General features: G+C 30.0%; 5 protein-coding genes and 1 long non-coding RNA gene across 8 annotated transcripts; 3 read left to right on the top strand and 3 right to left on the bottom strand.

Annotated features, from left to right (window-relative positions):
• Positions 1-13,300: 13,300 nt before the first annotated feature.
• LOC108485721 (LYR motif-containing protein At3g19508) lies at positions 13,301-13,916 on the bottom strand. Its single transcript, XM_017789569.2, has 2 exons — positions 13,628-13,916; positions 13,301-13,557 (listed from the first exon to the last, which is right to left on the bottom strand). The coding sequence occupies exons 1-2, from the start codon at positions 13,820-13,822 to the stop codon at positions 13,501-13,503; spliced, it is 252 nt and encodes an 83-aa protein (XP_017645058.1). The 5' UTR covers positions 13,823-13,916; the 3' UTR covers positions 13,301-13,500.
• A 5,931-nt stretch (positions 13,917-19,847) lies between these two features.
• On the bottom strand, positions 19,848-21,557 carry LOC128286609 (uncharacterized). Its single transcript, XR_008277224.1, has 2 exons — positions 21,473-21,557; positions 19,848-20,062 (listed from the first exon to the last, which is right to left on the bottom strand). It is a non-coding gene; the product is annotated as an uncharacterized LOC128286609 (long non-coding RNA).
• A 5,576-nt stretch (positions 21,558-27,133) lies between these two features.
• LOC108485026 (zinc finger protein 7-like) lies at positions 27,134-28,021 on the top strand. Its single transcript, XM_017788894.2, has one exon. The coding sequence runs from the start codon at positions 27,314-27,316 to the stop codon at positions 27,893-27,895; it is 582 nt and encodes a 193-aa protein (XP_017644383.2). The 5' UTR covers positions 27,134-27,313; the 3' UTR covers positions 27,896-28,021.
• A 1,576-nt stretch (positions 28,022-29,597) lies between these two features.
• On the bottom strand, positions 29,598-31,974 carry LOC108486028 (uncharacterized). Of its 2 annotated transcripts, XM_053024716.1 has the most exons (5): positions 31,568-31,974; positions 31,364-31,430; positions 31,074-31,187; positions 30,424-30,526; positions 29,598-29,909 (listed from the first exon to the last, which is right to left on the bottom strand). In XM_053024716.1, the coding sequence occupies exons 1-4, from the start codon at positions 31,641-31,643 to the stop codon at positions 30,466-30,468; spliced, it is 318 nt and encodes a 105-aa protein (XP_052880676.1). In that variant the 5' UTR covers positions 31,644-31,974; the 3' UTR covers positions 29,598-29,909; positions 30,424-30,465. The 2 variants fall into 2 exon arrangements, with proteins under 2 accessions (XP_052880676.1, XP_052880677.1); XM_053024717.1 differs by lacking the exons at positions 29,598-29,909; positions 30,424-30,526 and adding an exon at positions 30,600-30,961 and having other exon boundaries at positions 31,568-31,971.
• A 24,301-nt stretch (positions 31,975-56,275) lies between these two features.
• Positions 56,276-59,080, top strand: LOC108485714 (probable indole-3-acetic acid-amido synthetase GH3.1). Its single transcript, XM_017789563.2, has 3 exons — positions 56,276-56,728; positions 57,142-57,243; positions 57,568-59,080. Exons 1-3 carry the CDS (start codon positions 56,409-56,411, stop codon positions 58,952-58,954), a joined length of 1,809 nt encoding a protein of 602 aa, XP_017645052.1. The 5' UTR covers positions 56,276-56,408; the 3' UTR covers positions 58,955-59,080.
• A 3,339-nt stretch (positions 59,081-62,419) lies between these two features.
• LOC108486634 (uncharacterized) lies at positions 62,420-66,988 on the top strand. Of its 2 annotated transcripts, none has more exons than XM_053024327.1 (6): positions 62,420-62,821; positions 63,464-63,642; positions 64,356-64,644; positions 65,388-65,495; positions 65,900-66,144; positions 66,529-66,988. In XM_053024327.1, exons 1-6 carry the CDS (start codon positions 62,591-62,593, stop codon positions 66,644-66,646), a joined length of 1,170 nt encoding a protein of 389 aa, XP_052880287.1. In that variant the 5' UTR covers positions 62,420-62,590; the 3' UTR covers positions 66,647-66,988. The 2 variants fall into 2 exon arrangements, with proteins under 2 accessions (XP_052880287.1, XP_017646273.1); XM_017790784.2 differs by having other exon boundaries at positions 63,437-63,642.
• The last annotated feature ends 5,101 nt before the right edge of the window (positions 66,989-72,089 follow it).

Below are 72,089 nucleotides of genomic sequence, written 5' to 3'. Positions count from 1 at the left end.
GAGGAGATTGTGAAGTTTAACGTTTATGGCACTATTAGTCACCCAAGTGAAGTCTTGGACGTAAACCATGTCGACATAATTGACTCATCAGTAGAAAAAACTTTTGAGTTATCTTATGGAGATAAATCTAAAATAATATTTGATAATTTTGAATCTGTTAATAAATTATTGGCTCCTATGGATACTAAACTTCTACCTTCTGTTGTGCAGGCACTAGATCGAAATTAAAACTACTTCCTGAGCATCTCAAATTCACATTTTTGGAGAATGATGAGACCATTGCCGACTTAAAAGGGATCAACCCCTTGAAGGAAAATATGAAACCAAGGAAAGAAGCACAAGGACGATTAAACCCAAATATAGTGGATGTGATAAAAAATGAGAATTTCCAAACCCATATGAACAAAAGAATTCAGCTGAAACAGCCCCAATACTAGTTGAGGCGTTAAGCTAGCGACGTTAAACAAGCACTTATTGGGAGGTAACCCAATTTTTATTTTATTTTTATTTATTTTGTTTATTATTTTCTTTTGTTTTCTTTTTTATTTATTAATTTATTTTATTTTATTATTTATTAATTTATTTGGATATTAATAAATTTCTCTTCTTTTGTCTAGGTAAACCGAAAAAAAAAGAAAAGAAAGAAAAAATGATAAGAATTGGCTTGGAATAACCTTAATCCTATCTCTATTCCAATCAAGAACAGCGCATTCCTGTCGATGACTACCAAAAACCTGCAGCCAAACACCCACTCTTCAGCCAAACATTCTACCTATGCACCCCCAAGCCCTAAAAACTTATCCTATTTTTTACCCAAGCCCCCACCAGCAACCGCATCTTCTTTCTACCCTCACTACCGCCGCTTCCTTCTAGTATCGAACCAAGATTGTTGCCTGCCTCATCTATTTTTTCCATAGCAGACAGTGCAGCCTTTTTTGGATAGTTTTTGACCATATGTGGACTATTACAATGGAAACAACTTATAGGCCCATTTATATTTTTTCCTATGACTTCTTACCGTTGCCATTATTAGTGAGCTTTTCTTTGTCTCCCTCACCATTGCCATTTGGTTTGAATTTAGGCTTGAAAAACTCAGGCTTGTCATTCTTCCCACCAAATTCGACAAACAATTCTGCTACAAACATGGCCTTGGTAAGCTCTTGGACTCCTCGGTGTTGCAACTCTTGTTTTGCCTATAGTTTCAACCCATTAATGAAGGAAAATAACACATTTTTATCACCCATATCTGAGGTTTGAAGTATGAATTCGCTAAACTCCTGAACATACTCCCTCACAATGCTTTGCTGCGCAAGCCGGTGCAACTTTACCCGAGCCTCATCCTCAACATACTCTGGATAAAATTTTACTTTAAACTCACTTCAGAATTCCTCTCAAGTCCCAATTTCAGTCCCACCACGTTTCACATTAGTGGACCTACAACGCCACTACAACAAAGCAATGTTAGTAAAATACATAACAGCAGTAATTACCTTAGTGGCATTGTTCGTGATTCCTTTGACACAGAAGTATTGCTTGATTCTCTCAGAAAATTGTCCACATCTCTTGTGGACCTTGTTCCCTTGAACTCCTTGGGCTTGGGAACATCCATATTAGGCTTGAATGTAACAACAACAAACCCTTCATTTCCCAAAGCAACCTTGTAAATTGTGAGTTCACCTTTGAGCTTCGAAATCTCCTATTTTAAAGCTGTCATCACAGCTTCAATGGCATCATCCCTACCAGTCAGCTTTTGAACAGAGTCCAACACATAATCTTCGAGTTGCTCCTTCATAGACTACAACCCATCAATGACCTTATCATGGGCATCATCAATCCTCTCCTTGACATCCCTCATGGATTTATCGAGAGTGACGACTCAATTTTCCAAAGCCGGCAGTATGTCCTTCGAACTACTAACTTTCTTGGCCCTCCCACGGGTCTCCATTGGCTTAACATTCTCAACAACTTCTTTTGACATCTTTCAACAGTACCTTCGAACACTAGCTCGGATACCAACTGTCACAGGCTTACATTTTTCCCATGTGATCTATGCGGCCTTAAGTAGTTTCTTCGCTCCAAAAATGTCTAAGTCAGCCTAACTTACAGCAATTAAAGATTCAACAGAATTCCTCTAAGGCACTCACGAAGAACAGCGGATGAACGAAATAAGAACGAACTTGAAAAATGAACAAAAGCCATAGAAAAGCAAGAACACTTAAGAGAAAGTTTGAGTGAATGCTCTCAAAATTCTATTAATAACTGAATGAATTACAATGAGGGGGAGATGCCTCTATTTATAGTTGAGCCTTCTCAAAACCAACGGTACATATCAAAGTACAGCAGACTAAGATTAAAAGCTATCTAGATATCAAATCTCTAAGATTACAGAATCGTAGCTTCTAAAGATTACATTTAATGTTTAGGATCACATATATTTGAAGATCACATTCCACATTTGCCAAGCTTCGGAGATAGGCTTTCAATCTCTCCAAGCAACGGACCAATTTGATTGGGCCAAATGATCTCCTTTGAACACGATGGATTGCACAAGTTCGTCATCGTTACGAGCTCCCATGCGCAACCCATGACACAAGATAATGCTTTTTTCAACCAGAAAAAGGACACATTGTAAATTTTGATGGTTAATTTTTGTATATATGCTGAAAAAAAATATTTGAGAAATTATGTTTTTTTTTAATTTATCAATTTACGTTATTTTTTGGGAGAGAGAAAAAAAGTGTCCTAAAGGCGCGTTTTGATTGTGTGGCAATGAAAACATGTCTTGTAGGACGCGTTTTCTCAATTATATTAGTGAAAACGCGTCCTCCAAGGCAGTTTCAGCCACTTCAGCTGTAGGACGTGTTTTACTAAATATTGAAAATTGGATTCTTTTAGTCAAATGGTTAAATGTTGATGTTTTTGTCCTTGAGTTTCGGGGTTGATTCCTCTCCTACTCACATTTGTATATTTTTTTTATTTCATGTTATTTTAAGCATTTTTTATTTTTAATTAATATTTTTAACACATTAGCTTTTTTTTTAATTAGATGGTTAGATAATTGTGATTTCATCCTTGAGTCCTAAGTTCACTTTTTTTAATAAACATTTTAATATGTTTTTTTATTTCATATTGTTTCAAGTTTTTTAATTAATGTTTATAACTCATAAATATATTATTTTTAATTTTAATTTTTCATATTTTTAATTAATAACTCTTTTATTTATAAAATCAAATAATTATTGCAAATATAATTATTTTTAGTAAATATAATTTTTATATGTGTAATATTTATCTTTCAATCCATACCATGAGTGTAGTAAATTGACATATTATATATTTTGGTATGTGTATTTGAAATATTTCACATATAAAAATATTTTATATATCATACCCACAATGTAGATAAAAAATAACGATATTTGAAATGTTTTACATATTTGAAATAATTATTTGATTTTATAATATCAAAAATCACTATAGCAATATAGGTGGAGAAATTAAATATTTGACATATAAATATTATATATAAAGAAAAATATATCTAAATAATTAATTAATATTTTAAAAATAATTACATATTTATTATTTAATTTTATAAATAAATGAGATATGAATTAAAATTTAAAAGAAACTTGAAAATAATATATTTATTAATTATAAATATTAATTAAAAAAACTTGAAACAACATGAAATAAAAAAATTAAAATGCTTATAAAATTACAATTATCTAACAAAAAGAGCTAATGTATCCAAAATATTAATTAAAAATAATAAAAGCTTAAAATAACATGATGTAAAAAATACAAATGTGAGGAAGGAGAGGAATCAAACTCGATATTCTAAGACAAAAGCACTAACATTTAACTATCTGACCAAAAGAGCTACATTACCAATATTTAGTAAAAACACGACGGTCGCGTTTTCCTTTCTCTCTCCAAAAACAACACAAATCGATAAATTTCAAAAATTTCAACACACTTTCTAAAAAAAAATAATTTAGTATATACATATAAATCACCCAAATTTCGACCAAAACATTCTACGTTGATTTGAACCCAAAAATCAACTTAAACATGAAATAATGATCATCTTAAAATATTTAATTTTATGATGATTCTGAATACGAAAAATTATATATTAAACCAAATGACTTAAAATCATGATAATATAAATTTTAAAGTTAACATGAAATAAAAAAGTAACCCAAATCAAAATAGTTAAACCTAAGTTAAAATAACTCAAAAATTGTGCTCAACTCAGAATTGATCACCGAAAATCAAATGAATTTACCCCATTAAGAGAAAAGAGGTCATAGCTTATTAACAATGAAACCCCATTAAAACCGACTCAAAATGGCACGCAATTCCCAACAAGTGAAAAGTGAACGGTAATCACCACCATCAATCATCACCAGTTTTTCCAATAATTTACCCATTAATATCTATATCAATATTTGGCTTCTTCTTCTTTTTTCATATATAATTATATATGAAATAAAAGGATCAGTTAGCAAAATAAATGGGTTGGTAGATTAATTAGTGAAATAGTTAAAGTTCTCTCTATATATATTTGAGCTCAAATTAAAAATAGGAAAATATCATAAATAGTCCCCATATCTTATCAAACTTTCATAATAACTAATTTTAGTTAGTTTCAATTGTTTTCTTCTCACTATCAATACAATATTAATAGGTTTCAAATCAAGAATTTGATGAAAACTACAAGTAAATATGTCATTAGCATTGTTATCAATGTAAAAGAATGTGAGTTTAAGCGTGTTGAAGCGCATTTTTCCTTCTATTTAAGGGTTAGAGGTGTAACGACCTGATAGTTACGGAGTCTTGGAAATACTGGCAAGTGCATTTCCAAGACTCTGTTACCATAAATCGGACTCAATAAATATTTACGAAGGTAGTTGTGTGGCTAATTAAGTTTTGGTTAGGTGAATTTGTATGAATTAAGAGTAATTAGGTATAAGGACAAAATTGAATTATAAATTAAAGAAAAATTATAGGGACCAAAAAAAATTATGCCATGACTTATAAATGAGGTGGCATAAGTTAGATATTTATAAATTTATTATATATTATAATATAAATATTTAAGTAAGTATAATATATTATATAATAATAATAAAAATAAAAGAAGAAAAAGAAATAGAAAAAAGAAACAAAGCAAACCCAAAGGAAACAAAACGGGAAAGAAAGAAAGAAAAGAGAAAGAAGAAAGAAAGCCAGAGGGCTTCATTTGTTCAAAGTTTAATTGGTTAGTCAATTTAGTTTATTTTTCTTGTAATTTTTATGATTTTGGAATTCGGTGTTAAATACTACCCGACGATGATAAAATTTTAAAAATTATTGAGTTTTTAAGTAATTTTAATGTTGAATAATTTTAGTATTATGGATTAAATTGATATATTTTTAAGTTAGAAATGAAAAAAATTAAATTGTAGAATAAATTGTAAATCTTGAGTAACAATGACTAAATTATGAATATTTTGAAATTTAGGAATTTAAGTGAAAATAGGAGTTAAATTTAGTTTAAAGTGGAATTTGTATGAAAATATAAAATTAATTGTGAAGAAATAAAATTAGTCTCGATTTAGGGACTAAATTGAAATTTAGACAAATATTGAGCAAAAATTGAAAATTGAAAATTTCAATATGAAATTAAATTGAGTTGTATTGATGAATTTTAATTGTTTTAATTCCGTAGCTAATGTCACACCGGAATCCTCGACTAAAAAGGGGAAATATAAAGTTAACATCGAATAGCTCGGAATTTCTAGTTTGTATTTTTATAATCCAAAACTAGTTATTAATTGTTGTATTCCTTATTTAATACATATGGAAGTATTGAGGTGAGTATTCGACACTTTGATATTGAATTGAATTAAAAGTTGATTGAATGGATTGAATTGATATATATATTATGAATATATTGATTGTTTGAATTGAAATGAATATTAATGTGAAATTTGAACATTGGATTTGTTGCATTTGGAAAGTGAATTGAAATCCTATTAACTGTATCGGGCTGAGTCGGATATAGATGACATGCCATAATATTGGAAGAGTTTAGGGATTTCATTGACTTCGAGTCGATGAGGCACTGAGTGCTAATTTACTTTGGTTTAATCAATGAGACACTGGGTGTTAATTTACTACTTCGGATTTATTCGATGAGACACTGGGTGTCAATTTACTAGTTGGAATTATTCAATGAGGTATCGGGTGCCAAACTGGTGTGTTTTGGTTGGATTCGTGTATCCTTCTGAGTCCAAGTCGTGTTAATTGGGGTAAATGAATAATAAAGTTTTATAATTCATATTGAAATGGCATGGAATAAGAAATAGAAGTGAAATAGTGAATTAAAAATAGAATATGAAATATGTTGGCAATACATGGAATATATGAATTATATACTTATGAATTGAGTATGGTATGAAATGATGTATTCATGAATTGAGTATTGTATGACTGATGTCATTGTACAAATAAATATGGTTTGATATGGATAACCCTTTATATAGCAATTGTGTGAATTAGGATGTTGTTTAATAAATGAAAAATGATAGTTATGATACTAGACATTAATATGTCCTTATAATTTAATTGTGCCTATTTTATTATCTTGTCTTTAAATATTCGGGTTATAGAAATACCATTGAATTTTTATTCAGCATACGATTTTTTTTTATGTGCGCAAATTAGGTACAATGATTTTGAAAAGTTGTAATTGAGGTTGTGAGCATCCATTTCATCACATCTCCAAGTGTCAATAGGTTATGTTTTAAAATTTTGAATAGAAAGGCATGTACTTAGGAACATCAAGTGTGTTCCAAGTAGTAGGGACTAAAATATAAGTTATAAAAATTTATTTTTTAATGTTCAAATATATTAGTGATTAGTTAAAATCACTTTGGCACAAAATATAATATTCCAATATCAGGTTTCTTGGGTCGAACCGGGTATAGAGATGTTATAAGAGGAGTTATGAGTAGTTTTAGGTATTGAATAAAAAAATAACATTAACATTATAACCCTACTACACCGAGATGTTTAAAACTTTTATTTGATTATATTAAAATTTTAATTCCAAAATAAATTTTATTAAATTATATTTATTTTTCCTTTTTGCTATGAAAAATTAAATATATTATAATTATTTAAGATTGGGGTATAGATTTTAAATGAACGAGTGAATTGATGTTTGATCAATCATTTTAGATACATCATTTAAAAAAAAAAGACGGGATATAAATACTCAGCATCAACTTACAAATTAACCTAAAACTAAATATTTAAATACAATATATGTTGATGCTGAGATCAGACAATGTAGAAGCTATAGCAGTGATCAACAGTTCATCTAGCTTAAGGTTAAGCGGAGAGTCTCTATGGATAATGAATCACTTGATGATATTAAATTGGAATGGAAAAAAGCCAAAAGAGAAGAACCAAAGTAAGAGAGAGAGAGAGAGAGAGTCCCTTTTATGGAATGGGTGTTGGCTTATATACTTAAGTTAGAATGTAGAAGTGCCACGTGTCATTCCATTATAGATAATTAAAAATAGTAAAGTCAATTAATCTAATATAGTAGGATTGGACAAAATAACTTTAATAATAGCGATTAGATAGATTATCAATCATGTCGAATGTGGTTTAATAGTTAATGTTATGAGTGGTACCCATATATGCTACATGCCTCTAAGGAGTCCTCTTAAGGAGTATTCTCATAGTATAGGGGATATAACACTTTTCTCTTAAGGAGATTTACCAAGACGCTGTCCATAGGAAGTGATGCTTGAAGGTTATCAACAAATGTTTTCAGGGTATAAGGATATAATAGTATATAAGAATAAACAAAAAATGGAAAGTGAATATAAATTTTAAATCAATTCGTGGATAAACATTTAGAACAACCAGTTAAAATATATTATTTTAAAACAAATTTAATTAATTAATATAAATTAAATTTTGATGTATGTATAATCTGAATTTTATAATTGATTTAATGAAGTTAAATTATTAGTATTATTTTATTTGAATTTTATGGTTTGATTAATAAAATATATTTAGTGTTAATTGTTAATTTATTTAGACTCTAAATATGGTTTATTAGTTTGAATTTCACTTTCCCCAATAATAGTTTAGGTCTGAATCTCTATTGTAAAAAAAAAATTGTTAATTTGTTTAATAGCTATTTCCTAAGTTTTAAGATTGATTTGATAGATAGTTAATTTCATAATTTTATTAATAGAATAAATTTAATGTTAATTGTCAGTTTATTTAATTTTATGTTTAATTTATTAAATATAGTCTATCAATTTTTAATTTTTTTGAGTTTTAAGATCATTAAGTGATCTATTATCCATGGCGACCTTCTGCTTAGCCTCGAGCTAGGTAAATCATCGGTCACCACCCTAGCTCCTATATTGTATGATTTCAACATCAACATATATTGTATTTAAATAGTTAGATTTTAGGTTAATTTGTAAGTCAATAGAGAATAATGAGCATTTATATCCTCTTAGAAAAATTTATTTTTAAATAATGTATTTACAATCTATATCCAATCATAGATAATTATAATACGTTTAATTTTTCATAGTAAAAGAATATTATAATTTAAAATTAAAATTTTAACATAATTAAATTAAAGTTTTAAAAATCCCAACGTAGTTGAGTTATAATGTTATTGTATTCAATATCTAAAATTATTTATAATTTTTAAATTTTAACCTTAAATAAAAAATATATATATACTTTAAAATGTTTAAATTTATATTCTCCTACACCGATAATAATTCGAATGACAATCCAAGCACAAAGACCGTAAATATGCGATAAAAAAATTTGTTAAATCCCACAACTTAAACCTTTAGAACTAAACTTGATTTCGACATGTTATTATCACTAATAATATCCAATTAAAAATAAAAATTATAAGAAGGTAGAGAATGGAAGGCACGGCAGTCAAGATGGGGTCCGACATTTGGTTCATCGGATGCTGCGTTTTCCGACACCTCGTTGGTCGTTGTTGGCTTCGTTCCTCTGCATGTCTCCTCCCATTTCGCTTTCTTCCATGTTTCAATATCAGGCTGCCTCCCTTTTTTGTTTTTTCTATTACCATAATCTGCCCCCTATTTTATTAAAGCATGCACATACATATATATATATGATTTGTTTTCGTAAATATTTAAATAATTTAATTATTATGAGTAGTAAATTTGATGCAAATGCAAGTATTATCGTTCCAATATTCAAGTGCGAATCTGTTTCACTTTTGCTCCTAATACATGTAGATTTAAATATTTATTAACTTTTATTTTTATACAAGTAAGATGAAGTCATATCAAATAGGTTTCTGATAAAATTTTAATAATCTATATTATAGTAAAAAATTGTCATTTTTTAATTTATTAAATTTAAATATGTAATAGATTCGCCAATTAAGTATTAATTCGATTGACATCGGTATTGTTGCTAATGCAAGAGAATGTGAGTTCGACGTATTATTCTCATTGAAGGGCTATGAGTAATTTTAGGTATCCTATGAAAAAAATCATATGTAATAAGAATTTATAATGAAATTAATATCCAAAAATACATTGAGTCTTGGCTCGTATGAAACAGTGGTTAAAGTTTTTGTTAGACACTTGTAGGTTTAAACTATATGACCCAATCCCCCACCCTCAATATTGTATAAAAAAAAGGGATAAACCTCAAAATTACACATGAACTTTGATCCGATATATAAGTTGATACCTAAACTTTGATTTAGGACAATTATACACATGAAAATTCAATTTTGATTCAATTGTAACATTTAAAAGAATAAGTACATTAATTTATTTTTATATTAGATATATATCTATTTTATTGCAATATGTATACTTACGACGGTGTTATATCGATAATTATGTTAATAATTTACATAAATTAAATTAATATTTCATGTACAAATTATATAAAATTAAAAATTATGTATAACATTACATATTGAACTAAAATTCATGTGTAAATTTAAGGTTTATAAAAAAAATATTGTATTAAGTATTACAAAATTATAATGTTTTACCACCTACCACTCAAAAGAAAAAAGAAATACGGAATGCAAAATAGCTATATTTATTCTTATTATGTGCCCCAAAATATGTATAGATGAAATCTTTTGAGTAATAAATTAAAATCAACAAAATTTCAGAATGAAAATTGAAATTTTATATGAGCAGATGATATGGTTTAAATTTCAACATATACAAATTTTATATCAGTTGGGTTTATTAAAAATGTAAAAAGACGAAAATACTATTAAATAATATAATTTATTTTAAATATATAAAAATAGTTTAGTAATTTTCTAATTGAGTTGGTGTCTAGTTAACTTGTGACATCAATTCAATCGATGATTTAATAATAGTATAGATATTAAATTTAGGGATATCTATCAAAATTATACATGAATTTTAATTTTCATTTAATAATATATATTTAAAGAAATAAATACATTAATTCGTTTTTTATATTAGATAAGTAATAGTATTTGTATGTGCAATATATAGATGTAAAATGGTGTTATATTGATAACTGTATTAATAATTTATAGAAATTAAATTAAACCAATATTTCATATATAAAAATACACAGAATCAAAGTTAATGTGTTATTTTAAATTTTATTCATTAATTTTATATAACATAAAATAATTTCAAATTATTAAATTTTAAAAATTATTATTTAATCAAAGTGTTCACTATGTCTTTAAGATCGTGCGATGGATCGAGACGCTAATTTAATAAATATATTTATTTAGTGGCTGGAAATGGAAGCGAAATTAAACGTACATAAAACCTTTAGGAAAACATATATTGACTGGAAAATCATGGTAAAACGAAACCCACATAGTCTCCAGAAACATCTAAGAAATTAATGAAAGATAAAAACAAGACCTCGAAAATAGCAAAGTTGGCCTTTCATGGAAATATATTTTGTTTTAGACTTCATACACATGTTGCATTATTCAATGGCATTTGATAAAAGTGTTCATATGCCTTCAATATAAAATTAATAATATATAAATTTAGTTAAATTGTTGTTGTGTGAATAGGTAAAAAAAGAAAAAAGAGAAAGTAAATTATTATATAAAAAATTATACTAGCTTCAATTCTCAAAAACAGTTGAAAGGTTCACAGGCCTCAGAAAGGATAAAAAATTTCGATTTTTAAATTACACTTATATCCTTAAACACCATTAAATATATTTCAATAAAAAGAAAATTTTGTCTTTAGGAAATAAATGTCAAATTTTAGGAAAATTTAAAATGCAGAAAACCCACCTTTATTTATAATAATACAAACACTTCACAACCTTATATTTTTAAGATGTGGGATGATGCTATTTCAACAATTATTTATATATTTATCATTTTATTATTTAAATTTATAATTTTCAGTAAAATTTTTAAATCTTTTATTATAGTAATTAAATAAAATTAATGATTCGATTATTAAATGGATCAATTAATTATTATATTGTTAAAAATCAAATAAAGTTACTATTTACTTTAAAAATATAAAAAAAATAGCAATTTAACTCTAGATAGAATTTTCATTTGTAAAATCATAACATCTATTAAAAGGTGAATTGAATGAATATTCAATGTTCGAATTTTTTTCAAATAAATGATTAAAATTTACTGCAGTAAAACAACTGTAGTGTTAATAATTATTTTAAGTTTAATCTAAACAGGAGTGGTTTAATTAGGGTTTATTGGTACTTGTCACCAATTTTAAAAGGAAAAAGGGTGGGTCTTTCTTTTCATTAAAAGAAAGTGATGTCAAAATCTGGTATTACGATCACAAGTTCCCAAAACAAAGTGGTGAGTAAAGCCTATAGGGGACATGTAAAACAGTCCAATGGTACCCACTTGGTTCATTACATAGTTAAGTAACTAAATAATAGTTGGATTTGGTTACGATTTTCTTATTAGGATTTAATTTTTTTTAAGTTAAACCCTAAATAAGGTAGGCTTTGATTTTGACTACTATCCATATATTAGAGTTTGAGTTTAGTAATGATTCTTATATTAAAATTTAAATTTTAGGGTTTCAAAATTTATTTAGACAAAAAATTTAATACAAAAATAGTTAACAAGTTTAAACTTCAAATAGTGATCTTATCACTACCACCCCCACCGTCTTCATAATAATAATATGATGGATATTTGCAATTTTGTAATGGCTTGATATAATATTTAGTACTCAAACTTGATATTTTTTTAATTTAGTACCTAAATTTTTTTTTAGACCTAATCTAATACTTGAACTTAATATTTTTCTTACGAGACTAAAATTTCAAATTAAAGTATAAAAACATCTAAAGACTCAGAATTTAAGCAAAGATTTTTCTTACAAGACCTAGGGCAGAAAAAGCCATCATTGAGGAGCTTCCTACATTTCTCGGTAATATTATTTTTAATCAATAGTTGGAGGTAGAGAAATTGGATGAAAGTCCTTTATCATCACAATATGTCCACAATATGCATATCTTGATATACATTGATTTTTTTTTAATAGGAAAAATAGATTATTCAACTAATAATTTGCAGCATCAATCGAAAGTTCATGATATGCTATCAACCCTTAATTGGTAAAGGACCAAAGAAGGAGCTGTATGAAAAATCTGAGCGCCAATCAAGAAATTCTTCATCATTTCAACCAGTGGCATAGTTTGCCTCCCCTGGTATCTGCTCAAAAGCTACTCTCCACTCACAACGGTATAATTGTCGAATTATTAGAATCAAGTCTTTATGTAATTGCTCTCTCAAACTGCTATAGATATCATTAATAACAAATACATAATCTATTTCAACAATAATATTGCTCCATTTAGCATCCCACGCCATATTAACTGTCACAAATTTAAGTGTGTTTATAAGGTGGAAGGGAATAAGGATCGTCCAGGATAGAACCCAGGCTTCATACCATTAGGGATATCTTTTGTTATTTCACTAGTGGTTTAATTTATAAATGTTGGGTATAACGGTAAGAGATGTTATAATTCTAAGTAAAAAATTTAAAATAGAATTTTGAAAATGATATTATTGATTTATTGGCTGTAAAAGTTAAAAAGAACATGAGAAGTGACAAGAAAAAACCTTACTTGGAGATATAATTCAATAAACAATTTCTAAAGCATATGCAACAGAGCAAGTGCTAAGTAAAATGATACATGTTGATAAAATCTGATCCATTGTTAGGAAAGAAAGAAAGCACTGAGAAGATCAGTCTCCAAATATTCAACATTAAGTCTTCAATCCAAGAGAAACTTTGGATAGAAAACAGATTTTTATAGCCAAAATTGCAGCATATTAATATTCAGTGCAGTAAACAGCCAATAACGTTAATACCAACGCTGATTTGCATTAAAAAAGAAAAAGCGTATCCGAAGTTCGTTTGAGCATTACAACAAACACCTAGTAGGCATCAAACATTTTCATCCATGAAAACATATCTCCTTCAACTTTTGGGCAGCTGATTCATCCACCGAGTACTGCAATCACGACAAGAACCAAATAAATTCAACGGCAAGTGCATTGAATTTAGAGATTAAAGGCGCACACCTTGTTGAGGACCCAAAGAGAGTGATTGTAGGCGCGGTGGAAGAGCTCGTCGAGGGCTTTGGAGTCGGAGGCGTCGAAGTCCCTATAATTAACGAAGTTCTCGCGGGCGTATTTAGCGTAGTAAGGCCTCGAGTCTTTGGGTAAGCGCCTCACCAGCCTTAGCATCTCAGCATAAACTCTCAAAGCTTTCTCCATCTTTGAAAAAAAGAAAAAGAAATTACTACACTTCGATGGCTTCACTTTCAGAGGTGCGTTCTTCCTTACCAATACGCCCGGTCTAAAACTGAACTTTGCTCGTTACAAAAGGTAAAATTTAATAATTAGTCCCTGTATTTTACTGAACTTATGAATTTAGTATCTATACTTTAATTTTGATAAATTTAATCTTTACATTCCACAAGTTTATAATTGTTAACCCCAATTAATTTTTTGGTCAAATCCTTCTATTAATCTCTACATTATGTGTAAGCTTTGGATTTAGTTGATACACTTTAATTTGGCTTTAATTTGGTTAATCTTTGTCATGAATAAATAATAGAAATTAAATCTGTTTGATTAAATTCTGCTATTAGTCATGCACTATAAGTAAAGTTTTAAATTTAGTCAATGTTCTTCAATTTGATAATTTTTAGTCCTTATACTTTTCGAATTTTGAAATTTCAATCTTGATGTAAATGACTGCCGTTAAATTTATTAACTAACTTTTTTGTGAGCAACATATGAAAATAATAATTTGACGCAACATTACACTTCTGATAACATATTTATCACATAAAACTTCGGAAATAACAAAACTTAACGAAGTTAATATCTATCGTTTGGAGAAAAAAAATGCCATGTTGTTGATTTTACCCCAAAGAAAACAAAAACCAGCAGAGATTAATGATTAGACTTGGATTATATATTAAATTAATCAAAATGAAAGTATAGAAAAAGTCTGAATCCAAAATTTGAGTAAAATAGAGGAACTAATTATAAAATTTGACCATTAGAAAACGATCTTAGTTAGTGTCAGGCCGGCCTGTAAATGTTTACCTATGGACCAGATTTGTGGGTTTAGGTTGGTCAGTGAGCCAGGCCCCCAAAAAAAGAATAAATTGTTGTCGGCTAAGTTATAAATATAATAGTTGGAAGGCCCATAAAGAGTCCTTCCAGGGTAAATTTCATTCATAGTCCATTTTCTTTTCATAGAGTTTCATTTTCATCCTTAACCTTAATATTTTTTTTTTAAATTCAGAATATGTTAACTCAATAATTAACTCAAAGTTGTCTCAACCCTGCTAACTAGTACACATGATTTTTCTCATGGAACTTGAAGCCCCAAAGCTTCAATTTTCCCAACGCAACCAAAATTTCATTATCAAAAAATCAAATTTATTTATGATCCATAACATTGCAAAAAAATTTCACAAAACATCCATTTGTTAGTAGAGTTAAGATTTTAACTAGTGTATTTTTGCAAGCACTACTTTTCAATGACTTAATGTAAGCAATTGATTTTGAGTTGGAAGGGTGAGATGAATTAATAAATTTTCAAAGAAGTCAAAGCTAAAAATCTTATGTTAGAAAAAAAAGTAGTTTCCGTTCAAAATGGGTCAATAGAAGTCTGAACATATTCTTAAAGAAAGTAACATAAAAACTGATCGCATTGTCAAGATGACTTTTGATAGAAATGAAGGTTGACAACTGTTCATAGAGATTCCGTTAAATTTTGTTAAATTAATATAATTATTTTATCTGATTTTTATCTCATTTAACGATGAAATAAAAAAAAAATTCAATCATTAATCTTATATTTAAACGGTGGCCAAAACCCCTACTTTCCATTGCCTTTTCCCAGAGTATAACTCACCCATATATGTAAAAGAGTGAAAAATCCTAAAACTTGGGTTTTAATGTTTGTAAGGTTTTCCTCAAAAAGAAAACAGCCATAAATAATATATTTATAATTTACTTTATCATCACAGTGTTTGCTCGAATCCTAAATTTAAAGTCAACACAAGATTCATCACTGAACCAATGATGAAAATTTTTTTGTCTTATAATCATTACGGTATGACTTGAAATATGTCAGATACATAACAAAATATTAGCGGCTTTTTACACAAATAATATAAAAAAAATTAATTATAAAAAATATATAAAAAAACATAATAATTACGAAAATAGACATTTGCTACATTATTTTGACAGTGCCGCTTAATATATTGGTGGCACCAAATTAAAATGTGATGATTTAAAAACTCCAGAGATCTTATATGTAAATTTTTCTTTTTAATTGGCAGTTAAAAAAACGTTGAAAGGTGCCGTCTGACAGATGGTGGTACCAAATCTAAAAATATAAATTACACCCTAAACTCCTTATTTATTATTAATTTTTATTCTCTTTTAACACCAAAAATAAATTGACCTCTTATCAATGAGTCTAAAATATTTTTTTAACAATAAGTACTTTTTGTAAGTAAGCCGATACCAACTGGAAATAAATTTTATTTATTTTGCAAAAAATATTTTATTGTTCAAATTATGTTTAACATAACAGTTAACGGTATTTATAATAGTTTTCTTTTGCTCTCATTATATTTAGAAACTATAAATTTAACTAGTAATTATAATTTATATATAATAAGATTTTTTAAAGTTTTATAATTATAATTTTATACCTTGTCCGTAAATCAAATTAACATGAAAATTATAAATATTTTTAAAAAATAAATAAAATTTATTTCAGTTGGAATAGGTTTACTTACAAAAATACTTTTTGGTAGAAAAACTTTTAGACTAATTGATAAGAGGCCAATCTATTTTTAGTGTTAAAAGAGGATAAATAATAATAATAAATAGGGAGTTTAGGGTGCAATTACATATAAGGTCTCTAAAGTTTTTAGATCATCACATTTTAGTCTAGTGCCACCAATATGTCAGTGGCACCGTTAGACCACGGTAGCAAATGCCTATTTTTGTAATTATTTTATTTTCTATACCTTTTTCGTAATTAATTATTTTTATATTATTTGGATAAAAACCTAAATAGTAGACGACACATAGATATGGGTAGAAAAAATATATAAATATATTTAGAAAAAATAACAAAATAAACAAATAATACTTGTTATTTTAATAATTTTATGATTAAATTAAAATCCAAATAATAGATGATACAAACTCAATGAGTAGTGTAAATTGACTGTGTATCCATGGAATAGGAGTGCATATGTAATGGAGTATATATTGTTGTGGGTATTGGGTGTTGAGTTGTGATACTACATATATGAGCACATGGGGTGCCTTCTAATGAGCCAAAGCAAGGTTTAGTTGCCCATGACCCACTTCGCAGACGTATTTGCGAGGAGCAACCCAAGCTCCAACTTTAGAGATTTTGTGGATTCCCTCGCATCAACTTGTATGTGGACCTGTTTGTGTTTCCACCAACTTGAGCTTCTTCGGGGAGCAATGGATCGGTTTGGTAAAAATTAAAATTTAAGGGATTAATTTAATTCATCAAAGTCTTTTATTTTAATCGAGTAATCGAATATTTTAAAGCTTTTTTTGAATCATTTGTGAGATTTGTTAAAAATAATGGTGATGATGAGATTAATTATTATAACGTTGAGATCAAGTATTATAGCAGTGAGATATGTGTTTGAATTTCAATGCAGTTGTATTGGTAAGGTAAGAATTGAAAATGATTATTAAAGAAATTAAATTAGAAATGATATGTAGTATAAGTTTTGAATTATTTTAATTTTATGAAATCATTAAAATATGTGAAATTGTAATTTTAATAAAATTATTAAATATTACAGAATATATTATTTATATTAATATATATTAAAATAATGTTGCATTAAATAATAAATAAAATTATACTTATATTAGAATGCAAATTATAAAATATATAAAATAAAAATTATAGAGATTTAAACTGATTTTTTTTCTCTTATTTCCTTCTTAGTATAACAAATAGAATACAACCTGCGTTTTTTGTTAAAATTTTTATATTTATTTTACATGATTTTATATATTTATTATGTACCATAATATATATTTTTAAATATTAGGAGTAAATTAAGTTAATTAGTTTAATTGTAAAAATTGTAATGTATAACTAACCGACTTAACCTAATCTAATCGCCTACAAAATTGAATGAACCATCATAAGCTATGAGTTAAGTTGAGCTAATGAATCATAATTTCTAATGGCATTGCCTCCATCAGAGACGAAACCAGAAGATTTTGTTGAGGGGCTCGAAATTAAAATTTAATTTTTAATAGTTCATATATTTATAATTTTAAATGATTAAACTAATTTTTTATCATTTTTAAAGGAGTTAATGTACAATTTTACCTTTATTAATTTAAAATTTTTAAAGAGCTAAATAAATAATTTTCTATTTTAATAAGGGGTCGAGTCCCTGCCAACCCCAATATCAAAGTGGAAAAATCAGCTTCAAATCCTAATATCACAATTAGCATATTGAAATTGAAACCCTAATATTTTTTTGAATAAATCTATAAATTAATTAATTAAATTTTAAATTTTAAATTTTTTAATATATAAACTAATAATTCATCAAAATTTAATAACACAAATTAAGATAATCCCCTTAATGTATTTTTAACATGCACCTCTCCCCACCTTTAGTACAAGTAATGCTTAGCAAACTCATAATGTGCATCCTTGATATAATTTAGATCTGAGTTTTATTACTTTTTAAGTCCTCCCCATAAATTAAAATATTCAGTTAAAGCTCTTTTAACATGAATTTTTTTTTTGTCCCTCTAAAACTAAATAATTTCATTTAAACTTTTTACTACAATTTTTTAACTTTAATTCCAAAATTTTATAATTTTATCTCACACACTTAAAACAAAATTTTTACTTAACCCCTATTCTCAAAATTAGAACAACTTCTTTGAGATTCAAGGTTTCTTCTAAAGTGCCATTTTTTTCTTCATTTATTAAATAAAACTAATATGCTTCCTATCCATGCTCCCCGTTGGGGCAATTATTTATTTATCTAAATTAAATTATAGAGTAAAACTTTGAGTGTTACAATATGCTCAAGTTTTTGTACTTTTATATGTTTAAAATTTAATTTCTATACTTTTATTTTTAAAGATTTAGTCCTCTACTTTTAAATCTAAAAATTTAAGCTTATTTGTTAAGATTGTTAAAATTTTTCTATTAAATTTGTTGGTGTAACATTTTGAAATTAAAAAAAAACTCACTTGATATTCATGTAATAAAAAATGATATTGTAATAACCTAAATTTAATAGGAAACTTAATAGAATAAAGGTTGTTAATGTCATTGATATCTATATTTTTCTTGTAACACCCTTAATCCATATCCGTCGCCGGAACATGGTTACGTAGCATTACCGGAATTTATAAATCAAATACAAACATTTCATTTCATTTAGCATTCACGTGAGAAACCAAATCAAAATCGATCATCTTGTCCCTCACTTGAGCCCTCAAGCCCAAACTACATATTAGAAACAAGTCGGGACTAAACCGGGAGCTCAGAGAATTTTTCGTAAAATATAAAAAATTTTCCAAGGTGCAAGGGACACACGCCTGTGTGGCCAGGCCGTGTGTCTCACACGGTCAAGAGACACGCCCATGTCTCAGGCCGTGTGGGCATTCGAAATAGGGACACACGGCTGTGTCCCAGCCCGTGTCCAAATTAGGGTGCTTACTGATTTGGGCACACGGCCAAGCCACACGCCCATGTGCTAGACCGTGTGAACATATTGACTTGCATTAAATAGGTGCAGGGGTTTCACAGCCAAGTCACATGCCCGAGGCCGTGTGAAAATACCTGAGCATTCTGTTTTGAAATTTTAAAGATGCAAGGGATATACGGCCAAACCACACGTCCATGTGCTAGGCCGTGTGTCACACAGCGCTGAGACACACGCCCGTGTCTTTGGTCGTGTGGACAAAATAGGCCAATTTTAAGCCTTATTTCTCGCCCTATTTTGGTATCAACCTAAACACAACAATTCGCACAATTACAAGTCACAAAATAAACTTTCAATTCAAGTCTAATTCAAGTTCAATACATGTCAATACACTCCAAATGTCCAAGTATTCAATTTTACCTAATTGACCATATAACATTTATGTATATTTTACCAACCATGTCATCTCAAACCATTCATCAACATATCCATAATTTATTCATCACTCAACCATATCAAAAACAACAACATGATAAAGCCACACATATATATATATATCAAAATATGTTCAACTCAAGCCATTCCAATGGCTATTTACAACAAAATGCTATTAAGCCAACATTGGCCAATGTACCCTATACATGCCATTATAACCAAAATTATTTTTCTATATGTACTAAAATTGGCCAATGGATAATGTGATGATATCTCCGCTAAGCTTCCAACCCAACGAGCTTCAGAATTACTATAAAACATAAGAAATAAAACAAAGTAAGTTTTAAAACCTAGTAAGTTCGTATAACGGAAAATTAACTTACCATTCATTTACATTTAAGTTAAACGTACAAAATACATCCAAAACAATTTGACCAATAGCTTATTCACATATCCTCATCAAACATGTTAGCATGTATTCCACATGAATTTCAAGAAACATATATGAGCTCATCAAATATCAAATGTCCATGTTCATAAACTTTCCACATCTTGTATGAATACATCAATTCAAAATATTTCGAGTATATATACTGGTATAATTCATTTCAATTTCATGTTAGTTGAATATTTAAAATATCGATTGATACACGGGTAGTACACATGAAATGTACAAATCTATAATCCGTTAATTTATATTCAGGAATGTTCATACGAGCACATAAACAAGAAACTTTGTCGAGCCATATAACGGGAAGCTCATGTGAGTCAATATCAGGAAGTTCAAGCGAGCCAATATCGGGAAGCTCATAAGAGCCATATTCGGGAAGCTCATAAGAGTTGCAGTGTGTCCACAACACATACAGGATCACAACCAATCGGGATGCTTCAAAAATCTATTAACGGGAAGCTCGTGTAAGCCAAATTTTGAGACGCTCGTAAGAGCTATGGTGCGTCCACAACACATGCAAGATCACAACCAATAGGAAACCCCGTATCCATCGAATTTTATTTATTCAAACGGAACTTAATACTTGTTGGTCATTGTTGGTTATGTGATTAATAAATACGCACAACAATTTATACAAATTTCATACAGGGCAATTACACCATCCACATACACAACACTCAATTCAAACATATAGATATACAATTTAGTTACACAAACTTATCTCAACAATGTTCGTGTACACAAAAGCTACTAATCTGTTACTTTCTCTTTTCCACGATCTAACTTTGTATTTGATCTATTCAAATCTATACGAATGAATTTAACATCAATTTATATTCAATTCAATTCAATTCTCATCTTTGGAAAAATTACCATTTTGGCCTTATACTTTTAATTAATTACAATTTCATCCTTAGGCTTGGAAATTTAAATTCATGCAATTTAATCATTATTCCAAGCCTAGCTGATTTTTACATGTAACAACAGCAATCCATGTATTTCACAAAATTCAGAAATTTTTTATAACTTTTATATGTTTTCAACTTAGTCCCTAAATCACAATTTTATCAAAATTCTTTTTACAAAAGTTGTTTATCTATCAACAACCTTTCATTTTCTACCATAAAAACATCATAATTCATCTATATTCATCTATGACAAAACTTTAATACTTTGATAACTTTGCAAATTAATCCCCAATATAGCTAGATTAAGTTATTACGATCTCGAAAATATGAAAATTACTAAAAACAGGACAAGAATTCATACCTAATTAAGCCAAAACAGCTTGCTTGAGCTCAACACTCATTACAAGGGTTTCCATGTCTTTAATTTGGGAAAGATGATATAAATGGTGATATTTTCTTACTTAATTAATTTATCATCTTTTTATCTTTTACTTTCCAATTTCATCCTTTTCTTTATTGAATTTTCCAATGATGACTAATCATACTTATCTACTAACTCCACTAATTGGTCTATTTGTCATATAAGGACCTCCAATTTTGAATCCATAGCTATTTGATCCCTTTACTACTAGAATTCAACTTTTGCATGTTATGCAATTTGGTCCTTTTATCAATTAAACATGTAATCGGTAAAATTTTCTTAACAAAATTTTTATACGATATTTTTATCATACGGTAGACCATAAAATAATATTAAAATAAATTTTTTTCGGGCTCGAATTTGTGGTCTCGAAACCACTATTCTGATTTCATTGAAAACGGACTGTTACATTTCTTCACTTATTAAATAAAATTATACCAAATTTTTTTGCACTCCATGAGGGTATAATAATTTAAAATTGAAATCTAAAATTTTATTTACATTTAAGCATTGAGTTATAAGAAATTTAATATTTTTAAATTTTGAATTCAAAATTCAACCCAACTCGATTTTAAATATAAAGGAGAGAACTATGAAATACCAAAGCCTCTAAAAAAAATGTAAAGTGTTAATGAAGGGCAAGGGCAAGTTGCAAAAAATGGGGATACACCTTTATTTGACTTCTTTGTCTTAGATTATCTGTCCATTTCTCCTAATTGAAATAGACAAATTACTTTTATTATGTCCAAACTAAAAAGGGTTGTCTAGTAATTGAAACCCCATATGCTACCAAAATAGTAACATTTTTTAAAATTTATATAAAATTCAATAGGGTAATCAAGTATTCTGCCTTGGTGGAACTCTTTCATCTCAAAAAATTTTGAAATTGAAAGTCGATGTGGATAAGTACAAAAGGTATATATAATATAGGGTAAATTTCTTACTTGGTCATTCAATTTTTTAATCATTTTCATTTTAATTTACTTTTTATCTCACATTATAATACTTGATCTCTATCATCATTATTGTTTTTACATTAATTCATCCAAATCTATCATTAATTAATATTATTATAATAATTTATTATTTTAATCACCTAACCGATAAATCTCAATGGTAGCTGATTGTGCATGACATTTTTTCCTTCCAAGCCATTTCTATCAATTTTTTGACTTTTTCACCCATTTGTTACTGTTCATCGTATTCTTCCCCAACCCAATTTTTCCTTCCAAGCCACCCCCTTACTTCCACCATTTTTTTTTTCTTTTTGTTTTCCTCTTCCTTTTCTCCCTGCTTCCAGCAACTGCACCTATCTCTTCCACCACCCAACACTTTGCTGCAAATGGCAAAAACAAGATGAAAAAACGTAATAAAACTCCTCTGACTTTTCCATTGATTCTCCATTTTTATTCTTTTTTTGAAATCTTGTCTTCTCATGATTTAGTCAGGTGAACATAAAATGATTTACTCTTACATTTGAAAGATTTCTCAAACATCGTTAATACACCCATGACTATCAATGTTAAAACCATGTTTAAATCGAAGGCCAACCAAAACCCATAACTATGAACCGATAGAATATCCATATGAAAACTCGAACAAACTCATACAAAGATCAAAGCTCAAAGCTCAAAGCTCAAATTTTGAAGCTCAAGTGAATAACCAAAGAAATGGAAGAACAATTGTAAGAACTAAAACATCTGAAAAATAAAGTACCTTTGACCCAAAATGAGATCTTAAGGACATTGGACATACTGTTCCATCTTCAACACCAAAAACATCGTTGGATGAAAACTTTGCTGACAAATTAAAGCTCCCGTTTTCAAAATTTGATACCAACGGAGAAGATTGAGAGGGCCCAAATGGATGTTTTAGATTGTGTTTATGTTAACGGGAAATGAAGAGAGATAGAGTTGTGAAGATGTAAAAGAGACTGGAAAATGTAGTAACGAGAGCTAAAGTTTCCGGAACGAAGAAGAAGAAGGTGTTGGAAGGGAATAGGAGAGGCCAATGGAGGAGAATTGAAGGAGGTGCCATTTGCTTTGGGTGATTGTGAGGAAGACATTGACTTTTTTTTTTTTTTTAAAGTTTGAAAACGGGTTTCTCAAAACAGAGGCAACATATAAAAGCAGTGAGCAAAGAAAGAAGAAGAAGAAAAAAAAAATGGTGGAAGCAAGGGGGTGGCTTTGAGGGAAAAAATGGATTGAGGAAGAAGATGATGAACAGTAATAAGGGTTTAAAAAAAAGGTTAAAATTGATGACATGGCATACACAGTCGGCTATCACGAGAAATTCAACGATTGTAAACCATAAATTATTGTAATAATAGTGATTAAATTACAATTTTTTTATTTAAATGACCAAAATGAAAGTGTTCAAAAAATTAGATCACCAATTATAAAATTTACCCTATAATTTATATACACATACATAACACGTGGAAATGTGTTTGGTTTCATCGTACACCAGGAGATCTATAAAATGAAAACAGTTAAATTCAAACATAGATTTCCTTTTTATTATTTTGGTACGTGTCAATATTTATATATTTTGGTATATTATTTTAAATATTATTAAATTTTGTAATGTGAAAGAAAATATTTTATCTTAATAATATACTTTTTAAAAGTTTATTCAATAATTAATATAGGCAGAGTTGTAAAAAACTTTATTCCAAAATTATTAAACATGTGTTTAGATCATTGAATTTGTAATTTTTTTTATGTAAAGATGAGAGCCCGGTTTAATATTGCATTAAACACTTAGTTTTGTAGTTAAAGTGCGAAGGAAAAGTGTTTTTTCAGTTTCACTCAATCGTGAAAAGCTAGGGTTTAAATATTTTTAGCTTTTAACTTTTACGTTTTCAAGTGCAATTTATTAAAATATTCTTATTTATAATGTATTATTATATTTAAAATTTTAAACTATTTTCAGTGTAATTAAATTTATAAATAATATATTAATTATTTAAAATATATATTTTATGTATAATTATATTAAGCTATTTAAATATTATCTAAATTAATTTATTTTAATTTCCAACATTCATGGAAATTTTAACTTTCCACTATAATTTTTTACAGCAATACTAAACAATTTAAATTAACAAATCACACTTTTCCTCAACATTTTTCAAATCAGTCTTTTCAAAAACACTTTTCAACCACATCAACAATGTTAAACTAGCTCAATATAAAAACATTAAAAGACAAAAGTATCATTATAATACTATTAATTATAATTTAAAAGGAGTATTTCTATAAATATAATATAAAAGTATGAAAGATAAAAGTACAATCATAATAATTTTAATTATAATTTTAAAAATAAACGTTTTGTAATTTCATAACTGAGTTCGTGAATTAATTAAAATAACATCTATTTAAATATAAGTATTAGTTATATTTTGGCCTAATATTTAAAATTCTGTTTAGTATCATCAGATCATTATCCCTTCGAGAAAAGAAAAGGCTAGACGAAATTTAAGTTATAATTATAATAACAATAAAAATAAAGATATTTAAATCAATTAATATTTATTTTAAAATTAAAATAAAATTATTAATTTACTTTTTTAACTTTTGGTCTATATTTTTTAATACTATTTTGGGCCGAAGGTGGTATATAAAACCCTTCCAATAATAATTTTAATCTTCAAAACTTCAAGGAAAATTTTATTTCCACTTTTTCTAGTCACTTATAAGTAAAAAATAATTTTATTTAAAATGGTAAAAAACCACAATGTTTTTACAAAACTTTTGGACTGGTAAAATTGAAATTTATTATTGTTTTAACCAGTGATAAATTTCATCTTGTTGAACCTAATTATCTAAAATTGAGAAATTGATAATAAGATTACCTCTATATTACAAAATCCTAACACTATTACAAATGTAACATTTTCGGCTCAAAGTAATCTTTTAAAATACAAATAAGGGAATGTAATTCCATGATCTTATATTACTGGGAAAATAAGACTTCACGAATAAAAATTCTAAATAATTTTACATTCTAATTATTTAAAAATAATATTACATTCTGTAAACCAAACACCTTCGAATACAAGTGTAAAACGAGTTGAAACATAAGCATTTGGTATCCCATATAAAAAAAGCCAAATAACATTACAATATACACAGAGATGGATGAATAAATAAATGGGTCGATTACGCCCCTACGTTTTCAAATTATGATCTAAACTTTAAAATATTTTAATTGAGTCCTCTTAGTATTAGTATCATATTAATTAAGTCTTTTTGTCAATCTAACTATCATTTTAGGCGCTATCGTTAGCTTGAATTTAACATGAAACATATTTAAAAATATGAATTTTAATGACATTAGTTTTTGTAAAAAATAAAATTTAAATTGTCTATGCAATAAATATACACGCATTTAAAATTTAATTCACATACTTTAAACATGCTCTACGTTTGATCCATGCTGACACCTAACGTTAGACTAATAATGGAAGGACCTGATTAATATGATACTGATACTTTAAGGACTCAATCAAAACATTTTGAATTTAAAAATAAATTTAGAAATAAAAGTAGTTGCTAAGAAAGCAAAGACCCTTCCTGCCTTTGATGTTTTTATAACAAAAAAGACCGAGCACAAGTGGCCCTTGATGCACTTGTTCCTGCTGTACATATAAATTGACCACTACTACCTGTTTTAAAGGAAAAGCCAAGAAGTCCCAACATGAAGACTTCCTCTTAGATATTCTTGTCCTAGAAAAACTACATATTAAATTGGCCCTAAGATACCATCCTATCTTATGTCTTTGCTTTATCACCATTATTGGCCACTCTCTGGGCCCCATTTCACCCCCCGACAACCAATAAACCAAAAGCCTAAAGGTGGTTAAAATCCAAACTAAAACCTACAATCGCTTCCATTCCACATATATATATGCATATCTTTCATTTAACATTCAACATATCAATCACTCACTTACCACAGAAACTATAAGCTTTTTCTTAGTGGGTGCCATCTTTTTCATATGTCTTGGCTTGACATGAAGGGCATAAAACACCAAACTACAGTGAGGAAAGATTATTACAGTAAGACTTCGCAATTTTCACTTATTTTTTTAAACAAAAGAAATCAATTTAGAAATGATTGGCAAGTGAAATTGTAAAGTATTAGGAAGATTTACTGGCAAGTAAAAAGTTCGTTTTATTCTGTGAATATATGCGTCTTATATGCTTCAAACTCTGGTAATCAGCTAGGGAGAAAGTCACCAAAGCTTATGATAATGAGTCTGTATTTGATACGGCCGGTATATAAATCTATACTCTTAACAGTGAATAAATGCATATATCTCGTTAAAAAAGCTTAAAAACAAGCACATAATATTAAAAATTTTAACATGTGACAGTAACTTATAAGCAGTACGTTGGAAGATTGTATGATGATTTTGACCATGAATGTTAGCACTTATTAGATATGTCAACTCTGAATTTCTTACTCAACTCCAAAAGGAATCCATGTAAAGGTGTTCTCATTGCAGAAAGATAATAAAAGTGGAGAATCCTATAGCTTTGGTAAGTGGCAACAGTGAAGATGATATAAGCTTTTGTCCCCCGCGCGAAAAATCCCAAAGCATTGCAGGCAATGTGGGGTCTAAGAAATGAAATGTGATAGAAAATAAGGTTAGAAAAGGCTAAACATCATACCTCATTCTTTCCAATTTCCATTTATTCAACTTCTCCCAGTTTAATCCAACTCTTAAATTTCGAAAATCCCTTGTATTCTTTCACCTTCAAAAGGGGAAAAATGGTTTTCCAAAGTGAAGGAGCTGAAACTGAAAGTAGATCCACTAAACAACAAAGCGAGCTAAGGGTTAACGAAGATAGCAATATTGAAGCAATAGAAGAAGAGTGGTTGAACCTGAGACTCGGTGGGAACTCAATACCAGCACCTGGAGACTGCGAATCGGCTTCAGACCCTCAGTTAAGACCATCAGTTCCTTCCAAGGTTTTCTCCTGCAACTTTTGCAGGAGAAAGTTTTATAGTTCACAAGCCTTGGGTGGCCACCAAAACGCCCACAAACGAGAGAGAGGTGCAGCCAGAAGATACCAGTCCCAGCGGATGATGATGATGATGGGTCTGCCGATGAGCAATCACGTTGTTCGATCACTTGGTGTCCGACCACATTCACTTGTGCACAAATCAAGCAGAGATGGAGCTGTTGCTGCTGCTGCTGCAAGTGTAGGGAGATTTAATGATACATATGCAGTGCAGTTTACAGTTGATGACGGAATGGATTTTGTGTGGCCAGGCAGTTTCCGTTTGGATCCTCGACCACCCGAACCACCACCAGAACCAGCCAAGCTTGACTTGAATCTTCGACTCTAATTCATCTGTCTACTCTCCTGTCCAAGTTTAGATATCTCTTGTAAACTACGGATTATTGTTGGCATAGCTTTTAAGATCAGTTGTATTTTACTGTAAACATAATGTTAAAACAGATATTTTCTCGTCTTTTTCCTTTTGCCATCAAAGTCATAATTTTGATACAGCCCAAACCATAAAATTCAAGACAATAACTTTTTGGCAATCTGAAAGCTGATAAAGATTAATTGAAATCAATGTGATTCGACCAAATCAGTTTAGTCTAAATGGTTTCAGCTTAAGTTGGATATGAATTTTATTTTAAACAAGCTAAACTCATCATTTTTTGTTAATAAAATGAGTACTTAAACAACAGACTTAACTAACTATATTTCAAAAAAAAAAAAAACTACAATGAAATATTCATGATATTTAATAAATATATGATAAAACTTTTACCTAAACCCTATCCAATTACGCTGTTCACTAAGTCAATTAACTGAGATAACCAACAGAAACAATCAAAATTTTTTGGGTCTCTAAAAACAGAACCTACCGACTAACCAATTACACTCCTAGTCTGCAGAGACAAGCAGGCAAGGTCATAGTCATAATTCCCATGTAGCAACATTGAAGTGCTATCCACATCTAAATTTATTACCAAATGCCTGCTGAGGGAACAGTATTAAGAAAGCAAAACATAGACCAATATCTTCCACACAAAATCCATCCGGTTCTATCATTCTAACTTATCCTCTTCCTGTAGTAACCCCATTCATCAACGTTGTCACTTTCCCTGAACAAAAAAACCTTATCCAGAATCTATAAATCAATATAAATATATATACATATGAATTACAGTAACTAAAAATAGGTGTATTAACACTGACCCTATTGATTGTAAGTCACCAAAACGGACAGGACAAAATAGAGCTTATTGACAGGAAGTTTGCCAAAGAAAACAATGTTCCTAGTTGTCAGCAGCAACTGATTATTATTGATCTCCTAAATTTTAATGGTTATTTTCTTCTTGTACCAGACATCTGGCAGCACTTGATTTGAGATCTTTACCTGAATTTCAAGTCTAGCTGGTATAATTGGGGTCCTACAATTTCCAAGTCTAAATTTTGACGAGTTTGCTCGGTACAGATTGTTTGCACAGGCAGTGGAAGATTACCTAATTACATAAAAGCTTAATTTCACAATTCCAAGAAATTAGTCATTTTATATGTCTCTTCGGCTAGGCTCTAGTCAAAGCACTTTAATCTCAGTACTTTGGAGCAAGATGAAATTCTCAGAGAGAAAAGGGCTCGACATATTAACTCTGATACCAATAAAATGAATATTAGGAGCCATTGCTATCCAATGTGGGCTAGTTTATATCTACTACACCTAAATTTAGCAACAAACCAAGGCTCGAATCCCTATTCTAGTTAATCAGCTTTACTTTTTAAAATCACTAGTTTTTTAACTTTGAACATACCCTGTTGTTTATCAACCAACTTTTTCACGTTTAAGATTTTTTTCTGGTTAGAACATATAAATTCAATTTATCAATCAAGTATAGAAAGCATTTTTAGTACAAGTTGAGCCATGTTTAGCAACACACCTGAAGCAATGAGCTATGCTCTAATGTACGAATCTGATCACCATTTCCAAAAGCTCCTTTGATTAATTTCTCTTCAGTCTTTGCATTTGTTTATGAAAGAAAAGATGAAACTAAGGCACTGTAAACCAATATGAGATGGAGAATTCTTACTATGTTTATATCCAAAATTACATTTTTAAAAAAAAAAAGTTTGCTAAAGGTACGTGAAATGATTTTAACTCTGATTTTTTGCCCAATGAATCGACCCTTTTGGATCAAAATTCACAATGACCACATTATACAAAGAATTTAAATTTGTTGCACAAGGCAATTTAAAGTCTACAAGTTACCAGGGAACAAATGCTTTTGGGTCAGATGCACGATGACAGGAAGCCTTTGGCTGCTGATGCTTGGATCACCATATGCAGCAGAATCAGTAGGATAACCTTTCTGCTACGTAGTTAGAATAGCATCATAAAGCAAAACATTAATGTCACAAGATCAATCAAGAAAACCTGCTTTAGTTCATTATATATCCAAATAAGGTTCAATGTGCAAAATTTAGAGGAATTCCTTGATAGACAAAATGCCACGCTGGAAATAATGTGACAATGTATGTAATAACCTATCAATTCATGATATATTGAGAAAACAATCAAACATTAAAATATATGTATGCATTCACACTGCCTATCAAGGAATAGAATTTCAACTTGAGATTAAATTTAATGGTATACTTTTTGACCCCCAATCACACCAAAAGGAGAAGGGCAGAGTAGCAACTTGAAATGGTACATTTTAAAGTTGCAGTAACAAGGAAATAAGATTTGTCACTTTAACTTACAAGGAAATTAACAAGTATGACAGATAATATTCCCACGTAAACACATATAAAAGTGAACATGCTAGTGTGGCATAGGCAAACACGAAAAACCAGAGAGGAAGTCAATGATTATATACTTACAGTAGATAAAGATTGATATGTGCCTTCCTTCCAACAGCTTTCTCAAAGAATGGCAGGATGTGCACTCCCATCAAAAACACAATGGATGCAGGTGTCCCACAATCTAAGTAGCACTCCGTCAACCAAAAGTAATTAGAAAAACTGAGCAAGTGGCTGAAAGGGGAAATCAATTCAGGAGAAAAAAAGAGTGCAGTGGCTTATGTATTAAGAGTTTTTCAAGCAACCAGATGAACCAGAAATTAGCATTTCTTCCAGGATACAGAGGGGAAAAAATGAAGAGATGGTTAAGAAAATGTCAACCACATAGATTTGCATAATCAAAAGCATTTTGTAGTCACCCACTTACCCAAAATTGTAAAAGAAACCAAAAACTTGGCATGACTCTTTAGACAAAAGAAAATAATGCAATCAGCTGCCTTCCATTCTAACTTTTCCAAGATTATACCCATTGTAAAAAACCAAAACTTGTCTAAGTTACCACTTTCACAGTTAGAAGTGACACCTTATTATCAGCCAGTTCATCTTCATACAAAACTACCTGCGTAACAAACATGAAAACTTCCCTAAATGCAAACTTAAGAATGTTAAGAAAAGCATACAAAATACAATGCATCGTCTTCCATACCATGTTTATAGTTTAAGACACTGACCTCATCACAGAAAAGAATTGGTTCTTTTCATGTGAGCGCAGCGACATCAAGCCGCAGTGTGCAATCCTCCCAATGGAGGCCTGAGCTCCCCTCTGAAATTTCTTCCCTTGGGTTCTGATTGCAATTTAAAATGACAACAAAATCATCATCAATCACTATCCTAAATATCCTAGGACACAAAAATAAACCTTTGCAAAGTTTCCTAGTCTCTAAATGCTCAAACAAAAATAGCTAATGCATGACATAGAACAAAAGCCTAATTCTAGCAGCTCCTTTAAAAGAAAATACACCTTGTCTGAATCAAACTCAACATGTCACTTCCACAGTCATAGTCCAATATCCTGCTGGAACGGTTTACTGAAACATCCAAACAATCAATTTTGCTTCACTTTTAGTTTAATATTCAAAAGTAAAATAAAATCAAACTAAATGATCGTAAAACTGAATTTAAATCACCAAAAACGTTAAATAAAATAATCGACATTTCTTTTTACCTTCTGAATTTCCATTGAGCAGCAGAAGGGACTTTAACAGGAGGCAAACCTTCATGTTTCCAACCGGAAAAAGCATCTAATGCATTGAAACGTATATCGTTGCCGCTTGCGACGTCTTTAAGAGAACCAAACAACTTTCACCGAATATCATTTCCGGTAAAGTGGCGAAGTTTGGAGTCTTTGTTCCCATTATTGGAGAGCCAATAAGCTGAGAATCAAGCGGTTACGAGAATCGATCTCCCGTCCATGGAAAAACAAAAAGTCGGCTCCCGCCGATTTTAGTTCTTCCTCGTCTACTTCTACTTCCATTGTTCGCCGATTTTACGAATTTTCGACTCTTTTTTTTCTCCTCTATTTCACCGGCTCGGATCCCATTTGGGCGCCAAAACCCAATATGAATTTGTAAAGCCCATTCAGTTCATTTGAAACCAAAGCCCAACGGATCATTAATAAACTAGACCTGATCATCGGTCAGGCCCACTCTAAAAGTATGAGAGTTTAGGCAAAACTATAAACTCAAAAAATGAGTTTGAAGAAAAAATAATGCTCATTTTCTAAATGAGTCGGGCCTCGAGTAGAATTTTTATCTTGGTTCGACCTGGCCCGAATTACATGCCTATACTTTTTTTTTTCTATTTTCAATTTATTAGAATTTTTTTTTAATATTTTGGCGTAATTGATGTATTATATTTTTTAAATTTATTTTTATATAAAAAATAATCTAAAAATATTAATACAGTTGGATCGGGCTCGGGTTTAGCATTTTTAATATGGGTCAAACTTGGGCAAAATTCTAGGCCCATTCTTTGAGTCAACCTTGGGCCTAAATTCTATATCGATTTGGCCTGACCTATGATCAGGTATATGATAAATAAATCTTTGTAAGAAAATTACATATCTGTAATAAGAAGAGGTGTTCATGACTCGGGTCAAAATTCAATTCCATAAATATTCAAGTTCGAATAATTCATTCTTGTCGGTCCAAATGAATCAATTTATAATTGTATACCTCAGTGTTACAATGATTTGTGACTCCCAAGTAACATGAAAATATTTTTAGGAATTGCTTTATCATATTATTTTAACTCAAATACATTTATCTTTATATAATTATATTGATTTCATTTCATTTGATTGGATTTGTTAAATTTTTAAATCAAATTTGATTGGTAAAATAAGACTTATTAACTCGAATAATTTAGAATTTTTTTTACTCAATCAAATGCTAACTACTACCTATTAATGTGTAACTTTTAATATCATAATTATGTTTAAATATTTTATGTTATATATAAATTTTGATACATTAATAAATTGTATTCGTGTTATGCCATAAACATTTAAGGTAACTATCACCTCAATCAATAGCTTGAATTAAATAATTAACTCAACAACTAATTCGTCTTAAACTAACTAATTAAAACAAACTTAGTAAAGAACCTACATATTAACATATAATATGACTCCAGAATATAAAATTTCGAAGTTCCTAATACCTCAACTTTATTATTAAACCAAAACCTCATTCGCATATGCTGAGTCAATAAATATGCACTACCAATTTCATATTCATGGGTCTATATTGTTGTAAGTTTTTTCGAGGTTTTCAATTTTTAACTAACAAACTAGTTGTGACGAGAATATTTTCAACTTAATCCGATCATAATAACTAAAGTTATTTGTTAACGAGAAAAATAATTTCAACAAGTTTTCTCTTAAAATCTTAGTTATCGAAAAAATAAAAGAGATTAATTATTATACACTTCTTCGATAACCATGAATTAAAAGTGAAATTCTATTGCTTTTAACTAGACTCCATAATATTGATTTCTCTAAGTTTTATTTACTATGTTTCTAATAAATTTTAATTAAAAATACCCTTTTATTTTTAATTACTTATTTTGCTAAAGAAATAAGCTCATCATTGATATATGTGGGTTCGACCTTACTCAGTATTAGATACATATATTATATTTTTAGTAAAATATCATATTTGGATTTAGCACTCACAATTAATAGGAATATTTTCTTAATAAAATTAACAATCTCGTTAGTAAAAATATTGGTAGCACTAAATCAAAGTCCGTTTCTAAAAAAATTTTAAGTTTAAATTCAAATTGATTTGATTTATCTAAATGACACATTTCATTATTTAAAAAGAATATACAATTTATAAGCTATTAGAAAAGGAAATGGGAAGAGTTTTCACACGTAGGATTCAAATCATGAACCAGAAGCAAACAAACTTGAAATTAACCAATAACTTATTAGTGCTTTAACAAATAAATTTTATATTAATATATTTTTCTATAATTAAAGTTAAATAAAAATACTTTACGATAAATTTTTTTAAAAAAATTATATTAGGTTTGAGCAGCCCGAGACAAAAAATTCCTTATCCAAATCAAGAGCAAAGTTAGAAAATCGCTTTAAGAGGCTAAAAATGAAGGGGATGCCGAAATATAATTTTGCTATCATATTGACTTGTAAGTTAATAAATTCTGAATGGACTATATAACAAATTTACCATTTTTGGGTCAATGCCAGTTGAGACTTCAGAGTTGTACTTCCCCTAAGTCAAGTGCAAAAAAAAAAAAAAAAAAACCACAAAGATACAAATATAAAATTAGAAAAAAAAAGATTTGATAAATGATAATATCATGTGCATGCTTATATATTTTTTAGGAAGAAAACACTGAAAGTCGGTGGGAAATTGGAATTTTGGTTTTGTTTGGAATCTATGATTATAAGCCCCCCTTTTGAGTTTGACTGAAATATTAAGAACCGACCGACCTTCTGATTTTTTTCTAAATATTTAATCTCTTAATTACAGCATTAGGAATTTGATAATACAGACTCAAATCTAAGATTTGTTTTTTTAATAATTTTTTATTATTGTCGATTGAGCCTTAGTTTTATTGACATTGTCAATGCAGGAGGACGTAAATTCAAATACACTAAAGCATATTATCTTCTTATTTATGAGTTAGAGAGGGACTATAGATAATTTTAAACATTGTATCAAAAAGAACGATACGATGATAATAATATATAATGAATATTTTAATATAAAATCTAAAATTTCACTAAAGATAAATAAAATTAGAGGATTTTAATTAATATTATATTTAATTTTCAAATTGTTACTATTGCATATCACCTCCCTCGAATCTAACCTAAAATGCATAGAATTATTAATTAGAATATATAACTAATGGACGGTTAAGTGCTAAATTAATTGATCAAAATTAAAATTATACATTTTTCAAATGCCACACAGCCTTGCCTGTCCCCTGATTTCACCTCAAATAAATTAATCAATTAAGGCTAAATTTCGTATAAGGTCCTTGTATTGTATGTTCTATGCGGAATTTGGTATCTTGTATAATTGGACAATATTTTGCACATTTACAAATGAAAGAAAAAAAAAAAAGGAGAAAGTGTATTATATATCAATTTGTACAAAAAGTTAGTCGTAGGACTAAAAATACACATTTCAAAAAGTAGAGGACTAGAAATGATTAAATTATAAAAATATTAAGGTGTTGTTTGATAAACAAAAAAAATTAAGTGGTAATATTAAATTTAAAGTTAATAAAATCTATTTGGAATATTACTTAAAGTTAATAATTAGACTGTTTGATAAATATAAATTTTAAATTATGATTTTTTATTATTTTTATTTTATAATATTTCACATCAGATTTTAAAGCTAATGTTTTTAAGGACGATATAATGCTAAAAGAAATAAAATAAATTGAAAATATTATCCATTAAGCGATAAATTGTTCCTTATCTATTTATCGTTATCCATATTTTATAGGAAAATTTTATTACGTGATTATTTTTAGATTATTAAACATGTGTAAAAAAGTAATTCACAGAAAAACATAGGCATAATAATAAATTTAGCCCTCAATGTTTATATATTTGGTCAATTTAGTCATTATTCTTTTTTGAGTTAAATTTGGCCATTAACCTTTTTAAAAGTTAAATCGTTTAACAGAAACGCTGACTAAAAAATTAATTCTTTAACAGTATATGTGTAGCAACCCGCGTGGTAGTCCATGTGTACTTCATGTTAACATAACAATATTTGTTTTATATGTTACATCAACAAATAATTTTAAATATGTAGAAATATTTAAAAATAATAAAATTTAAAATATATATAATGTATAAAAATTCAAAAATAGCATGAAATACATGTGGATTGCCATGTTTAGATATTTAATGTTTTAGTCGGTATTCTCGTTGAAAAAGTTTGAAAGTCCGTTGGTCAAATTCGACTTGTTTTGAAAGGTTTTGGGGTCAAATTTAGTTTTTTTTAAATAAAAAAAAGAATAAGAGCCAAATTGATAAAAGATGTAAACATAAGGGCTAAATTTATCATTATGCTAAAAGCATATTATACAAAGATCTTTTATAAAATTTGACCTTAATTAAATTTAGGGTAAAATGCATTATTTGTAACATTCCGAAATAGGGCCTAAACGGAACAGTGGTTGCGAAACCACAAATTCAGGGTAAAAAAAATAAAATAAAAAATATTTTATTATTATTTTGAGGTTCATGGTATGATTACATGATTGTGTGAAAATTTCGTGATAAAATTCTATGCATAAAGTGCTTAAATTGAGGTTAGGGACTAAATCGAATAATTTGCAAAACTTGCATTCTAGAAGTTTTAGTATGAAATTATTTTGGAATATTAATTAGGAGATCTTAAATGGTAATTTGACCAATTTTAAGTTCATGGACAAAATTAGGACATGGAAGGAATTTTTGAAAGTTTAGTAAGGAGGGCATTTTGGTCATTTGGTTATTAACATTAATAAAAGGTAAAAAGATGATAAAATTGTATCATCTTCTTCAAGTTACCAGCAGAACCTTACCTCTCTCCATAGCTGGGGTTTCTTCAACTTTCAAGCTTCATAGTAAGTGATTCCAAGCCCGCTTTTAATGATCTTTACGTTTTGAAGTCCCTAGCTCGATAAAGCTTATGCTAGCAATAATTTAAGTTAGGAATCAAATTTGGAAAAATACCCATAGGTGAAATTTGTGTATTTTGATGTTTTATGATGGAATATGAGGTTTTAAATTATGTTAGACAACTTGTGCTACTTGGTTTTAAGTGAAAACGAGTAAAAAGCTTAATCGGTAAAAATACCTAATAGTCATAAGTACATGTTAGTGTGTGAATTTGATGTTTCCATAGAAGGAAAAATGATCAGCATGTCATAAAACATAAGAAAATAGGATGAAGTTTAATTTACGAGCCTTGGGGCAAAAGTGCAAATATGTGAAAGTTTAGGGGCAAAATGTAATTTTTCCAAAGTTTGAGTAAAGGGTTGTTTTGATAAATGTTGATATTAAATAAGCTAAATTTGCTATTATAGATCAAGAAGAGCGAAATTCGAGAGTAGATCGGGAAAAGAAAAAGTAAAGGACTAAATTGTAAAGTTTAGTCACATTTTGTATCGAGGTAAGTTTACAGTAAATAAATGCAATATTCTTTTATTTTACATTATTATTGTCAATTTCAGTATTTATATATTTATGTTATGAAAATATTTAAAGTCGAATTTAAGGTGAAGTGACAGAGGAAAAGTGTTAGAAAGCCGGTTGAACCCTAGGAATGTTAGGATATTAGGGTTGACAGACGAAATGAAATGAGCCATGTAAGTCCATATTAGAAATATGGCTTTGGAGACAGATTGAGCCATGTAAGTCCATATTATATATGGCATTGGAGACAGAATAATTCATGTAAGTCCATGTCAAAGACATGGCATTGGCGAGATATTGATGAGCAGAACGACCCTAGTATCCTTAGTATTCCGAGTGGTTCAACGGGTCAGGATACGAGTTAAATTACAGTGAATTAACAGCAAAGGAAAAGTAGATTATACTTATGAAAAGGAAAGGTCGTAAGAAAGAAGGTAAGGGAATAAAGAAGAAGATAGAAATTGAGAAGTAAAGAAATTTATGATGTTAGATGATATTATGCATAATTATCCATTATGTTGAATGTTGTGATTTATTTGCTTGTAAGCTTACTAAGCCTAGTGCTTAATCTCTTTATTTTCTTCTTCTTATAGTACTTATCTAGTCACTCGGGGATCGAAGGAAATGTCGGAGGCCGATCACACTATCAAAGAAATAACTTCGGTATAATTAGACGTTTTGTTTTGTGTATGGCATGTATAGAAACTTAGCCACTTTTGGTATAATATGAACAATGAATGATGTGTAAATACTTGCTAGTGATTAGCTAATAAAAATGGCCGATGATATGCATGTTTATTAATATGTATGATTGAATGGTGATTATCACATGAAAATTATGAAAAATGTGAAAGTAACCTAAAAAGCAGATTCAAGTAACAAAGAATGACGTAACTTTGAAAAATCACTAAAAATTGTATAAACATAGTTTGAAGATGAATAATATATGAAATTAAAGCTTATTATGTCTATTTTCTTATGGAATAAGAAAAATAGGTAAAGGTATTATATTTCATGATATATCTGAGTTTTAGTGAAACAAGGTCGAGCGATTTCTAGAACCCTGTTTCAACTTTGGAAATTCACCATAAATTGTACAAAACTAATTAGAAGGTATACTTTATATGGTTATAATCCTTGTTGAGTCTAGTTTTAAAAGAAACAAACGGCTTAGTGATTTAGAGTTGTTTAAAAGGTAAGATAAGTTTAGTAACACCTCAAGCTTGACTCGGTGATGGTTTGAGGCGTGGGGCGTTACATTTATTGGTATCGAGCGGTTTTAGTCGGTTCTCGGAACAGTTAGTGTGAGAAAAGTCTAGCTATACATGCCATACTTGTATTTTGATAGTGTGACGACTCTGACGATTTTTAAATATTTTGTTTTATTGTAATGGATCCCGAGTGAGTGGTGATGATGATGTAAAGTAATGCTTTGCTCCGTAGAAGGGTAGCGCCATCGAGAATAGGCCATGAATGATTAATCGGGAGGAGTGACTCGAAAGCTCTCTTCCAAGCTTTGAATGATTTGTTTGCCGAGTTTGTTCGTGCGAATCCGCAGTTAGACCTCCACCCCTCATGATTCTCGGGCTACCCATGTAGCTCAAGCTCCCCAATCACAGTGCAGTGATAAGAGAAAAGCCACCAGTTGATAGAATCAGAAACAAGAAGCGAAAGAGTTCCGAGCAACAAAAGATGATGATGCAGAAAGAGCGAAATTTTGGTTAGAAAATACTATCGAGTCTTTGATGAGTTATCTTGTACACCGAGGAATGTATGGAATGTGTAGTATCACTTCTTAGAGACTCACCTACTACTGGTGGAAGACACTTGTATCAGTTGTACCAAAGGAGAGGTCACTTGGGATTTCTTTCGGGAGGAATTTCGTAAAAGTACATCATCGAGGTTTATTGACCGAAGAGAAAGGAATTCTGGAATTGAAACAAGGTAATATGACGGATCGATGAGATTGTGCTTAAATTATCGGCAACTTAACAAGGTAACAAAGAAAGAACAAGTATCCATTGCCTAGAATTGATGATCTGTTTGATCAATTGAAGGAGCTACTGTGTTTTCAAGATAGATTTGAGATCCGAATATTATCGGTTGTGAGTTAAAGAGTCGATGTCTTGAAGATCGCTTCCGGACTAGGTATGGTCATTATGAGTTCCTTGTGATGCCATTTGACTTGACTAATGCTCCTGCCATTTTCATGGACTTAATGAACCGAATTTTCGACCGTACTTGGATAAGTTTGTAGTTTTGTTTATTGATGATATCTTGATTTATTCTCATGATGAGACCGAGCATGCGAGCATTTGAGAACGCTTTTCTGATTCGAAAGATAATCGGTTGTATGTCAAGTTCAGCAAAAGTGAGTACTGGTTACGAAGTTAGTTTTCTTGGACATATTGTTTCGTGAAGGTATTAAGGTTGATCCGAGCAAGATTTCAGCCATTGTTGATTGGAAGCCTCCTAGAAATGTATCAAAAGTTAGAAGTTTTCTTGGTCTTGCGGATATTATAGGCGATTTGTAGAGGATTTTCCATGATAGCTACCCGTGACAAGATTGCTGCGAAAGGATGTCAAGTTTGAATGGATCGAGAAGTGTCAACGAGTTTTGACAAGTTAAAAGCATTGTTGACTAAAGCTCCTGTTTAGTGCAACTAGAACCGGTAAGGAGTTTGTGATTTACGATGATGCGTCCATGAATGGACTTGGTTGTGTACTTATGCAGGAAGGAAGGTAATTGCTTATGCCTCTGACAACTAAAGCCACATGAGAAGAACTATCCGACACATGATTTAGAGCTAGCGCCATTGTTTTTCTTGTTGAAGATTTGGAGACATCATTTGTACGGTGAGAAGTGCCACATATTCACTGATCACAAAAGTTTGAAATATTTGATGACTCAAAAAGATTTGAATTTGAGGCAAAGAAGATGGTTAGAGTTGATTAAAGATTATGAGCTAGTGATCGATTATCACCCAGGTAAGGCAAACGTTGTTGCTGATGCTTTGAGTAGGAAATCTTTATTTGCATTAAGAGCTTTGAACACTAGTCTAGCCTTATCAGATGATGGTTTTATCTTAGCTGAGTTGAGAGCTAAACCGATGTTTCTTGAAGAAATTTGTGAAGCTCAAAAAAAAATGACAGTGAGTTGTTAACCAAAAGAGATCAGTGCGAGTCGGATGTAGAGTCAGATTTTCAGATCAGTTCTGACGGTTGTTTGATGTTCCGAGACAGGGTATGCATACCGAAGAATGATGAGCTTATTCGAAAGATTTTACAGGAAGCACATAGTAGTTCTTTGTCTATTCATCCAGGTAGTATAAAGATGTATAATGATTTAAAAAAAATGTCTTGGTGGGTAGGAATGAAAAGGACATTTCGAGTTTGTTTTAGATGTTTGATCTGCGGCCAGGTAAAGGTCGAACATCGGTACCTTCAGTTTATTGCGACTGTGCTAGTCCACGAGTGGAAATGGGATCGAGTTACTATGGATTTTGTGACAGGATTGCCGTTTACACCGAGAAAGAAAGATGCAGTATAGGTTGTGATTGATAAGTTAACGAAGTCGGCTCATTTTATCCCAGTTCGTATGGATTATTCACTTGACAAGTTGGCCGAGTTGTATATGTCAGAGATAGTCAAACTACACAAGGTACCATTATCGATCATTTTAGACAGAGATCCAAGATTTACTTCACGGTTTTGGAAGAAATTACGAAGACTTTGGGCACAAAGTTGAGTTTTAGTACTGACTTTCCACCCTCAAACCGACGGTCGATCGAGAGAGTTATTCAGGTACTTGAAGATATGCTTAGATGTTGTGTACTGGAATTTCAAGGCAGTTGGGAAAAATATTTACCATTAGTAGAGTTTGCCTACAATAATAGTTATCAGTCGAGTTTGAAGATGGCACCTTATGAAGCTTTGTATGGACGTAAATGCCGCACACCTTTATATTGGACAGAGCTTAAAGAAAGCCAGATTTACGGGGTTGATCTAGTTAAAGAAATGGAAGAAAAAGTGAAAGTTATCAGAAATTGTTTAAAAGCAGCTTCAGACAGACAGAAGTTGTATGCAGATTTAAAAAGAAAAGAGATCGAATATCAAGTTGGTGACAAAGTTTTTTTGAAAGTATCCCCGTGGAAGAAAGTTCTCAGATTTGGCAAGAAAGGCAAACTAATTCCATGTTTTATTGGACCGTTTGAAGTGATTGAGAGAGTCGGACCATTAGCATATCGGTTAGCTTTACCGATTGAGTTAGAGAAGATTCATAATGTATTTCATGTGTCTATGCTACGTCGTTATCGTTCAGATCCGTCACATGTGATTTCTCAAACAGAGGTTGAGATTCACCGGACATGACTTACGGTGAAGAACCCAAAAAGATTCTAGCTCGAGAGGTAAAGCAATTAAGGAACAAAAGTATTGTACTTGTGAAAGTACTATGGAATAGACATGGGGTAGACGAGGCTACATGGGAACCCGAAGAGGCTATCTGAAAACAGTACCCATATCTCTTCACGGTAAGATTTTGGGACGAAAATCCCTAAAGGGGAGAAATGTAACATTCAAATAGGGCCTAAACGGAACAGTGGTTGCGAAACCACAAATTAGGGTAAAAAAATAAAATAAAAATATTTTATTATTATTTTGAGGTTCATGGTATGATTACATGATTGTGTGAAAATTTCGTGATAAAATTCTATGCATAAAGTGCTTAAATTGAGGTTAGGGACTAAATCGAATAATTTGCAAAACTTGCATTCTAGAAGTTTTAGTATGAAATTATTTTGGAATATTAATTAGGAGATCTTAAATGGTAATTTGACCAATTTTAAGTTCATGGAAAAATTAGGACATGGAAGGAATTTTTGAAAGTTTAGTAAGGAGGGCATTTTGGTCATTTGGTTATTAACATTAATAAAAGGTAAAAAGATGATAAAATTGTATCATCTTCTTCAAGTTACCAGCAGAACCTTACCTCTCTCCATAGCTGGGGTTTCTTCAACTTTCAAGCTTCATAGTAAGTGATTCCAAGCCCGCTTTTTATGATCTTTACGTTTTGAAGTCCCTAGCTCGATAAAGCTTATGCTAGCAATAATTTAAGTTAGGAATCAAATTTGGAAAAATACCCATAGGTGAAATTTGTGTATTTTGATGTTTTATGATGGAATATGAGGTTTTAAATTATGTTAGACAACTTGTGCTACTTGGTTTTAAGTGAAAACGAGTAAAAAGCTTAATCGGTAAAAATACCTAATAGTCATAAGTACATGTTAGTGTGTGAATTTGATGTTTCCATAGAAGGAAAAATGATCAGCATGTCATAAAACATAAGAAAATAGGATGAAGTTTAATTTACGAGCCTTGGGGCAAAAGTGCAAATATGTGAAAGTTTAGGGGCAAAATGTAATTTTTCCAAAGTTTGAGTAAAGGGTTGTTTTGATAAATGTTGATATTAAATAAGCTAAATTTGCTATTATAGATCAAGAAGAGCGAAATTCGAGAGTAGATCGGGAAAAGAAAAGTAAAGGACTAAATTGTAAAGTTTAGTCACATTTTGTATCGAGGTAAGTTTACAGTAAATAAATGCAATATTCTTTTATTTTACATTATTATTGTCAATTTCAGCATTTATATATTTATGTTATGAAAATATTTAAAGTCGAATTTAAGGTGAAGTGACAAAGGAAAAGTGTTAGAAAGCCGGTTGAACCCTAGGAATGTTAGGATATTAGGGTTGACGAGACGTAATGAAATGAGCCATGTAAGTCCATATTAGAAATATGGCTTTGGAGACAGGATTAAGCCATGTAAGTCCATATTATATATGGCATTGGAGACAGAATAATTCATGTAAGTCCATGTCAAAGACATGGCATTGGCGAGATATTGATAGACAGAACGACCCTAGTATCCTTAGTATTCCGAGTGGTTCAACGGGTCAGGATACGAGTTAAATTACAGTGAATTAACAGCAAAGGAAAAGTAGATTATACTTATGAAAAGGAAAGGTCGTAAGAAAGAAGGTAAGGGAATAAAGAAGAAGATAGAAATTGAGAAGTAAAGAAATTTATGATGTTAGATGATATTATGCATAATTATCCATTATGTTGAATGTTGTGATTTATTTGCTTGTAAGCTTACTAAGCCTAGTGCTTAATCTCTTTATTTTCTTCTTCTTATAGTACTTATCTAGTCACTCGGGATCGAAGGAAATGTCGGAGGCCGATCACACTATCAAAGAAATAACTCGGTATAATTAGACGTTTTGTTTTGTGTATGGCATGTATAGAAACTTAGCCACTTTTGGTATAATATGAACAATGAATGATGTGTAAATACTTGCTAGTGATTAGCTAATAAAATGGCCGATGATATGCATGTTTATTAATATGTATGATTGAATGGTGATTATCACATGAAAATTATGAAAATGTGAAAGTAACCTAAAAACAGATTCAAGTAACAGCAATGACGTAACTTTGAAAAATCACTAAAAATTGTATAAACATAGTTTGAAGATGAATAATATATGAAATTAAAGCTTATTATGTCTATTTTCTTATGGAATAAGAAAAATAGGTAAAGGTATTATATTTCATGATATATCTGAGTTTTAGTGAAACAAGGTCAGAGCGATTTCTAGAACCCCTGTTTCAACTTTGGAAATTCACCATAAATTGTACAAAACTAATTAGAAGGTATACTTTATATGGTTATAATCCTTGTTGAGTCTAGTTTTAAAAGAAACAAACGGCTTAGTGATTTAGAGTTGTTTAAAAGGTAAGATAAGTTTAGTAACACCTCAAGCTTGACTCCGGTGATGGTTTCGGGCGTGGGGGCGTTACATTATTGGTCACCAAACTTTTATAAGTTTTCATTTTAGGCACAATTGTTAAAAATTATTTTCATTTTAACCATCTTCGTTAAAAACCATTTTTATTTTGGTCACCCGCCGTTTATTCAATGTTATTATTCATTCATATTAGTCACCAATTTTAATAATTTTTCATTTTAGTCACTCATTTCCCTTTTAATTTCTTTATAAAAAAGGAAAAAGAAAACTTGAGTTTTACTAGAATTGAGTCATTCAGCTGAGATAATATCCAAGCTTCTCCCTATAAATCAATTCATTGTAAAAACTTTCAATTTTCCCTTGTAAAAACACAAGCTTTTCCCTTGTTATTGAAAAAAAACTAAAATTAATTTTAAAATAGAGGGGAAAAGAAAATTAAAAAGATTAGATGATTTTTCTTGTAAAAATTCAAATAATTTCATGTAAAACTCTAAATTTTTTCCTTTTACTAGGAAAAAAATTAAAACTAATTAAAAAGATAAAATGATTTCTCCATAAAGTCTCAATTTTTTCTTATAAAAACTCAGATAATTCAATGTAAAATCCCATGTTTTTCCTTTTTATTGAAAATTTAAAATAAATCTAAAAGATTGAAAAGAAATTAAAAAGATAAATTAAGTGACCAAAATAAAAACTTAATAAAGTTGGGTAGCTAAAATGAATATATAATAACATTGAATTAACGACGTGTGGTTAATGAAAACAATTTTTTTTAACGGTATTGCCTAAAATAATTTTTTTTCCTATGCTTAAAACGAGAACTTATAAAAGTTAAGTGACTAACTTTGTAGTTCACCTTAAACGTAATAGTAGTTTACTTTATATATTTGTTGGTAAAAGGAAAAAATAGACAAATTAGCCCCTGAATGAGTGAGCATGATAGCCCTTCCATTAAAAATTGGTATTTATATATAATGTATAATAAAAAATTTAGCCCTCAATCTTTATACATTTGTTCAATTTGACCCCTACTCTTTTATTGAAAGTAAAATAGAAAAAATTTAAACTAATAAGGGTAAAGGGTCAAAAAGGCCTTAGTAACAAGTTAAAAAATCAATTAAATCCTTTTAAAAATTAAAAATTATTAAAATATTATAAAAGTTATACAAATTTTAAATTATAAATTTCTTATTAAAGAATAACAATACCGACCTATTCAAATCTAATGGTCAAAAGATTTTAAAAAATTTGAGCCCCACACTTTTATTTGATCGATATTGTTATTTTTAATAAATTTTTGATTTTTTAATAATTTTTGTTATGATTTTTTTGTAATAATATTTAAATTTTAAAAGGGTTTAAATGAATTTTAAGAATTTCTTACTAAGGTTTTCTTTGACCTTTTAGCTTTATTAGTTTAAATAATTTCTAATTTACTTCCAATAAAAGAGTAGGGGTCGAATTGAACAAATATGTAAAGATTGAGTATTAAATTTGTCATTATACCTTATATATAAACACCAAAACAAATGTAACACCCCTAACCCGTATCCGCTGCCAGAACAGGGTTTCGGAGCATTACTACCATTTACAGATCACTAAAAAAAAATTTAAATACTTACCGATTCAATGCATCATATAAATAAATATATTACCATTCAATCAACAGTTTGACAGTTGTATAAGCATCAAACAGCAACATTGTTAGTATACTTGCACATATCTCATATAAATTCAACACTGATATATCTATTTTCTCGACATATCGCACTTGAGTTTAATAATAGTCTCAATTACATAATTTCCTTGTATCAACATATCAAAGATAATCATATATGTACATGTCATGAAACATATCATGCTCTTACCGTTTCTTCATAAGCATATATCATTCATTTCATTATATCAATATTTCATGCTCCATCATTTCCATATATTTTATGTATATTTATTCCGGTAATAGCTTATATCAAACTTAACATAAATTATATTTCATGTACTTATACTTATTTCGTTTATCTATCTTCATAATTATTTCATATAACCATTCGTCATCTGATACATATTACCTGAATATCAATTGTTCAACAGATGCTAGAGTGTCTCCCATCCACGGTCTTATTTATCTTTGACATGATGCCATAGTGTCTTTCAACTATGGTCTTACTCATTTTCTGTCATGTTGCCATGGTATCTTTCAACCATGGTCTTGTTCATTTCATATCAGGTTGCCATGGTATCTTTCAACCATGGTCTTACACATTCATATCGAGTTGCCATGGTATCTTTCAACCATGGTCTTACACATTTTATATCAGGTTGCCATGGTATCTTTCAACCATGGTCTTACACTCAGGTTGCCATGGTATCTTTCAACCATGGTCTTACACATTTCATATCAGAGAGCACACTCCCTCGAACCTCATCCTTGCAGCGGGATTACCATCGAGCTAAATCCTCGCAATATAAACTCATAGAGTATTGTCGGGATTACCACCCAAAGCTAAATCCTAACGACAATTACTCTAATGAGCTTGGATCTGAATTACCAGTCCAGGCTAAATTCAGACCCTAATTCGGATTACCCGTCCGGGCTAAATCCATTTTACACATATTCTTCGGGAGGGCTATATCAGGATAGGGTCACCCGTCCTGCTAGATCCTTTTACCGTCAATTCCTTTTCAGAGATCCATCGAATTTTCCTTTCATTCAACCGGGATTTCTTCCCATTTTATCAAATATATCAATGTTTTATAAATTTTCATACAATGAACATTCAAATCATATTCACATCAATAACATACAATCTCAAGCATTTCAGAATATAATTCAAGTTACACGAACTTACCTCATTGATTGCTCGTGTTTATTATTTCATTATTCGATATATTTTCTTTCCATGATCAAGTCTCGTATTTGTGTCGTCCAGATCTTTATAAATAAATTTGATCATCATTTTCATTCATTTCATATTCTAATACATTTAATTAATGCTCTAGGCAAAATTACCATTTTGCCCCTAAACTTTAATTAATGACGATTTCATCCTTAGGGACAGAAAAGTAAAATTCTTGCAATTTAATCCTTATTTCCAACTATTATTCTCATATATATTGATAACAGTCCATGAATTCTATAAAATATCAAAATTTTCCATAATTTCAACACTTTTCAATTTAATCCCTAAAACATGTTTTCCCGATCTTGAACTAAATTGATAATTTCGTTAAATTTTTGTAATTTAAATAATAAAATAATCTATTTCATGCAATTTAGTCATTTCGACATTTTACAAAATTGCCCATAAAATTTTACTTTTATTCAATTTAGTCCCCGAGCCTAAAACATGCAAATTAGCCATGCTAGATGAATATTCATACATATTTTCCTCCTCCTCCTCTCCATTCCACATCCTTAATTTATATAACATACAACAAGTAACATTATCAATAATTTTACTATTTACTTATATGTACATTCAAAACTGTCCATTTGCGTCATAGTTACTAAATTATTTATATATTAAGCTACAGAACTCGAAATTAAGATCTGTTAATTTTTACTGAAACTAGACTCACATGTATTCTTATCATAAAATTTTCAGAATTTTTGGTTTAGCCAATTAGTACAGTTTATTCATTAAAGTCACCCCTGTTCTGCTATCTGACAGTTCTGACCCTTCTTCACTAAAAATTAGTTATCTCCTTTTACAGAATTCAAATGATGTTCTAGTTTGTTTCTAATAAAACTAGACTCATTCAGGATTCTATAAATATAAATTTAAGCCTCTAATTATTTTTATTCATTTTTTATTATTTTTCAAAGTCTGAACAGGGAACCTGAATTCATTCTGACCTTGTCTCACAAAATTCATTATATATCAAAATTTAAAATTCATTGCTTACACTGTTTCTTCTATGAGAAACTAGACTCATTAAGATTTAATTCCATATTTTTTCATCTTCTAATTCAATTTATAAAATTTATGGTGATTTTTCAAAGTTAGACTATTGCTGCTGTCCATAACTGTTTTAGTGCAAGATATTAATTACCATGTTATAACACCCTTATTTTCTTTTTTCTACACCATTTCTCATCACTTTCTCTTATTTTCTCTTCACTAACATATCAAGAACATAGGACCTTATGTAATAAACTCTACTATAACATTATTTCCATGATTTATCAACAATAACAAACTTAAAAACATATTGAAATCTTGATGTACTTACCTTATTCTCTTGATACCAATCTTTAACTTGATTTTCTCTCTCCTCCAGCTTCTATTTCTTGAATCCAACTTGATATTCTAACTCCCCATGTTCTCCTTAACATTTTCTCTCTTGGTAGCTATGGAAATTCATTTGATTTTTGGGTGAAAATGGTGAATTTTTGGTAAAAGGACCAAATTGTAAAGAAAGTAAAACTTTCTTTCTTCCTCTCTTTCTCTCACGTTAGTTTGCATGGAAAGGAAAGATGATGAAAATTCTTCATCTTTCTTTCCTTATATACTAAATAAATAATAATAAAATAATATTAAATATCTCATAAAATATTAATAAAATAATATTTATCTAATTAATTAATTTAAAATATCATTAACATAATCATTACATTCTAGAATTCTCTCTCTTACTAATTGAACATTTTTCCCTTCATGATCTTTTAGAATTCCATCCTTGAGTCATCATTTAATTTGGTAAAATTGCAATTTAGCCCCTCATAGTTCTTCACTTATTCAATTTGGTCCTAATTCATCCATTTTCCTTAGTTTCTAGATCATTCTACCCTTAAAATATTTACACTATTGGTCCTTCAACTTTTTCATATTTACACTTTAACCCTTTAAGTCTTGAGTATTTACTCTTAGGCAACAAAACATTTCTAACTTTTACAATTTAGTCCTTTCCTGAATCAAGATATCATAATTTACTTCCCAATGTTGCCATAACTCAAAACTTCCCTTTTTATCACTTTATTTCCTTATTTTATTATATCAAAGATAATATATTACTGTAAAGATTTTCAGGGTATTACAACAAACCTTTAACTGTTTCATTTTTATGAATCGTCTAACGATAATAACAAATTTACTAATTTTTCAATAGAAACTAAAATACAATCCAAAATATATTAGGGAGACTTCCTAACACTTTTTCCTATAATCGTTAAATTAGTGAACTAAGAAAAAACAACTTATATTGAAATTAATTAATTAAGATTTACTTAATTAACATAACTAATTTGATGACTAATTATATAATGTTTCTTTATAGGTGGTCCTTCCATCGTACCACTTAAATTTGAACATTTTTTTTCCCGACCGGCTGATAAAGTGTCATTTTCGCTTAAACTAATTATTTTGATTTGTATCTTGATATTCGAAAACATTTTTTATGTCAGTTAACTTTTGTTGTGGGATGTCTACATTTTTCAAATAACTTTTGAAGTGTTATCATCTAAAATTGATGGATTTTTTAACGGGTTGGTATTTTTTTCGAGCTAAATTAGGATTTTGTTTCCCCACTTTATAAAGAATTCGAGTATTTGAGGTGTTAAGTTCAACAGAATATTAGCATCTCGTCAATTTGGACCATGTGTAGGGCACGACTACCTATCAAGGGGACGGGGACATCTTTACTTGGTAGAGTTTGAACACATGCCCCTTAAATGATCACAATAAACATGTATGTTACCACTTTATCAAGGGGTCAAATTTTACGAGGTGCTCTCGCTCGATTGAATTCCACGACTCAAGCACTGAAGCTCTTTATAGAGTTAGGAAATAAAATCTCGACTTAATCCAGGGACAATACTGACATGTTAAAAAGCCCACAAACTTTAAATCAGTAACACTTTAAAAACTTCTTCGAAATGAATCCAATAAACAATTAAATAAATACTTGTATGTTGAGCAATTCAAATTTATAAATCCTTATTTATAGTTGGATTTATATAAATACGAAGTAGCAAATTAGGATGGAATCCGGATCTTATATCACCGGAATTTCAACCCACACAGGTGTTTGTCACATACCAGTTGGTCCCAAATCCCAATTATAAAATTATTACCATATCCCACTACATTTTTGAAGGTTTAATAATTAGTTATTATTATAAAAACAACTTGGGGATGCTTTTTTTGTTTTGTTCTATATTTAAAAATTATTATTTTAATTCAAAAATTTATAAAGTAAAGAATAAGAATAATCACTCAACTATTCAGTTGGTTTTATTTTGATCACTTAATTATTAATTATTTTTAATCCTCAATTCTTGAAATTATTTTTTAGTTACTCTTCTGTTATTTGCTTAACTAAAGTTTAACATGGACTTTATTTTGGGCCTAATGACAAATTTAGTCCTCCAATATTTATACATTCTATAAATTTGATCCTAAGGCTAACATTCTTAAAAATTTAACCTTTAATGTTTATTAGATTTGCTATTTTAGTTCTAATTATAAAAAATATAAAAATATTTAAGAAATCTTGAAATATTAAATAAGTATATACAAATAATAAAAAGTAAACAATAAAAGTAAATTTAAAAATATATTTTAAGATTTTTGTACCCAAAATTACTTTGAATAGTATATTCTACATTATTGTTTCTTTCATTCAATCGACAAAGTTGGAAATATCAAATGTTATTGCCTTGACTTGCAATTTCTCTCTAATGCTTGAGCTAGAAACAACAAATATGCGAGAATATTAGAGGTGGAAGGTAGTACTATCTTTGTAGCAAAAGCAAGACTATTAGAGTTGGTGTCATCAACCCAACCATTTTTCTGGGTTTATAAATTTGTTAATTTTATCATCTTTTTGAGGTTTAATTAGACATACGAGACAAACAATGTAGCAAAAAAAAAAGACTAAATTAAAAGAGATTGAATAAAAGATAGCTTCGATTTCTGGATTTTTCACATGTTTAGTTGGGGAGAAAAAGTAAGTATAAATATAAATATATCTTAAATATTTTTAAATGTATTTTATAACTTTTAGAATTGGAACTAAAATGACAGATTTTTAAATATTAAGAGCTAAATTTGTTAAATCTTTTAGATTTAGAATTAAATTGACAGAATCAATAAACATTGAGGACTAAATTTGTTATTAAGCCAATAAAAAACTCACATTAAACTTTTGTTACTAAATTAATGACAAGAACAACTAAAATATTTAATTTTGTAAAGTTAATGTGACTAAATAAAAAATTATACGATTAAAATTAACGAACAAAATAGTTAGATAATTATTCTTATACCCTACTTACAATTATAAATTGATTTTTTTTATAATAATGGTCAAATTTATTTCGTTATCAGTTGATATATTTAATCTTTAATAAAAATACACAATAAAATTTTAATTTAATATGGAAATATAATTTATCGATCGGTACGTGATATAGATTTAAACAGTATGATCAGTTTTGGTCGTTTTCATTTTGGCACTTTGTGTGACACTAAAATTACAATAATTAGTTATGTTTAGGTAACGAAATTTGGAATTATCTTAGCAACTTTATTTATTAATTAAATCTTTTATATTTTAAAAATATGTTTGTGTACTTGTTATGAAACATTGTTCCACAAATTCGTGCCGTGTTCATCCCAATTAATATAATAAATAATGCATTTTCGCAAGGAAATAATCAAATAATAAAATAAATTTTTAAAAAGATTTGCATGGTAGACTGACCTTATTACAAGCATTTAATATTATGTTTTGTCTGTTTTTTTAAATTATTATTTTTAATTCTTTATTTTTTGAATGAAAGACCAAGATAATGTAATGACGGCTAAGCCATGTTAACTTAATAAAAACAAGATTTAATAACAACAAGATTAATATGATTCAATTTAAGTTACACTTAAAACGCTGAATACCTATGAATTTTTAAATTCAATTTTTTCTTAATTGAAGACTTAAGGACAATGTAATGACGGTTTAGTCCTGTTATTATATTTATTTAAGATTCTTTCTTACTACTACAATTTTATATTTATATTCTGACAGTTGCTGATCATTTAAATTATTATAATTGCACAAATATGTGATTGGATTGTATAAAAAATATGATTGGATTTAATTTAAAATAAAATATTTATTGTGAAATATTAATTTTAAAATCTAAATTTTTAAAGCCTCGTTGTTATTATTAAATTAAAACCTCATCAATTTATTTTTAACTTTTAGATTAAATTGAATATATTTAATCCTTGGATTTTTTTCTGTGTAATTACAAGGAAATATTTACTATGGAATGGAAAATAAAAGATCAAGGTTATCAATATTAAATATTTTTCGCGTGGCATACTTTTTAGAGTCAATGTTCTTAATTTTATAAAATTATTTTACCTTTTTGCACGGTAAAAAAAAAGAGACAATTCGAATAACTCAAATTTAAATTTAACTATGAAAAATTATAAACAAATTTAATAGAGTTCAAATAACTCATTTATGTCTCGAGTTGAATTCGTTTTGAAAATCAAAGACGAAAATTAAAAGTATTTGGTTTCTTATAAAAAATTATTATTGAAATTTGAAGTAACATAAAAAATATTTAAAAAAAACTAGTGATTTTAATTTGAATATTGAAATAAAAATGGATTAATTATTACTTAATAAACAAATTTTTGTCAAAAGAAAATAGTGCAGAAGGTGGGGGCATTTGTCTCACGTGGCGGCAGCCCATCGATATCAAGTGCCAACCATTTTACTAGAAACCAGCCGCGTGGTTATGTGACGCGTAGCAGTGGACTTCCCTTTTCGCCCTTGTGCTCCGCTGACATGGCGGTCACCTAACCCCACATGACTGCCTCATTTCTTGCCATGCCTACGTGTTGTGACACCCACCTTGTCCCCTCCCACCACTACACTTTACTGTACAATTAATTAAAATAATCTTCACACTTCAATTTTTTTTTTTTAATCTTCAAAATGTATCTGCACAAATTTTAACATTAATTTCTTCAAACAAACAAACAAACAAACAAACATCCAATTTTTCTAGAGTCTAACTGTCAATCTACTTCCTTTACCACGTTGAAATTCGAGTTTTAGTCCCTCTTCTTTATTTTGGTTATAATACAATAAAGAAATCTTTTTTCTTTTATAATATTACAAATAGGTCCAATTTAGTAATACCATAACTTGTCCTTAAGTTATAATCTCATTAAATATTCGGTTACGTGTAATTTATTAGGGTAAACTATCAAAATAATTATTTTTGTTTACCTCAGGTTACATTTTAGTCACTTATGTTTGAAATGTTATGTTTTAGTCACCGAGCTGTTAATTGTCAATAACGGTGTAATGGTAAGCTAATGTAGCACATTAAATCATCATTTCAAATGAAATTTTTAGGTTAAATTCTACAATTGATCCTTATATTTTTTTTTATTTTGAGCAATTTAAATTTTTTATTTTATGTTATTTTAACTTTTTTTCCATTATTTTCTACTTCTCCTTTTGTTTTACTCCCTTCTTCATTTCTTCTAACATAGTTTTTCTACGTTTTTCATTTGTTAAAACTAGTCCACAAACTCGCCTCACTCAAAAAAATTAAATTGTTCAAAAAATAAATAAAATATACAAACTAGTTTTAACAAATGAAAAATATAGAAAAATTACGTTAAAAGAAACAGAGAAGGGAGGAAAACCAAGGGAGAAGTAGAAAAGAATGGAAAAAAAAGAAAAAAAAAAGAAGGAAAGTTGAAAAAACATAAAAGAAAAAAATTAAATTGCTCAAAACGAAAAAGTATGAGAATTGAGTATAAATTAACCTAAAATTTTTGTTTGAAATGATGATTTAACGTGCCACGTCAGCTTATCGTTACACCGTTAATGTCAATTAACGGACCAGTAACTAAAATGTTACAACGCGATAACATAAGTGACTAAAATGTAACCTAAGCTAAACAAAAGTGACTATTTTGATAGTTTACCCAATTTATTATTTCTTGAATATAATTAATTGATTTTTACGTGATCTTATATGAATAAATAATTGTAAAAAATTCATTTTAACCGTAATAAATTTCGAAATTACATCTAAATAAGTTTTTTAAGTAAATAAACTTTCATTTAAATAATAACTTATAAAATGAAAAGGATGAAAACTTATTTAAATAAAGTAAAAGGTTTAACTCTAAAATTGGTATCTAAATTATACTCTTTTTTTCTATTTTAGTAGAGGTGATCATGGGCGGGCGGGCTTATACAAAATTTTAGGCCCGCCTACTAGGCCCGGGCCCGGCCCGGCCCGAAATATGGGCCTAAAAATTTGTCCAAGCCCGGCTCGAAATAAAATTGCTAAGCCCGAGCCCGGCCCGGCCCAACCCATATTAATTTTTTTCTTATTTCATTAAATAAAAAAATTTAAAAATATAATAAATCAAATATATTTAAAAACATAAAAACAAATATTAAAACAAATAAAAATGATACTAAAACAATTCTTAAAACAATACACAAATTGACAATATAATAAAAAATGGTTATATTAAAAATTTAAAATGATTAAAAATAAAATATAATAATATAACAATATATAATTCGGGCCGGGCCCGGGCCAAAAAAATCTTACCCGAGGCCTGGCCTGTTTTTTTGCCCAAGCCCATTTTTCGGGCCTATATTTTTACCCAAACCCTCCAATTTTTCGGGTGGGCTTTCGGGCCGGGCCGGGCCGCTCGACCCATGATCAGCTCTATATTTTAGTACCTAAACTTATTTTTGGTTATAAGTGATACTTAAATTACTTTTTTTTTCTCAAGTTGATATCTCTATTAGTCAAACTGTTAAGTCTATTTTAAAAAGAGACTTAACCACAAAATAGTACCTAAATTCTGGAAAGTTCCATTTTGGTACCAAGACTATTTTATTTTTCAAGTTAATACTTATGTTAGTTCAATCGTTAGTTAAACTATTAAATATATTTAAAAAGAAAAGATAACCAAATAAAACCGACACATGACAAAAGGATAATCTTTTATATATTTTTTCTTTTTCCTTTTATTTTCTTCTTTCTTGAACCAGACGGATGGTAGATAAAAAAAAAGTAATAAAAGGAATATGGAAGATAAAATAATTAAATAATATATATTTTTAAGTTTATATGATGCGGTGATTTATTATTGGTTGAAATTTTTTGACGAATATAACAATTTGGTGTAAAATGAGGAACAAATGAATCTTTTAGGTACTGCTTGTGACAAAAAAAAAAGTTTAGGTACCAACTTGAAAAACAAAAGGTACACTTTTGCCAATAATTTGTAGGTTAAGCCTTTTCTAATATATATTTAACGATTTAACTAACGATTGGACTAATAAATGTATCAACTTGGGGAAAAAAGTAATATAGGTACCACTTGTGACAAAAAAAAAGTTCAGCTATCAAGATGGGAAAAAAAATATAGTTTAGGTGTCAATTTGTAGATTAAGCCTAAAATAAAATATAAAGATTATTAGGTTTTTACTTGTAAATGGCTTTTTCCCCTAATATTTAAGTTTATCGTTTTGATTTGGTGTTTTTCAAGGTTACTTGATACTTAAGTCATTTGTTTAGTTTGGTACTTGAGTTTTTTTTTTTCAATCAAATATCTTAGTTTAGCTTTAATGTTCAATTGGGTATTTGAGTTTTTTTTATCCCAATTAAGTACTTATGTTTTTTTATTGGAGTACACGTGTCAAATATTCATTGGCCCATATGGTCCCGTTTGATTTGAGTACTGAGTTGAACATTGAAGTAAACTAAAATACCAAATTATACACTAAAGACAAACTGAGGTACCAAAATATATATTAATCTTATTTGTTTAAACAATTCTTAAACTACCTACAAACCCTTCAAATCCGTAAATGGAAAGTTAAGACGAGTTTAAGTGTGTCCAGACTTACGTCCTCCAAATTATTGCGATTAATGTTTTAAAAATAATGGTCAACTTAATTAAACTATTATTATCGGTGTACTCAATTTGAACGTAAGCCCGATAATAATGAAATAAATAATTAAAAACATAAAATAATATATAAATTAATTTACCTATCAAATTTTTTTATTGATTCCAAATAATTTAACTAATTTAATTTTTTATCCAAATTATTATATCATTTAGTATTTAATTAAATTAATCCGATTCATACATCCGAACCGGTCCGATATGGTTTGTAGAACTCTGACGGAGACCACAACGACAACAATGTAACGGAGGCTATTTCTTTTTGTTTGTTTCTCTTTTTTTTTTCGCAACTTATCCGTGTAAGTGCGTGAGCCATCATCCACCTTGCAAGCTCCCACCTTTTGTCGGGCCCACATCGACTAGCAAGATGACGTGGCACTTTCACTTCCAAAGTCTCGGCCGCTTCCCCCTATTTAAACCGTCATCGAAGACTCGAACATCCCCAAGCTCACATCACAGTCCACACCAAAAAAACTCCCTTCTTTTTCTTTTTCCTACAATACGAGCGCTTTAATTCTTGTTCTCCAATCGTTCGATAAAATTTCCCCTTCAAAACAAAATGGCCGTCGATTCGCCTCTCTCGTCTCCGCTAGGTCCGCCGGCGTGCGAGAAAGATGCGAAAGCTTTGCAGTTCATCGAGGAAATGACTCGAAATGCCGAGTCCGTTCAACAGAGAGTCCTCGCTGAAATCTTATCCCGAAACGCAGAGACTGAGTACCTCACACGGTTCCAACTCAACGGTGCAACCGACCGAGAAACTTTCAAGTCCAAGCTCCCGGTCATTACTTACGAGGACCTTCAGCCTGAAATCCATCGTATTGCTAATGGCGACCGCTCTGCTATTTTATCTGCCCAACCCATCTCAGAATTCCTCACCAGGTTCGTATATAATATATAATATATGATTATGAACTGTACTTAAAGAAAAGGTATAATTTCGGGTTTAGCCCTTCTATTATGTTAAACTTTGTTATTTCTTTAATTGCCATCATTAAAGCAATGACCTGGATTCGTTTACTATTTATTTGGTCTCAATTTCGGGACCAAATGAAAATTCGGTTCATCATATTCAATTAATAGCAAATTTACATCTTAACCGAATACTTCAAAGACAGTAACTATAATGTTATCAATTTGTACAAACGGTCTAAATTATGACAAATTCAATTAGAAGGTTTAAATTCTAAATTTCAACATAATAAGAGGACTAAAACTAGAATTAGACTACAAATAATGAGATCCATGTATGTTTCTATATTGATGCTGATAAATTTTCCTGGAAAATCGTGCAGCTCCGGGACATCAGCTGGTGAGAGGAAACTCATGCCTACAATTAAAGAAGAGCTAGATCGCCGTCAGTTGCTTTACAGTTTGCTCATGCCAGTGATGAATCTGTAAGTATTTGGGAAAAAAAAAGGTTAAATTTTGGTTTTGGTGCATTTATTGTGCTAAATTTAACATTTAATATTCATTTTTAGTTTCTCATAATTTGATTTTTTTGTCTTTTACAAAAAAAAAACTATTATTTAGTACAATAGTTAACACCGTTACTTATCATAAAAGCACAGCCATCATCATATTATGTGAAATTGAACTCCATGAATTAAATCACTAATTTGAGTATAGTAGAGGATTAAAAGTAAAAAACTGATAGCACTGAAACAGTCAACTAATTGTTTGTGAAGTTGAATTAATGGAACGCGATTTCTATGGAACAGTTATGTGGCAGGCTTGGACAAAGGCAAGGGCCTATATTTCTTGTTCGTGAAATCGGAGACAAGGACCCCCGGTGGTCTCTTGGCTCGCCCTGTCCTCACCAGCTACTACAAGAGCGACCATTTCAAGACTCGCCCTTACGATCCTTACAACGTTTACACCAGCCCCAACGAGGCCATCCTCTGCCCCGACTCGTTTCAGAGCATGTACACCCAGATGCTCTGTGGCCTCCTTGACCGCCACCAAGTTCTTCGCCTCGGCGCGGTCTTCGCTTCTGGACTCCTCCGTGCAATCAGGTTTCTTCAGCTCAACTGGAGACAACTCGCACATGATATGGAAACGGGTTCCTTGAACTTGAAAATCACTGACCCTTTATTGAGGGAATGCATTGTTAAGACCCTGAAACCTAACCCCGAGCTTGCCCAGTTCGTCCACCATGAGTGTTCGAAGGATGATTGGGAGGGGATCATTGTAAGAATTTGGCCTAACACGAAATATCTCGACGTCATTGTAACCGGAGCTATGGCGCAGTATATTCCAACCCTTGATTATTACAGTGGTGGGTTACCTTTGGCTTGCACCATGTATGCTTCGTCTGAATGTTACTTTGGTTTGAACCTTAACCCCATGTGTAAACCATCGGAAGTTTCTTATACCATCATGCCCAACATGGCGTACTTCGAATTCTCACCCCACGAGCCTAATCTTGACTCAACTGGTTTCGATTTCACTCGTGAATTGCCTCCTAAACTCGTCGACCTCGTGGATGTGGAAGTTGGGAACGAATATGAGCTCCTAATCACAACCTATGCGGGGCTATGCAGGTACCGAGTGGGCGACATTCTTCGCGTCACCGGTTTCCACAACTCGGCCCCGCAATTCCATTTCGTCAGGAGGAAAAACGTGTTGCTCAGCATCGACTCGGACAAAACCGACGAGGCTGAGCTGCAAACAGCGGTCGAGAATGCTTCTCACCTCCTCCGTGAGCACAATGCCAGCGTCGTGGAGTACACGAGTCACGCTGATACAAAAACAATCCCTGGTCATTACGTAGTATACTGGGAATTGTTGGTGAAAGACTCGACCAACTCCCCAGACAATGATACCCTAGAACAATGTTGTTTAGCAATGGAAGAGTCACTGAACTCAGTATACCGGCAAGGGCGAGTGGCGGATAACTCGATTGGACCGCTAGAAATCCGAGTGGTGAAAAACGGGACGTTTGAAGAGTTAATGGATTACGCAATATCAAGAGGAGCATCCATTAATCAATACAAGGTTCCAAGGTGTGTTAATTTCACCCCAATCATGGAGTTGCTGGATTCTAGGGTGGTATCTGCACATTTTAGCCCAGCTTTGCCACATTGGTCCCCAGAAAGAAGTCAATGAAATGGGCATATATAAATAGATAGATTCTCTTTGTTTTTATTATTTTTTAAAATTAAATTTAGTTTTTATTATTATATAATTTTGTAGTAGCTTTTGATGTAAGGTAAAAGTGTAAGTTGAGTAGGATGATTCAAAGGCTGTTTCTTTCATGTATGGAACGTAACAGGTAAGGTTTCTTTGCTTTAATATCCTGTCTTTGGCTTTTCTTCCCAGACAACATTTTGGAATTCAAGATTATAAAAAAAAGTTTTCCAAAAATAAAAATTATATTAAAATTTAAAAATTGTCAAATGTCCTTTAATTTTATTAAAAATAAAAATTAATTTTTAAAAATAAATAACAGTTTTCTAAAAATAATAATCCTATACACATTACATGCCATGAAAGTAGTTTTTAGGAAGATCACGTTTTGCTCTTTAAAAAAAAAACATTATTAGGAGGAATTACCACAAACCTAAAAAAAATTAATTTTGGTGGGCCTACTGCCTCAAATCTGGTTGACAGTTTAGTGAGACTCAATGCCTGTTTCCCCTGTTTAAAGAGTTAGGGACGCATTAGGTAAGTTGTGTAAATTTAGGGAACCAAATTCTAAAATGGTTTAAATTGAATAATTAAACTTTTAGAGGGTCAAAAATATAATATTATTTCATTTAATTAAAGTTATAAAATAATTAAATTAAATTGTTTAAACTTTTTTTATACAATATAACCTTATGTGATTTATTTATTTATTTTAAATCCGCCTAAATTAATCTATCTCTTGAAAAGTGAGAATTCATAATAGAAATTATCAAGGACAATGAAAATATAGCGGAAGCAACTTAAATATAAAGAAGTGATGAGAGAACAAAAAAACCACAAGAAAGTAACGCTCAGGAATTGTTTGAGTAAATGCTCTAAAAATATATTTACTAACTTTTAATGTGATACGATAAGATCTATGGGATACTTATAAATGAGGGGGAATGCCTCTATAATCCAACGATACAATTTATTTTACAGCGATGGTTGAGATTAAAGTGAATTTACGATTGAGATTCATAAAGGATTTACTTGATTCCCTAATATTAAAAAATCAAATCTTATAAGATTAATTTTCATATTTACCATGACAACCCTAATTTTCCTTAAATGCTTCATTGGGTCACCAATACTTCAAATAGATAAACTTTTCCATAATCAAATAGTATTATTTTCAAAATTTTAAGTGTGACAAGCCACATGCATGATGAACCCGCCATTTGAGATGGTAGGATTACTTTTTGAGAAAAGAAAATCTATCATATTTTTTTAAATAATTTTAAAATTACAACATCTTTCTAGATATTTTTTAAAATATAATATTTTATACAATAAAATTTTAAAAATAAAAAAATTTAGCTAAATTGTCATGTGTCAACTTCCCGTGTAATTGACTGACAGTCTCATATGAAGTTGTCATGTGTCAATTCAACCTTTTTTTTTAATATAAAGTGTTATGTGTCAATTCAACTTTTTTTTTAATATAAAGTGTGACACGTGTCACATGCATAGTGAACCTGTCAATTGTCATGATATTTAGAGATAAATCTCAAAACTGTATATGAACTTTGGTCTAATATACAATTTTATACATAAACATTGGTTTTGTGCAATTTTATAAATTTTGATTTTATCCAATTCTCACAAATTATTAACATAATAAATGATATAACATCATTTTATGTTTATATATTACATATATATATAATTATATTTATCCAATATAAAATAAATTGATGTACTTATTTACTTAAATGCGTATGTTTTAGCCTAAATTAAAGTTCCATGTGGATAATTACACTAAATTAAAGTTCATGTATCAAATTGTATATTTAATCAAAGTTCATGTATAATTTTGAGATTTATCCGTTATATTTATCATAAATATGATTGTACTTGTCCACATAAAGTTTCAAATTGATCTGATATCTTTATCATATTGACAGATAATTGTTGGACATTTTTAAATTACTCAAAACTCAACGTGCATGTATTATAAAAAAAAAACCCCATCAAGATGCATGACCTATGTGAATAAAATATGAAATATGATCGTTGGATTATTAAACTGTTAGTTGGACAAATATTATCTAAATGTGAAAAATTATTTGGGTTTTACACTAGTGTAATAAATCACTTGTTGTTGATACAAGGAGCAAGTTATGGTGGTTTGTGATAGTTTTCTCAATGGGTGAAAAGTCGTAAGAAGGTTGAGGTGATTAGAATTTGGATGCATGGGGAAAGATAGAAGAGGAGAGGAGAAAGAGAGTTGAGAGTGTAAGAAGAAAAAGTGCCTCAACCTTATTCCTGATTCCAATAAGCCTTTCAGGGGTTGCTCCGAATAATTTCTAAGGTGCCACATGCCAACCAAATATTTTTTTTGAACTTATTGAAATTTAGTTAACCTACTACTACATTGTCATCCTAGGTATGACTATCATGTCTAGGGAACAAATATATATGATATTTGAGCGGTAGGCATTCTATCCATGTTAAGTGTGTGGTCAGGTCTTGTGAGGTTTTGTGCTCGCAAGATTTTGGGCTTACTAGTGTCTTAGCTTGCAAAGTGTTCTCTTCAATCAAAAGTATTGACTTGCAAGATTTGCTCACTTGGTGTAAGTAATAACACTTTTATAAGGTTAGCATTTGATACATTTCTAGTGAAATGTTTTAACTTTATAGCAAGGCTTCAAATATTGCCAAATGTCCTTCTTTAGTACTTTTTTTTTATTTACTTCTTACTATTTCTTAAATGGAACACCGTATATAATCTTTTAAAACTTGTTTGTGGAGTCTAAAAATTTTATTGACTGTGTATCAAATATTTTTTTATATATACAAGAAAAATCCACTTACATTATTGTAAACTCAAATTGTTTACATGCTTTCATGACTTTTGTAGGATTAATATTTTAGAATCCAATTGTCATATTTCTTGTTCTATTTATATAATTATCTATGTCAAGTTTTAAGTATATTTTATGTAAAAATTCAATCGTTATAGATAAAGACAATATTTTGAATTAAATGCTAGATATATTGGAGCTATCGAAAATTTACTTGCTTGAAAAACACAATTATATTAATAAATTCAACTGTAGATTATTAAAATATTTATCATACAAAAAGTTATAGAAGTCTATAAAACTATTTGAGTTTTACATCATCGTTGGTGAATCTCTCTCAATTGTGAAATAACAAAAAGAAAAAATTTTCTTTTTTACAAAGTAAACTATATTATTACGATAGTATTTTGGTTTTCTTTTTTTTTTATACTCAAATTCAAATGCTAAAACATGTTATTTTCTTATTTATGAGTTGAATATTTACATCAATTCCACTATTTGAGACGGGAAAAAGCACACATATTTTTTTTATCATATTAAATAAAAAGGAAACGAGAGGAATAAGCCACGTCATCTAGGTAATGACATAATGCAAGTATGATGACACCGTGTTACGTTACCTACATTTTTCGTTTCTATTTTCCATCCACTCAATAATAGGTGGCTGCCATCGCTACACGAGGGAAAAGGGAAGACAAAAGAAAAAACCCTAATTGGCGGAAAAAGAACGACGGAGAGGAAGAGCCGCGGTGGCAGAAATTAAAACTATATGGCCGCCCCTCTTTCCTCTCATTTCCGTCCCCTTTGCTTCTCTTCCCAATCATGTTCGATTCCAAAGCCCAATCTCTTTCCTTCCTCTCTCTCCTTCCCTCCTCTTCGCTCCCTCTCCCCTTCGAACGCTAAAAAATTCTCCAAATCCCCTCTCCTCGCTTTCTCTTCCTCTAATTTCGATGCCTCTCATTTCAATGATGGCTTCAGTCCCAATCCTACCCCATCTAAGGTAAGCTTTTCAGAACCAGTTTCAGTTTGGTTTAATTAGGCCCTAGTCCCTTTACTCTTCGGACTTTTAAAATTGAGTTCCTCTCTGTTCTTATTTTAGGAATTTAGTCCTCTACTTGGCTGATTTGAAAATTAAACTCCAATTGATGACATTGGTAATGGGTTTTCGTTAAATTTGAATATGTTATATTTTAATATTTAAAATTTTGGCTTAAACAATTAAAGTTGAATTGAAAAGACATAGTAACCAATTGAACATTTGGACTGAGTTCGAATCTTGAAGTCATCTGGGAAGCTTGATTAGATTAGACTTAGAAAATAAAATTGATGAGGACGCGTATGATTATAAAAAAAATGATAGCACAGTCAAATTTAACAGAAATCCCTTAATAGTGTTATGAGTTGGACTTTAATTTTTCAATAAGAGAAGTTGAGGGTTAAATTCCTGGAATTAAATGCAGAGGACTAAATTTCAAATATACTAAGAGTACAGGGACTGGGACATAATCAGATCTTTCAATTTTGGAAAGTTACCCTTTTTTTTATAGTTTGCTAAATTTAGATTGGGTTTGCTCATTTCTGGTTTAAAAATTGACTTTTAGCAATGTTCTTTCAGAAATCTGTCCTTACCAATCTGATACAGGAGATTGAACCACTGGATGTTAGCCTTATTCAAAAAGATGTACCCCCCACAACTGTGGATGCCATGAAAAGGACTATCTCGGGAATGTTGGGTTTACTTCCATCTGATAGGTTTCAAGTCTTTATCGAGGCACTATGGGAACCTCTCTCCAAATTGTTGGTTTCTTCTATGATGACTGGGTAATGTTCATATGTTCTGCATAAGGTGCTCCATGTTACTAGATGTTGCTATAGTTCTGTTGGTTGCTAAGAGGACGAAACCTTGGCTAGGGCCTATAAGTTCCTCTGCTTGTAGTTTCAATACTTGTTGGCTATGTTAATAGTAATCAGGTGTGTCAAATATGGGTATGTGCTGAACGCTGGTATATTCATTGTTGAGAAGTTTTTCCATGTATTTGGAGGGTCATTGGTGTCACATACAATATACTTTAAGAAAAGTTAAAACTTGGAGCAGCATAGGTTGTTAGACATAACCTTTGGAGCTTTGCATATTGACCACAGTATATTTTTTATTCACCCCTCTTTTGGGCAGAAAATGTTGATATCATATTAACATTTGTTTCGGAGAAGTGCCAAATCTTAAGCTCATTTAGATCATGCCAAAATTGGCTCAATATATATTTGTTTGGCACCACTGGAACTTAAAAGCTGAATCCTGACGGTGTTTTTATCTCCTCCGTGCATACATTTCTGATTTACATCCCATCTCTTAATGTGGTACAATCACTTTAACATGTGAATCTTAAGAATATTTGTTTTTAATATTTATACTAAGATCATAAGTTTAATTGTTTGATGTACCATGAGGCATGCAGACTAGCATTTACCTCCAATATAGATGTCTGTCAGATATTGGGATTATCAGGAATAATAGTTCTTCTTTTGAATTGCAGTTATACATTGAGAAATGCTGAATATAGGCTTTGCCTTGAACGGAACCTTGGTTGTGAAGGAGATTTGGAAAATCAAACTTCAGAAAAGGCAAACTTCGATTTACAAGAGATGTTATTGGACAGTACAAAAATAAATGAATTTTCAGAGAAAAATGATTTGTCCTCTGAATCTGAAAAAACCATTGAAGACCAATTTGAAGATATTGACTTTCAAGGCCTGGGTGAAATGCCCCTGGAAACTCGTAAATACATTCTTCATTTGAAGGCTCGACTAACTTCAGTGAAAAAGGTATGCTACAGCATATTGAGGAGCCTCCCATGGTCTGTTTTTTTCCTGTAAATTGAACTGTTCAACTTGATGCATTGCCTAGAAAGTTACCTTTTATGTTTTATGTGTGAGTTTGCTTAATTAGAGACACATCATAGTTTGCTTCAGTTAAAAGTACTCAAAAGATGCTAGGAAGGCCTAAAAGATGCCATTGCCTCTGTGCCCTAAACAAAGTGAACCCTGTCTGACCCTTTTTATATGGTATCCGTATTTCTGATGCCTAGTAAACATTCTCCCTTGAAAGCCTATGTTTTTCATTTGAGATAGGATATTAGGCTAACTTATACAGTCCAAATTGTTTGTAATAGCACTATGGAAGAATTTAGACATGCCAGCCTGATTAACTGAATAGATCACTCAATGGAAACATACAAGGGAACAGAAATTTAAGATATTAAATATATCTTTCTTCATAATTTTATCTTTTGAGAGTTAACCCCCTTGGAAGTATTGGTAGGTGAATTCTGGCTTACCGAAATCTACATTGCATGAGTGGCAATTCCCATGGTTGGTCAGGATCTGATATTAACGGTTGCTTCATACATCCATGCTATGTTAGAACGTTGAACCTTCTCAGATTGTTGAATATCTCATTTTCTTTTTCATCTGTCTTTACATATATATTTGTTTCACAGTTTCTTCAAATCCTTTTCTGCAAATTGGTGGGGTACATGCTCATGTTTCCATTTTTTGCTCTATTGAAGGAACTTCATGAAGTAAAGAGGAAAAATGCTGCTCTACAAATGCAACAGTTTGTTGGGGAAGAAAAGAATGATTTACTTGACTACTTAAGATCACTTCAACCAGAAAAGGTTATCCTTGGTCTCAAAACCCTCTAAAGCAAATTAATCTAGTAATATCCCATAAACACGATGCTGCGGGTTTGATATCTGAAAGGAAATACTATTTGATTTTTTTGCTTTTTTCTCCATTCACATGAAGGCAAGATTGAACTAATTAAAAGGAGTTTTTTGCAATTTCACGATTTGTGCCCCCCCGCCCCCCCTCTTCTTTCCCCTCAGGTTGTATAGGAAGGAGGGTTAACTTTTGGCTTGAAGGGGTACATCTGCTCAGTGCAAATTGCTAGATATAGCAATATAAATTGATATTTCTATACCAGTAATGCTTAATCTGTCACATTAAACTGTTTCTTTAGCAGTGAATTTCAGTAAAAATTTATATTGCTGTGGCTAATAAGGTTGTAACATAATTTCAGGTAGCTGAACTTTCTGAACCAACATCTCCTGAACTGAAGGAAACAATCCACTCTGTAGTCCATGGTCTCCTTGCCACTCTTTCTCCGAGGATGCATTCCAAGGTTCCTCCTTTGTCAGAGAACACCACAACTGGAACTGTAAACATTGGGAGTGAAGACTGTGCAGAACTTGTTGAGAATACTTCTCTTCAATTCCAGCCCTTCATTTCATTAACGCGGGACTATCTTGCTCGTCTTCTTTTCTGGTTAGTCCACCTCCCCCCCGCCTTTTCAATCACACACTCTTCTCATTTCTTTTAGATCACTTTGACTCAAGAAGCTTATGTATAATTAAAAAAATATAAAATAAAATGAAATCTGGTTTTTCAGAAGTTTAACTGGATATCTGCATTTCTATGTACTTATTTGCTCACCATATGGTACAATCCTGTTTAGATTTGAACGTATTATTTGTGTTTGACCACTACACTTTGTAAGAAAGATGACCGAATGGAGATCTGAGAGATTTTCTTGTGTTTAAACTTCGAATGAGCTTCAGTCACTTCGTCTAAGATTCAAAGAATTTGTCTGAACCCCATCACCATATTATAATATAGCTGAGTTCTAATATTCTCGTATCTGTCCTGAAGGTGCATGCTGTTGGGGCACTACCTTAGAGGCCTCGAGTATCGGTTGGAGCTAATGGAGCTTCTGTCATTGACAAGCAGTCCCGGCAATAATAGTTATGGTGATGAGCAAGTTGTTTAGAGTTGCTATCTGATTCCAGTGCTACCATCTGTATATATGTGTGTAAATCGGCATATCGACTAACTTCTTTTACAGGAAGAGGTAAGAATCGGACAAGATTAGGCCCTTCACTCTCTTGCAGATGGCGAATTGTTTTTATGTATAAAAACGATACATGGTTTTTTGTCAGTGTCGAGTTTAGCGTTGGTATGTTAATGTTTTTTACCCAGAAATGGAGAAACCTTGTTGATAATGCTCATTATTAGTTGCATTAAGGTTTGCTTTGAGCCATCTTGAATGTCATTGTTGCAAGCCTAAACTAATAAAAAGGCAGTTTAACTGTCGCTTTATATTAGCCTTTAATTATTTCTTCAGTGTCAACTTTCAAATTTTAGTGAAAATCTTCTTCTTTGGACGAAAAATTTGACCGAACTGTTAAAATTTTAATGGTACTATGTTTTTAAAAATTTTAACATTTTGAAATTTTTTATTAATTTTATCATGTGTGGACCGCCAATTACTTTCCCGAAGAAAAATAATTTAATTAAAATTTGAATTTTGATGGTGAAAATGATAAAATGAAAGAATTAAGTGTTAAATTTGTGATTATGCTATGAAGAAGGCCTCATATATTTTGTGCACTTTTTCTTTTAATTTGTATTCTAAATAAAAATATTTACGATTTCCATGATTGGAGTGAGATTTCTAAATAAAAAATAGGACTTAATTTTTAATTTTTAAGTGTATGACTCAAATCTCAAATTTTGTCAAAGTAAAAGTACTAACAATATATTTTAACCTAATTTAAAATAATCTAATGATAACAATTAATTAGAAAGTACCTTCAATTCTTTTTATTTTGATAGACGAGTTAACTATAATAAATTAATTAACATAATATTAAAAACAAATAAGACTTTTGTTTTATAAAAGTATAAACTTATTTTATATATTTTTAATTTCAATATTTCTTTCATTAAATAAAAATTTGAAGTTAATATATAAATTTGAAAAGATTAACTTACTTTTAACTATTAAAATAAAATATTTGAAAGGATATTTTTCTTGTTAAATTTTATTCTGAAATTATCAAAATTAACACTAGCGGTCAAATTTTAATTAGAAGAATAAAATAATAATAAATTTAAATAAAATTTAAAGTTTAGTTGCAAAATTTAATAACATAAAAATTGATTGGCAAAATGATTTATATTCCTGAAGTATGATAGCAAACATCAATTAAAATAAAGTATAGTGACAAGTTTCAATATTAATTAATAATGTGGTAACAATTTTACACTTTAAATTAACTTTTAAAACTTTTATTAAATAGAGCGGATTTGAACGATGTTATTTCAACTCAATTCTTAATATTATATAAAAATTATAATTAAATAAGCTTGACTTTTGAATATTTACTTAAATAAACCCTTAAGATAAATCAATCTTCCAAAGTAAGGGCTTACCAAGAGGATTAGGGTTTATTTAGGAGTAAAATAGAATAGAGCTTATTCAATAAAACATTATATATCAGTTTTTTTCTTTATCTAAACCAAAGATTAGTCTAATTTATCTAATATTGGAAAGGGTTTGGAAAAAAAATAGAGAAATTAAGACCCATTTTAAAGTGGGTTGGATTTCGATTTCAAGCCATGAAAGATTCAAAATTGTTATATATTTTTTGAGTATTTTTCAGATTTATTTTACTGTTTAAGTTCGGGATTCGTGAATGTTTCTCCTAATAATGTCATCTTTAAAGTTAAAATTTGTGTTCTCCTTTTGAAAATACAATACGCCTTACTATTACACCCAACCACTTGTTGATAGTTATATCTATTCTTTAATCACGTAAATTATGGTTTTATATAATATAAAGATTAAATATATAATATCAAAGCGTAAATGTTAAAAAAATATGATGATTTGCTTATGTTTAGATCCATTTATGGGTTGGGTCGATGCAAAATATTAGGCTCAAATTATTGATTCGGGTTCAGCTCAACAAGAAAAATGGGCCTAAAATTCTGCCCAAGCTTGACCCTGATTAAAAATGCTAAATTGAGCTCGACCCGGTCCACTTGTATTAATTTTTTTAGATTAATATTTTTATATAAAAATAAATTTAAAAATATAATACATCGTATACTAAATATATTAAAATAAATGTTTCCCGACAAATTAAAAATATATTAAAAAAATATTTATACTTAAATAGCGCTAAAATAGTTGCAGCAAGCAAATGCCTCTTAAATTGAAGCAAAATTAACAATAAAACAAGAGTTATACAATATCCAAACAATAACAATAAAATCGTAGCAATATAATAGCGAAATTGTAGCAAAATAGAAACGAAATGACAACAAAAAAGAAAGTTTAGGCTAATTCGGGTTGAGCTGAGTCGGGCCCAGGTAAAAAATCTTACCCAAGGCCTAACCCTTTTAGAAAAGGAGATGTTGATATAGTGACAAATAACTTGTATTGAAATCAATCTTAAAGTTGGCATGAACAACGATTCGAACCTTAAACCTGAGGTCAATTGTAAACTTAACACAAATCTTTTACCACTACACTAATGATTTAATTGATGCAGTTGAGAATAAATATTAAATTTATATTAGAATTGAATTGTAATTCTTACCTAATTGGGCTTGACTAGTGACCATGGGCCTTTTCTTCACCAATGTTAATCTAAGACTACAAAAACCATAGTAACGGAGATAATTATTTGTGGGTTGAGGTGCTTTTAGAAAATGAAGTCTTGACAAATAAAAAACAAGCAGGTTTAGATTATTTATCTGTAAATATAAATAAGATTTGGTAACATTAAAATTCATATTTTAATTCAATGGAGTTTACATAAATACACGTAATATCATAAATAAATTCTATGATTCATGTTAATAATATTTAAGTAGGGATGACAAAATTTCTGTTATTTGATGGATTTTTATCTGAATATAGAAATATTTATATATTTTTATCTTGAGCAGCAAAGACAAGATGTAATATGTAATTATATATTATACAATAAATTTAAAAATATTTAAGTTAGATATTCATAGATTATCTTTTTACGTTTATATGTTAACTACACATTGACCTTATTAGAAATTAGAAACTTCATCACACATGTATGTGTCACGTGATTAGAATTGGGGAAGGATTTTACTCCAAGGGGGATAAAACTTCTAAATCCGAACAACTTTTTTTTAATGTAAAAAAGTGAATTCTTCTCGGATCCACATTAAGGCAATAACGTAAAAGAACTTTACAAATTGCCTTCGCCAAAGCTAACGACGCGGTGTCCTTCACATGAACCAAATCAAAGAATCGTTCACGTATAAAACTTCTTTATCAACAAACAGCAATAAAATTGCCATTTTTTTTCTTTGACTCATCATGAGTTTCATCCACTATAATGCAGAACTTTGAATCTCCAATCTCTTCCCGAATGAATCCCTGGATTTTACTTGCCAAAATAGAAAGAATGTCCTTTTGAACATTCGGACTGACATACTATGCATTTTGAGGGGCATTTTCAAAGACAATTGCCCCCACATCTTCATTATAAGAAGCCAGAAGTTTATTAGTTCAAGAAAGTTACCTCGATTTCTTGAATCTTGTGCTTCATCGCGTCCCTTAAAGGCATAACCTTGAAATATAAGCCACTTGATAGCATCTATTGACACCTTGAGCTGTAGCCGATTTCTTGCAATTTGTTCAAAATTTTGTTTCTCAATAATCCTTCCAATAATTTGCAAGGAATTTTGAAGATCAAGATAAAATTTCATTGCATTCTTATTTAAATAATATTTTGCATCCTTACCCACATGAGTAATAAAAGGACATTTAGATCTTTCATTGACCTTCTTCCACGATCAAAATCCTCGGCTTGTAAAAGTATTTCCATGACGCCCAAATAACTTGTTGAAGAGAAACAAGGAAGGCAATATACGGCATTCTCGAGCCAATTTGGGAATAACTTGTACCAAGATGGAAGAAATTGACGTCCATTCTTGTTAATATACTGAGGAGATGTTGGAGCCTCACTTGGAGGAATCGGTTGATATGACACAAACGTAATGTAAGCTTGACGAACTTCATCCTGTTGATTTGGAAGGTAATCCCAAATAGATTTTCATAGTCCCAGATTATGCTCTAAAGAAAAAACATCAAACTTCTTTGTTTCTACTCTTGGCACCTTACAAGGACGTTTAAGAACTTGAGAAGACTCGATATCTTGTTCAGGAGCTTGGGAAGACTCAATATGCCGATCAAGATCTTGGGATTAAGAAGACTTGATATCTCGTTCAGGAGCTTAGGAAGACTCAATATTGCGTTTAGGAGCTTAGGATTAAGAAGACCTGATATCTCATTCAAAAGTTTGGAAAGATCTGATATTTGATTTTTCTCCACTAATAACAGAAGGTTGAGGAACTGAATGATCATTATTGCTTTCTGACATTTTTTCCTTGAAAAAAGATTCTATCTTTTAGTTGACCATAATTTAATAGAAAAACCTAAAGATTGTAATAATATATTAAACAAAAACATATTATGAAAAAGAAAAAAATATTTCAAATAAATAAAAACATAATTTATGAAAAATATTTACCTAAAGGTCTTTTGTGCAAGGAGCCAAAAGGAAGATAATTTGTATTTTTTTACTCTGTACTCTCAGTCTCGACATCAAACTCGTTTCTTTTTCTCTTGGTAGTGTCAGTACCTTACCAAAGGAAGATAATTCCTTAGCAAGACATACAAATCAAAATACAAGAAAGTCACTAACATAATATGTACGGGTATGGGCCAAATCAATTAATTATGGAATTTAGCTTTAAAGTTCATATTGGGCCTTTAAGTTTAATGTTTCAAGGCCCATCATACATTAATATTTGATTATTATTAAAGTTATATAATTAAAAACTGAAAAATGCTTTGTTAATATAAATAATAACCTTATGGGTTAAGGGGGCTAATTATATAAAATACAATTTAGCTAAGAGGGCGAATGTTATACAATGTGGACACCAAATCTAAAATACATGATAATTTATATATAAAATTCAAAAATTTAAAAATTCCAAAGGGACAACTGCGCCTCCTGGATCCATCCTTGGTTAGAACTTTAATCTGGGAAACTATGTGACCTTAGGCAATTTTTTGGGTTCAAATCTTGCCTAAGTTAACCTACTCTCGTAAAATGAAAATTCTTACAGAAATTCTCTAAGGCACCGAAGCAAATTGGAAGCAAACTCGAAAGATAAAAAAAAGCTACAAACGAACAAAAAGTCATAGAAAAATACCACACACCAAGTGTTTGAGTAAATACTCTCAAAAGAAATCTATTACTTTGAAGGTTTATAACTAAATGATTACAAATGATGAGGAATACATTTATTTATAGTTAAGCTCCCCCCAAATCCAACAGTACAGATTAAGTTACATCTGCAATCGATATTAG

This window comes from Gossypium arboreum, chromosome 13 (genome assembly GCF_025698485.1).
Source record: "Gossypium arboreum isolate Shixiya-1 chromosome 13, ASM2569848v2, whole genome shotgun sequence".
Lineage (NCBI taxonomy): Eukaryota > Viridiplantae > Streptophyta > Magnoliopsida > Malvales > Malvaceae > Gossypium > Gossypium arboreum.
Note: the sequence above shows the minus strand (reverse complement) of the source record. Positions and strands in the feature narration are given on the sequence as shown.

Excerpts from the sequence above, each read along its gene's own strand:
- LOC108485721 (XM_017789569.2), bottom strand. The coding sequence starts at position 13,822 with ATGGAGAAAGCTTTGAGAGTTTATGCTGAGATGCTAAGGCTGGTGAGG. Across the intron at positions 13,558-13,627 it reads CTCTTTGGGTCCTCAACAAG|TACTCGGTGGATGAATCAGC; the intron begins GTGTGCGCCTTT and ends TCGTGATTGCAG.
- LOC108485026 (XM_017788894.2), top strand. The coding sequence starts at position 27,314 with ATGGTTTTCCAAAGTGAAGGAGCTGAAACTGAAAGTAGATCCACTAAA.
- LOC108486028 (XM_053024716.1), bottom strand. The coding sequence starts at position 31,643 with ATGCTTTTTCCGGTTGGAAACATGAAGGTTTGCCTCCTGTTAAAGTCC. Across the intron at positions 31,188-31,363 it reads TTGAGTTTGATTCAGACAAG|AACCCAAGGGAAGAAATTTC; the intron begins GTGTATTTTCTT and ends AATTGCAATCAG. Across the intron at positions 30,527-31,073 it reads CAATTCTTTTCTGTGATGAG|ATTGTGGGACACCTGCATCC; the intron begins GTCAGTGTCTTA and ends AGTGCTACTTAG.
- LOC108485714 (XM_017789563.2), top strand. The coding sequence starts at position 56,409 with ATGGCCGTCGATTCGCCTCTCTCGTCTCCGCTAGGTCCGCCGGCGTGC. Across the intron at positions 56,729-57,141 it reads ATCTCAGAATTCCTCACCAG|CTCCGGGACATCAGCTGGTG; the intron begins GTTCGTATATAA and ends AAAATCGTGCAG. Across the intron at positions 57,244-57,567 it reads CTCATGCCAGTGATGAATCT|TTATGTGGCAGGCTTGGACA; the intron begins GTAAGTATTTGG and ends TCTATGGAACAG.
- LOC108486634 (XM_017790784.2), top strand. The coding sequence starts at position 62,591 with ATGGCCGCCCCTCTTTCCTCTCATTTCCGTCCCCTTTGCTTCTCTTCC. Across the intron at positions 64,645-65,387 it reads GACTAACTTCAGTGAAAAAG|GAACTTCATGAAGTAAAGAG; the intron begins GTATGCTACAGC and ends GCTCTATTGAAG. Across the intron at positions 65,496-65,899 it reads GATCACTTCAACCAGAAAAG|GTAGCTGAACTTTCTGAACC; the intron begins GTTATCCTTGGT and ends ACATAATTTCAG.